We start from the raw sequence: 71,733 nt of genomic DNA, 5'->3' as shown, positions 1-71,733 counted from the left end.
ATCTCCCCTTGGGGTCCCCATGAGGTACATGGTTCGGCTCCATTTCCCCTCATCAAACAATACTGCAGAATACGAAGCGCTCGTCAACGGCCTATGAATCACCATCGAGCTAGGCATCCGACGCCTCGACGTCAGGGGTGACTCTCAGCTGGTCGTCAACCAGGTCATGAAAGAGTCATGCTGCCACGACACCAAGATGGAGGCATACTGTCAAGAGGTGTGGCAGCTGGAGGACAAATTTAATGGCCTCAAACTCAATCACATCCCAAGGCACCTCAACGAAGCAGCTGACACACTTGCGAAAGCAGCATCCGGATGAGAGCCAGTCCTGGCAGGCGTCTTTACCAGCGACCAACACAAACCCTCGATATGCTACACGGGGTCAGAACAAGCCAACGATGGCCCATCTAGTTCAACCCCAGGGGACGACCCTCCAACTGCTCCGCCCGACCCTGAGGTCATGGAGCTTGAAGAGGACCCAGCAGTAGAGTCTGACCCTCCCGATGACTGGAGAACGCCTTACCTCGACTACCTCCTCCATGACACACTACCGGCAGACAAGACGGAAGCCCGATGACTCGCACAACGCGCCAAGTCCTTCGTTCTTGTAGAAGGCAAACTCTACAAACGGAGTCATAGTAGGATTTTGCAACTCTGTATCCCTGGCAAATAGGGAAAACTCCTGCTGAGTGACATCCATGGTGGAGTCTACGGTCATCATGCCGCACCAAGAACGTTGGTTGGGAATGCATTCCGACAAGGTTTCTACTGGCCCACCACAGTAGCCGATGCCGAGCAAATCGTACGCACCTGCGAAGGGTGCTAGTACTACGCTCGGCAAACACACCTCCCGGCCTAGGCTCTCCAGATGATCCCCATCACGTGGCCCTTCGTGGTCTGGGGGCTCGACCTGGTTGGGCCACTCAAAAAGGCGACCAGGGGCTTCACCCACCTGCTTGTCACCATAGACAAGTTTACAAAATGGATTGAAGCTCGACCAATATCCACGATCAAATCCGAGCAAGCGGTGCTGTTCTTCCTCGACATCACCCATCGCTTTGGAGTACCGAACTCCATCATCATAGACAATGACACAAAGTTCACCGGTAGGAAATTCGTTCGATTCTATGATGAACAACACATCCGAATCGATTGGGTAGCCGTCGCACACCCCCGGACGAACGGGCAGGTCGAGCGCGTAAACGCATGCTCCTTCAAGGCCTCAAACCTAGAATTTTCAACCGGTTGAACAAGTTCGGCGCGCACTGGCTCGCTGAGCTCCTGGCCATGCTCTGGAGCCTAAGGACAACTCCTAGCCGGGCCACCGGCTACACACCCTTCTTCATGGTCTATGGTTCTGAGGCCGTTCTTCCAACGGACCTTGACTATGGAGCGCCGAGAATCAGAGCATATGACAAACAAGGAGCTGAGGCATCCCACCAAGACGCCATGGACCAGCTAGAAGAAGCCCGCGACGTCGCCCTCCTCTGTTCGGCTAAGTACCAGCAGGCGTTGCGACGGTACCACAACCGGCGGGTGCAGGGTCGAGCCTTCAACGTCGGAGACCTCGTCCTCCATCTTGTGCAGAGCAACAAGGACCGCCACAAACTCTCCCCGCCCTAGGAAGGGCCCTACGTCGTCGCGGAAGTACTTCGCCCAGGCACCCACCGGTTGAAAACCATCAACGGCGAGGTCTTCACCAACGCCTAGAACATCGAGCAGCTACGTCATTTCTATCCTTAAAATAAGCTTACACTCTTCCTTATCAGATTTTGTCATAACAAAACCCCGATCCTTAGTGACTTCTGACCCCTGCAAATCGCGAGGGGTCAGGCCTCACTCGGGGGCTGGCATGTGATCGTAACATATGACATATGTAATACAAGTATTACGCTTGCAAAAAACCTCCTGTGTTATATTTACAAACATTCTCTAAGTTTTCCATTCACCTCATAAACGAGTCCCAAGGGCTAAGATTTTGGGAACCAATTCTGAATACAACTGGAAGAACTATGAGACACCCACGCCCCAGTGGCTGCAACTTCTTTGCTCACCAGTTCAATCAGAATTAGTTCACCCACGTTCCTAGCTTCTTATGACTTAGACCATGAGAAGGGTCAGAAAGCACTAAAATCATTTCTACAGAAAGGAGAAAGATAAAAAATTGATTGCCATAAGCAAAGGATGTAATTTTGTTCATTTTTTGCACAAATTTGTCACTTACAAAGTGATTTCATTACAAAAAGGAACAATATACTTATAAATTCAGAGGACTGTTTACTCAGGGGCTTCCCCACAAAGTTATTCAATTACAGTCTCTGCTTAGCTCTACTACAAGTACTACTGCGGTCGCCATGCCACGCTCTCCATCGACGACGCCCGGGGCATGTACACGGGCTAGCTCGTCTACTACGGTCGCCGTGCCATGCTCTCCATCGGCGACGCTCAGGGTCTTGGGTGGCCATCCACTGAAGCAGTGGCTCCCCCCACGTGGGGGAGCGGCTTCCTCCCGACAAAGGGGCCGGGGGCGGCTCCCTCCTGACCCTATGCAGCACCATCGCCACGCTCGAGGACCCTCCGGCTAGACCCTCCTCTGTCTGGGTCACTTCGAGCGCCACGGGCGGATCCACCTAGGCCCCTGGTGGCACGGATTGCACTACGCCCTCGAGTGCCACCATGACCGCGCCCAGCTGATCCTAGCTTAGCGCGGTCACGACCACCTCCACCGGCGGTATGCGGCCCTCGGCTGGCTATTCCACGTCCGCCATGGAGGAGGCCACCCGCTCAGTAACCTCCACGAGCGTGGGAGCCACCACAGACGACGTCGGGTCGGCCAACGTTGCCCCGACGTCGGCATCACTCCCGCCCAAAACAGGGGTGACACCAGGCGACGCCATCTGTCCCACTTGAATGGCGAGACTCTTCTTCGGCGCTAGCCCCAGGGGGTGACCCATCCGCAAGAACCTGCATAAAGGTATTAATCATTAGACCAAAATAGAAATGGAAAAAGGATGAAAACAGGGGAATCAGTAGCTCATGTTGACGTCCTCGGCCGGTGGAAGCATTTTGGGGACGGATCCCTAGATCCCTGCCCCGACTCATCTAGGCGGGACCATTTTGAGCCTACCCCCTGCTCCGAGGCAGGGAGGCTTACCCCATGGGGCGCGGCTCTAGACCCGCTTCCCTCCATCGTCTCATCGGGCGTGGCACCAGAGCCGCTCCCCTCCATCGTCTCATGGAGCGCGGCACCAGAGCCGCTCCCCTCCATCGTCTCACAGGGCACGGCACCAGAGCCACTCCCCTCCCCCGTTGCTTCGGGGTCGACAGCGACAGGCCCGCTTTCCTCCACCCACTGATCCTCGGCCAGCATGCCATGCGAAGTGGCGGACTCGCCGGTCTCCATTGACCTCATCGATTCACTTCCCTCCACGTGGAAAGGGAAGGGTCCCTGCATGGATGGGTGGCCACTTGTCAGTGTGTCCTTGTCCTCTAGGACATCCCAATCCACGCCGACGACTACCTCGTCGTCATCATCACCGTCGTCGTCTTCATCCTCACTGCTCACATCCTCTCCCCGATCCCGTGCCTCTTGCTTCAGTCGCTTCATCTTCTTCATCTGCTCTCTTGCTTTCTTGTCCTGCTCGGCCATGAGTCGATTCGCCGCTGCCATGGCCTTGTCCTTGGGGAGCGGAACTGGACTGTCCTTGAAGACTAGCCCCCTTGGCTGGTTCCAACGCCACAAAGGCGAGTATCAAAAAATAGAGATTCAGAAAAAAGAAAAGAGCACGGAGAAGAAGGCTTACGAATTCAAAGAACCCAGGCTCTGGCCGCATTAGGGGATGTCCGGGCACCGGATACACGATGTCGAGGACCCTGCTGGCGGAATCCTTCGTCGGCTCCGTCGCCTCCTTGATGCGCTGCGCCACTTCCGAGTAAGGGAGCACCTCGTCAACGAGCACCATCCCTTCGAACGACATCCCGGGCATCATCCGATGCAGGGGAAGCACGCGCGCCATCAGTGGTGCCACCCTCCTCACATGATAGGCGCTGATAATCCCCGTCCCCTTTACACCCCGATCCTTCAGGGCTTGGAGGGCGGAGAGAAGGTCGGAGAGGTGTTTCTTATCTTTGGACTGGACGCCCCATCTCCACGACTCCGGAGCATCTACAATAAGGCGTCCAGTGTACCTTGGAAGGGTGGCACTCACATCATCCCTAACATAAAACCACTGCGAGTGCCATCCCTTGTTGGATGTCGCCAGATGCATGTATGGGTAACCCCTCGACCAGGTATGGCACAGATGAATGTTAGCACATCCCATCGGTGCATTCATATCTTTCCCCCCAATCTTCCTCTTCGACAAACTAATGTTAAAGAAATATCGCCACAGATCAAAATGGGGATCAATCCCCAGGAAACCCTCGCACAGGGCAACAAACACTGCCATGTGTTGAATCCCATTGGGAGTTAGATGCTATAGCTCCACCTCATAATAATCCAGCAGCCCCCGAAGGAATCTATGCGCGGGCACCGCGAATCCCCGCTCATGAAAGATGGCGAAAGAGACAACATACCCTTCGGGCGGCACTGGCTCACCCTCGTCGCCAGGAAGCAACCACTCCTGGACAGCGGACAGTGGGTAGAGAAGGCCACGGTGGACGAGGCCCTCCAGACGCCGTGAGGTGATGCAAGATCTGCCCCACAACTCCATCAAAGCAATGAGAGAGGAGGGCAGGCGCGAGCTTGACGGCGGCTGCAACACGAGCGCAGGAGGCTGGGGCGATTGGCGGTGGATGTTTCAGAACACAAAGGTAGGGGAGTGAAATACGGAACCTTGGGGGCGAACCCCATGGTTTTATAGGAGGCGACGGATGTGAGAAGGGCAACCATCCGCCTCGATCTCCAGGCCTACCACGCACGCCACCGCGTCACGTCATGGGACACGCGCCCACAGTCCCTATCCTCTCAACCCAAAAATCTTGATGGACGATTCACCTTCCCCAAGCGAATCCGGACTCTCTACCCACATGGGAAACGCAAGCCATGAAGGCCCCTTTTTTCTCTTTGGCCCACCTAGGGCCTAGAAGCTCGGCGGCCGACCCAACTAAGGAAGGGTCCGCGAACGATCCGAAATCAAGGGCACAAGCACCAGTTAGGTCAGCACTGAATGAGTTCCCCACGAACAGGATGCCACGACCCACTCAGAAAAACATCCAGTTGACAAAAAACTAAGTCCTTTAGCCTTACCCGCGAAGGGACCGATACAACCCCCGGGTGACTCTACTCGAATCACCCGGGGGCTCGGGGGCTACACCCATCGGGTGCGCTTGCGCGCACCCTTCGGCAAAGTAACTCCGATGAAATCAAAAAACACCCTCTAGGCGGTTCTGCTCGAATCACCTAGAGGCTCGGGGGCTACTGTCGGGGACCTAATACCAGGGTACCCTAGAAGGTGGAACCAAAAACCACCGAACGTTAAAAACTTCTGGACGCACAAGAACGCCATTTTGTCCCTTGTTCAAATGACAGAGGTTTGGTTCCGCCTCGCCCGACGCCTTTTTGAGATAGCTCGGCCTCGCCTGAGGGCTCAGGGTTAGTCTCCGTCTCGCCCGATGCCTTTGAGGTGGCTCGGCCTCGCCCGAGGGCTTAGGGCTAGACTCCGTCTCGCCCGACACCTTTGAGGTGGCTCTGCCTCGCCCGAGGGCTCAGGGCTAATCTTCGTCTCGCCCGACGCCTTTGAGGTGGCTCTGCCTCGCCCAAGGGCTCAGGGCTAATCTCTGTCTTGCCCGATGCCTTTAGGGCGGGCTCAGTCTCGCCCGAGGGCTGAGGGATAGATTTCGCCTCGCTCGACCCTGGAGGGGTAGGGACGATCTCACCCTAGAGATAGTGATTGGTCTCTGTTTCACTCGACGGCAAGGAACGAGCCTCACCCTGCTCCATATCTGAAGACCGGATTCATCTTACCTGACAACTTCTCCCCATTCCCTCAAAATGATATGTACAGGGCAGGACAAGGCATTTGGGTCAACCGTGGCTCCAAGGACCATACCCTGCGCCCTGGCAGGAAAAGTACTGCCAGGGGATGACGGGACAGGTGCTTTAGACCCTTCCAAGCACCGCAGAGTCTGAAAGGTTGTATAGGTGCATGCTCCTGGCCCTGTAGAGTTGTAGGCGCCGCCTTCAGCCCAGGGACATGGAACCCGACGAAGATATACGACAACCGCTACGCTCCAGAAAAGGATTTACTATCTCCATGCATGATGGACATTCTGTCACCATGCTATGGACCCGAGGGAGCGGCACCCGCTTCCTGACCCCTCAGGTCTGCCAAGTCAGAAGGCCTTGACCATGGTGTCGCTCCGGACCCTGACCCCTCGTCCCTCCGACAAAGACTCATAGGAACCAGAAGGCGTGCGGAGCAAGGCTAGGAGAGGCCAATAAGTCAAAACCATTGTACTATAGCCCACACCCTACGCAGGGCAGCATTCTGTAATCAACCTGACATTCTACAGAGACATCAACAGTATTGCGGGCGCTTATCTTCCTTCGTACTCATCAGAATGAAGAATGAAGTCAGGTAGACATGAGCCACAAGACTAAGTAGAGTATACATCCTAAACCCTTGCCCTTGTAAAAGCCAACCCCTTCCTCTATAAAAGGGGATGCGCTTCCTCCATCAAGGGGATAGACTTTGAACCGGACAAGAAGACACACATACACACAGTCAAGTTGCTATGAAGCTTTTGATCTCCTTTCAACCCTTCCATCAGAGACTGGGGACCAGTCCCTCTCTCGATTGTTTGTACCCCTTACTACAGACCATTCATGGTGCTAATAACATGAGCAGCAACAAACTAGACGTAGGGACATTTGGCCCAAACCAGTATAAATCTTGTGTCCTTTAGCGCACCATCCGAGCCTAACGCGCATTACTATAAATTTACTTGCCGGTGCTCATACGAAACACCGACATCTAGGATTGAGTGGCGTGGCAAGTTGAGTGGCTAATCCTTTGGGAAATGATTGTGAAAATACTAACACACATACACATGGTGGTGTTGGCACATTTATAAAGGAGATGAAGTTGGAGTTGATGTGGATCAACTCGGCGATGAAACAGAGGCGAGAAAGGTTCGAAACTCCACCGGCAGAGTGTCCGCCTGTAGAGTGTGGACCGTCCGATGGTGCCACCGACACCCTATACAGAAAAGACAGGGTTTCACAGGAGTGGACCGGACACTGATCACGTGGTGACCGGATGCTGGGGGGTCCTGTGTTCGGTCAGTGGCAGCAGAGAGCGCACAGGCATCGGTCTTCGACCGGACGCTGGCGCTGAAAGTGACCGAACGCTGGCAGGGTGTGTCTGGTCAGGCTGACATACAGTGACATAGGCGATGCAGAGAAGTTGGAGAAGGACCGGATGCTAATGCTGTGTCCAATCGTGATCGGTCGGACGTGTCCGGTCGTGATTGGAACCTTACTAGAAACGACCGGACACTAGGGTCCTGTGTTCGGTCACTTTGAGCAGCTGCATCTGGTCATCACTTAACCATTGAGATCAAGCGACTGAGGTTAAATGGAGGCAACACGTGGTGAGCATCCATTGACCAGACACTAAGGTCCTACGTCCGGTCGATCTGACCGGCGCGTTCGGTCAACTCGAAAAACGCCCAGTGAAGGGGTAACGGCTAGTTTAGCCTGTGGGGCTATAAATAGAAGTGCGTCTCAGCCATGGCTTGTGCTGAGCACCATGGGGGACTTTGTGTCCATGCTTGAGAATACTTGGGAGCCCTCCATCTCACATATGCTTGATAGTGATCATCCGATTATGTGAGAGAGCGATTCTAGTGCGATTGCATCATGAGGTTACATCGAGTGGCACTAGGTGATCGAGTTGCAAGCTGGTGGTGCTTGTTACTCTTGGAGGTTGCCACCTCCTAGACAGCTTAGTGGTGGTCTCCGTCGAAGCCCGCAAGAAGCTTATGCGGTGCTCTGGAGAAGAGATTTGTGAGGGGCATTGTGCTCGCCCCGCAAGAGCCGCAAAGAGCAACTCTAGTTGAGAGTGTCATTGAGCTACCCTCACTTTTGGGGTAGGTTCTTGTAGTGCCCGACGTGTGGGCTTGGCGGGTGATGCCAATTAGCCGCCGAACCATCAAGTGAGCGGTCGACACAATGGGGATGTAGCGTGTTGGCAAGCACGTGAACCTCAGGAGAAAATCACCGTGTCAACCTTGTTCTTCCCATTGGTTTGCAATCCCTTTACACAAGCTTGTGATTACTTTTATATACATTGTGCTTGTGTAGTTGCTCTTGTAATTAGTTAGCTTATGTAGCTCACTAGTTACCTTCTTGCTTGTGTAGCATAGAAGTAGCTCCTTTGCGTGGCTAATTTGGTTTGTGTAACATTGTTAGTCACATTGCTTAGTTTGTGTAGCTAAGTATTTGCGCTCTCTAATTTGGCATTGGTTGTCTTGTTATTGAGCATTGCTAGTGAGCTTAGGTGGCTTTGTGCTCTTGCTTACTAGCATGTGTAGGAGCTCCCTCATTGTTTGAAGTACTAGTGGCATAGGTTTGTGTGACCTTGCTCCTAGAATTGGTTAGGTGAGCTCTAGCTAGTCCGACACCTTTGTTGTTTAATTAGGATCTTAGTGAGGTGCTAGAGAACATAGATAGATGGGTGTAGTCTTGGCTATACCGATAGTTTTAATTCTGCTCTTATTTCAGTTAGCTGGCACGATTAAGTTTTAGAAATGACTATTCACCCCCCCCCTCTAGTCGCCATCTCGACCCTCACCTGGGCAGAGGGGCTCACTCCCCTTGGATCTTGGGGCATGACAGTGGAGCCACCCACTTCCACTGGCACCTTAGGCATGGCGACAGAGCCGCCTACCTCTGTTGATTCCTGAGGGAGGCCAACGGTACATGCCGCCTCCGTTGGCTCCCTAGACGTACCCTCCCCTCCATGGAACGGAAAGGGTACCGACTCCTACAAGGATGAACTAATACCTATCAGTGCATCCTCATTCTCTAGCATGTCCCACTCGACATCGTTGGCTACCTCAATGTCATCGCCATCATCATCATCGTCATCGCTATCGGTGTCCTCCCCCTGTTCCCATGTCTACAGCTTCCACTACTTATTCTTTCTCTTATCCTCCTTCCCCTTCCTTAGACGCTCGTTCTCAGTGTGATTTGTCATCTGCACAACTGAATCCCTCTGCAATGGCGCCGTGTGATCCATGAAGATGAGGTCCCTCGACTGGTCCTGTCTCTCTCAAAGTTAGTATCAAGAGGTCGAGAAATCAATTGAAGAGGAGGTATGAGGAGAGAAAACTTATGAAGATGACATGGCCTGGTTCTAGCCGCATCGGAGGATGTCTCGGTACTAGGTAGACGAAGTCGAGGGGGGCGCCCGTGTCGTCCCACAAAGGCTCCATTGCCTCCTTAATGCGCTGCATGACCTCGGAGTGGGGGAGCACTCCCTCGGTACTGTGTGACCTTGGAGTGATGCCGTGAGCACCATCGCGTATAGCAGGAGCACGCGCATCATTTACGATGCCACCCTCCTTACGTGGTAGGCCCCGATGACTCCTGACCCCTTCAGGCCATTCTCCTTGAGGATGTGGATGGCGGCGATGCAGTCCTGGATCTTCTTCTTGTCCTTCTCTGGGACGCCCCACTTCCTCCATGACTCCGAGGCCTCTTCGATTAGGTGCTCGGAGAACTCCGGCAGAGGGGCAGCGGCGTCATTCTTGAGGTAGAACCACTACGAGTGCCACCCCTTGTTGGACGTCGAGAGCCGCATGGGTGGGTACTCGCCGCCTCGATTATTCTAGAGCTAGATGCAGGCGAACCCCATCAGCATATGCAGCTCTTGCCTGCCGCTCTTCCCCCTCTTCTTCTAGAGGGTGATTGTTAATAGAATATCATCGGCAGTCCTCCGAGGGGTATCCCACGAAGGTAGATTGATTGGTAGAAGAGCGTGAGATCAAGAATAAGAAGGCAATAGAGACACACGAGTTAGACAGGTTTAGGCCATTAGTATGACATAATACCCTACTCCTATGGTCTGTTGGTTTGTATTAGCTATCGTATGATATTGCGTAAGTTTGGAGGGGGTCCCTACCTACCTTATATAGTTCGAGGAGCACAGTTACAAGTCGGTTAGATCTGAGAGATAACTACAAAGTAATAACTGATTACAGGAATCTTGGGATCATACATATCCTAACAGATCTTGTAGTATCTTTAGGATATCTTCTAGATGTCCTGCAGAAGGTGCCGACTAGAGTCGTGCCCCACAAGGCTTCGTCTTGTGGGCTAGGCCGCCCCTAAGGGCATAGCCCATATGGTCTGCCATGGGTATCCGGGGTCATACCCCCCATAGCTAGTCCTCGAGCGCCTTGTACCCACAGTGCAACGCCGTCTTGAGCTTGTTCGGGCAGGTGCGAACGAAGCTGAGTAGTCAAACTCATGGTTCAACCACCATAATGAGTTGTCGAGCAGTTCTGAGCAGTTGCCGAGCAGTGTGTACTGTCACCGAGCAGCTCGAATCATAGCCGAGCAGCATAACCCAAGCATGGCTTGCCATAAGGGTGTAAGGAGCTCAAGTTCAGAACTGAAAATTTCTTCACAGTGGAACAAGTGTGCCCACTTAGAGTTCGACCACAAAAAAAGGAGACATTCTTCTTCAACTTCAAGAGGCGTAGAGTCTTTAGGAATAAAGCAAGAACATTCACCTTGAGATGAAGTGTGCCCACTTAGTCCTCGAGCCTGACAGTAGATGACATAGTCATGTGGTGCCAGGGTCCAAAGTAGAAGAATAGTAAAAGACCAGTCAAGCAGGTAGCCAGTCCTTGAGTGAAGCTCTGAAATGAGAGAGAGTACATTCACCGCAAGGTGAAGTGTGCCCACTTAGTCCCCGAGCCTAATAGTAGGAGACACAGTCACGTGGTGCCAGGGTCAAAAACTTAAAAATGATAAAAAGACCAACCGAACAGGCAACCAGTCCCCAAGCCGTTTACGGAGATATCTAAAAAACCCAACTGTGGAGAAAAAACCGGAGTAACAGCTGTATAGTAACTGTTACCGAGCCTCAATAAATGGCAGAGAAGTCAGCGATTTATTCGGTGAGTGATAACCAACGGTAGCGATAAATTAGCAACGTGGGACACGGTTGCGTGAAAGCCCATGTTACGGCCCAACAAGCCGTGTCGAAGAATTCGGGGGGGGGGTGCAAATCATGGGAACGGTTTCCCAAAAACCCTCAAATGTGAAAGGGTGGGGAAATTGCTTTATAACTATGCCACCGCATCCCTCGTTCATACCTTTGCCACTTTGCCATTCCGTCTTCATCCTTAGCCCTCACATTTTTAGATTCGCATCCACACACGCTCCTGACGCCATCCCCATCTAGATCTGAGAGATGGCACCGAAGAGGAGAGCTATGAACCCAAAGAAGGTGAGCCCAAAGAAGGCAGGAGCGGGAGTCAGTCGCGACGAAGAGTGGGTGCCATCGTGCATGGGGGAAGCGGAGCTCAAGAGATTGGTCCAGGCAGGCGTGCTTCCTGACCGTGTCACCGTCGGATGGTGGCCAGCCAATGGTGAGCCCTTCCCGATGCCTAACATGGATGAAGTTGTAGTCTTCAAGGATTATTTCTGGCGTGGGTTGGGGTTCCCTGTTCATTCTTTCTTGCGGGGTCTGCTGGAGTTCTAGGCGATTAGTCTCTGCAATCTCCATCCCAACACCATATTACACATCTCGATCTTTATCCATTTCTATGAGACGTTTCTGGGGGTTCTACCACACTTCAACCTCTACAGACACCTGTTCTAGTTGAAGAAGAAGGGCGGCGGTGGATCCAAGGTGGTCGGTGGTGTATATCTACAACTCTAGGATCAAATGGCCAGCGAGTACATTAATGTACTACTGAACACTTCTCTAAAAGGGTGGAACTCCAAGTGGTTCTACTTGAAACAAAGTCACCCTACAATCCACTACGACGTCCACCATATCCCGGAGAACCAGAAAAGCTGGTCGGAGAAACCGAATAGTGATGACATGGAACAAGTAAGGGAGCTCCTCGACCTGGTTGAAGGCATAGAGATTAGCGGTGAACTAGTGGCGGTGAGCTTCATAGTGCGACGAATCCAGCCCTACAAGGAGAGGGCCCACCCAGGCTTTGACTACAGAGGTGATGATGACAGGACCTGGGAGAGGACAGAACGGCTGATGAAACAAATTATCCTAGAGCGGGCCACAGAGCTTTCCGCTCCCAGCGCCTCATTCCGCTGGCCAAAGCAAATGAGGGCCTTCAAAACTATTGACAGAATACCATCGGCAGTCCTCCGAGGGGTATCCCACCAAGGTAGATTGATTGGTGGAGGTGCGCATGATCAAAAATCGGATGGTGACACAAGGCGCAGGGACAGCGATTTAGATAGGTTCGGGCCGTCTAATCAACGTAATACCCTATGTCCTGTGTCTTTGGTGTATTGTATTGAATATGAGATGTATCGATCGTGTCCACTAGGGGACCCCTGCCTCTCCTTATATAATCTGGAGGGGTAGGGTGACAAGGAAAGTAGCCTATTTGGTACTATACAATATCTTACGATGCACGCCGAGCACCGCCGTGCACGCCTTGATCTTGTGGGTTGGGCCACCTCTGATGGTGCGGCCCATATCTTGTCTTGTGGATAGGGATGAAAACGGATCGGATACGGACGGATATCACCGATATTACATTTGTTTTCATATTTCTGTCCGGATTCGGATTCGAATACGGATAGTGTCAACTATGTCGGATAGGATACGATTGGATATCAACATCATAAATATGCGATTTGAGTATTCGGATACGGATACGGTATCGGATGTTGGATATCCGGACTCGAATACGGACAGATCTCAACCCCTCTAAACAGATTCGGTTTCGAATATGGTCAAAAAATATCCGTACCGTTTTCATCCCTACTTGTGGATACCGGGGGCCATACCCCCACAGCTAGTCCCTGAGCCTGATAGTAGGTGACGTAGTCATGTGGTGCCAGGGTTAGAATGTAGAAGACCAGTAGAGCAGGCAGCCAGTCCCTAGGCATAGCCATGAGATGAGAAAAGCACATATTCACCACAAGGTGAAGTGTGCCCACTTAGTCCTCGAGCCTGCTGGAAGATGAAGAATGAATCTTGTAGCAGGGTCAAAGAAAAAGAAGTCTAAAAGCTTGCTGATGTCATCTGACATGCGCGTATCAAGACCCCATACGTGCTGCCCAAGATCAGCACCCTGATCCGAACAGCATGGAGCAGCTTGATAGCACACCGATGAGACATAGCAAGATACGAGCACCAAGGGCGATGTCCGAGCGCCGAGGAGTCCCTATCGTAGCTGGCAATGTCCGAGCGCTGAGGAGTCCTTGGCGCTGCTGGCAACATCCGAGCATCAAGGAGTCCCCGACATAGCTAGCGATGTCCGAGTACCAAGGAGTTCCCAATGAAGTTGGCGATGTTCGAGTACCGAGAAGTTCCCCACGTAGCTGGCGACGTCTGAGGAGTTTGTGGCATAGCTGGCGATATCCGAGCACCGAGGAGTCCCCGACATAGCTGGCGATGTCCGAGCACCAAGGAGTCCCCGGTGTAGCTGGCGATGTCCAAGGAGTACCCAGCGTAGCTAGCGATGTCTGAGTACTGAGGAGTCCCCGGCGTAGCTGGCGATGTATGTGCGGTGAAGTGTGCCCACTTAGTCCTTGAGCACGAAGAATCCGAGTGCCGAGGAGTAACCGACATAGTTGGCGATGAAGCACGAGTGACACATAGTCTGGTCAACTGGTCGGCGGTGAAGTGAGCATTGAGTAGAAGCGACCAGCAAACAGTCCGATCAACTGGCCGGTGATGGAGTCCATGAACCAAGCGGTCCGACCAGTCGATCGGTGGAGAAGTCCGAGCACTGGGTGGTCCGGCCACCTGGACAATGATCCTGCAATACAAACATGTAGAAAGGGTAGTACATGATGTAAAGATATATGAACTCTAGAGAAAAATAGCGTATGTAGCTCGGTGATCAATTGGTGTGAAGATGTAATTATATTTAATATAAACCGCTCGACCAGTTAGTGAGTAGCTGAGTCTCTAGGCCTAGCTAGCCCATAGTCCATAACATCGAGCGTAGAGCCCGTGCATGTATAGGAGGAACAGCCATGACCAAGGAGCCATTGCCGACCACCTATAACGCAGAGCGTGGAGCCCGTAGCACATGTAGGGAGGAGCCAGAGATAGGGCCATCTCTGGAGGTGTCCGAGCATCAACGCGACTATTTAGGGGTTTGGAAAATCATTTGGAGAGCAAACATGGAGAAAACAATTTGGAGAAACATCATGGCGATATACGGAGATTGGAGAATATTTAGAAAAATATTAAAACGTGACTTAGCTTTAGACAGAATGTCTGGTCAGTGGCGTATGGCATTATATGGTTGGCGTTAGGTAGATTAGATACAGAGAGATCATTGTCGTAGTTGCATTCAATCTGGTCGGAGAAGCGATGCTGCATGGTGGAGTAGATGGGGTGTGGCCAAAGCGTGCTTGATGCGTGCATTGTCTTCGTAGTCGCCGTTGGAGTAGTCGTCGTATCCTAGAGGCGTAGGACGTCAGACCGCATTGGCCGGTGCAAAAGCTGGAGCCCACAGACATGCGGAGTCGTGCATAGCCGGATGGAGTCCACTGTGTGGGGAAACATAGACGCAGATGCCTCCGTGCATGCGCTCGTGCAAGTGCCTTTAGCAATCTGTATAGTTGGCTTCCATGTAGCGCCTTCCTAATTTGCTTTTGATTAATCATCTTGTGTATATGGTGCATACATACGTGCAAGTTGGCTTGCATGCGTCACTAGCTTGCTTGTTTTGTATTGGCTCGCATTACTTCGTGTCCTCCTTACTGGCTTGTTTTATATCTTGTTGATATGATGTGACCCTAAAGTCTATCAGGTTTCGTGCGGTGCTTGTAGGCTTTCTCTCGAAGAGTTGGAGCCGGTTAGGGCAGATTACCCACGTGTTGGAGTCGGCGTGGACTCAACAGAAGTTGGACCCTAGAATCTGCAGGTAGCCGAATCACCGCAGATCGAGGTGCTCTGCAGGTAGCCGAATCACCGCAGATGATGATGAAGTTTCCGTGCAAAATCGAGGAACGATCTTACGGACAATGTCATGTTGATCTTGAGGTCCATCTGGTTCACTGGAGGATCAACGTGCACACTCCTACCTGGCGCGCCAACTGTCGACAAAAGATGCTCGGTAGTCCACTGAGGGGTATCCTGCGATGGTAGATTGATCGGTGGAGGTGCGCGTGACCAGGAATCGGATGGTGACACAAGGCGCAGGGACAGCGATTTAGACAGGTTCGGGCCGTCTGATCGATGTAATACCCTATGTCCTATGTCTTTGGTGTATTGTATTGAATATGAGATGTATCGATCATGTCCACTAGGGGACCCCTGCCTCTCCTTATATACTCTAGAGGGGTAGGGTTACAAGGAAAGTAGCCAATTTGGTACTATACAATATCTTACGGTGTACACCGAGTAGCGTCGTGCACGCCTTGATCTTGTGGGCTGGGCCTCCTCTAATGGTGCGGCCCATGTCTTGTCTTGTGGATACCGGGGGCCATACCCCCATAATGACGGTGAAGAAGTGCCTCTACAAATCGAAGTGGGGCTAATGCCCAGGAATCCCTCGCACAGGGCGACGAACGCCGCCATGTGCTGGATCCCATTGGGATTGAGGTGCAACAGCTCGATCTTATAGTAGTGCAACAACCCCTAAAGAAATATGTGGGTGAGGGTCGTGAAGACCGGGCAGCAGCCACTCCTCGCCCGAGGTTCGCGCGCAGAGAAGACCGCGATAGACGAGGCCCTCCATGCGCTGGAATGTGACATCAGAGCGGCACCATGGATCCATTGGAGGTGGGGATGGTTGGATGCGGGCTCGACAATGGCAGGGATGTGGAGACGAGGAACCCTAGGTGATTGGTGGTGACGGTCATGGCTGCGAAGGCAAGGATGCAAGGTATGGAACCCGAGGGACGAACTCTTTAGTTTTATAGGGGCGACATGTGTGAGGAAACCAACCGCCCGCCTAGATCTCCGTGCCTGCCACGATCCACCACAACATCTCGCCGCGAGAAGTGCGCATGCAATCTCTGTCCGTTCCCTCGGAAAACTCATCGGGCGTTTCGCCTCTCCGGACGGGCCACGACTCATCACAAGCAAGAGGAATACAGATCAAAAAACATGTTCATGGCCCGTCTAGGCCTAGGAGTTCGAAGGTTGGCCCATTGATGGGTTCGACAACCACTTCGGGCACCCTTAGGGTAAGGGATGGGCCTGTAAGCGGCCAGTACCCAGGCACATGAGCGCCACGGGCATCCCGGCCCATGATCGAGTCTCGAGCGGATACGATCTAAGGTTTTTCCTCGAAGAAAGGCAAACAGCCCTCGGGACCGGACGAACGGACCTAAGAACTATATGGATTAACCGCTAAGAATCTAAAGTCGGTCATCATGCTGACCCTAGTCAGATCCCCACGAATGGGATGTCGGGACCCCACTCAAACTAGCTAGCTAACAAACCCACCAAGTCTCACGACCATACCCGCGGAGGGTCCGACCTCGACGAGAGGGAATCGTCGTCCCTTGGACATACTGTGAGCAACAAAAGAAGGCTAAGGCCCTCAGAGTCCTCCCGTTCGAAAAAACCTTCGAAGGAGTATTCTACTCCTCCGCAGGCTCAGGGGCTAGTGTCGGGGACCAATACAGGGTACTCGAAGAGGAGTAGCTAATAACTGTCAATATTGATTTGTCCGAGCAGTCAAGAGCGCGACTATAGCTCCAACCGACCCCGAGGTGCGCAAACTCCGCCTCGCTCGACCCTTGAGGGTTGGCTCCGCCTCGCCCGACACCGAGGCCACGAGCTCCACCTCGCCTGACCTCTAAGGACTGGCTCCGCCTCGCCCGACCCCGAGGCTAGAGGCTCCGTCTCGCCCGTCGAAGACCCATACCGCCACCAACCTCTCTAGGTCCAAGCGTATGGACCTGGGTCAAAGCTCTGACACCAGGGAGGCGACCGACATGCCCCGATATGACCCGTTGTCGTGACGGGCCATACCTAAAGACTCACATCAGGAACAGCGTCGGGCGAACCGGTGCTGTTCTGTCTAATCCTCGTACGAACACTGATGGACGCGTCAGTTCACTACGACGTTCGTCAGGACGGAGTGGAGCACCATGACTGGCAGACGACGCCTGCACATGACGTTAGTGACGGACAGGGCGCGACGTGATGCTGTCCCTGTTGACAATTACAGGGTCGGCGGGACCCGCGTAGAAGAGAAGGACCCGACGATCTTGGAGGACTTCGCGTTCTGATTCTCCTTTTCTCCCTCCGTTGTAACTCATACTTTCTCTTGGCCTATAAAAGTGAAAGCATGATGTCCCATTAAGGGCATCGAACTCGACCGATCCAAACACATCCGAGCTTGACTCAAATCCGAACCGATCAGAACTCATCGCAACACACAATCAGAGACTTAGGACTCGTCCCTCTCTCGACCGTTTGTAACTGCTACGAACTTTTAGTACTAATAACACGAGCAGCAACAATAAACTAAATATAGAGATATTCTCTCCGAACCCGTATAAACGTTATGTCCTCCTACCATATCATCATGTCAGATGCGCAACTTGAAACACCGACCATTGACGTGCATTTGGGATACTACAATCAATTGCGCAACAGCACACCGCTTTCGCTGCAGAGGATCCCGGGGCTTTGCGGCCTCTTTCAGCCTCCAAAGAGCCCGCGCACCCAGGTTGCGTCCTGATCCCTTGCTCTTATCCTATCCTCCTGCCTCCTGCGTTTCTCTTCTCTCTCTTTCCCCTCTCTCATTCTCTCATACCAACTTGTTGAGCTCCTGTCCCTGTTCTTGGACGGCACATTTATCCAGTCCACCCGAGATTTGCTCAATTTACTCCACACACACTGGCAACAAGCGGACCGTCGAATCTCGCGGCTCAGGCGACATGTCGACGGCGGTGGCGGAGGTGCGGCCGCCCTACGGGTTCCCCGGATCCGGCAAGGGGAGCGGCGGCGGGCACGGGAAGGAGGCGGACGTGGCGGCGGTCGGGAAGAGGAGGAGCGACGGCTTCTTCATAGAGGAGGAGGCGGAGGAAGAGGTGCTGACCGATACCTCGTCGATCGGCGCGCCGTCACCGTCGGGCTCGTCGATCGGTGAGAACTCCTCGTCGGAGGCCGGCGGGGACGACGGGGAGGAGGAGGTCGAGAGCAAGCTCAAGGAGGGCGATGCGCTCGGTTGCTTGGATGCGCTCGAGGACTCGTTGCCCATCAAGTGAGTTCATAAAGCTTTCGGTTTTCTTTACCCTTCTTGGATCGCTCATGCTATTTTGCTTGCTTTTGCAAAATGGGACCTTTTTAATTGAAAAGGAGATGTTTTTCTGGGGGCCTAGCAACATTGCTATGCAGTCCATGGATTTCCCCCTCTTTTATTTACAACAGCGAGCCGAGGAAAAAGATGGTAGCTTTCACGCAAAATCGCCTCAAATTGCGCATGGTGTTAACTCGAGACTTTTAATTTGGTTGATTGATCAGGAAGGGCCTCTCGAGCTTCTACTCCGGCAAGTCCAAGTCGTTCACCAGCCTCGCCGAGGCCACGTCGACGGTGGCGGCGGCCAAGGAACTGCTGGCCAAGCCGGAGAACCCCTTCAACAAGCGCCGCCGCATCCTGGCCAACTGGTCCAGGCGAGCCTCCTGCAGCTCGCTGGCCACGGCCACCTACCTGCCTCCGCTGCTGGGCCCCGACCACGCCGTCGCCGAGGGGGACGAGGGCGAGGAGGACGACTCTGACGACGACGTGGAATACAGCCAGCTGCCGCACCGCGGCAAGAACGTGAGGGACGCGCCGGCATTGCCACTGCCTCCCACTAGGCTCGGCGGTGTTGGCATGCAGAGGAGGAATGGCCTTGGGAGCTTCAGATCTCCTAGGTCCTTCTCACTGTCTGATCTCCACAATAGCAGCAGCACTGATGGTAGTGATTAGCAGCCGCAGATTTGCTTCCCAGCTTTGGCCTAGCCGCTTGGCCATAGAGATGTAGTAGCCACTTATTATATGGTTCCGGTGTATAAGATCCATGTTTGTTGTGTTCATCCTCCTGGCTTTCTTTGACCTACTCGGAAGAAGTGCATCGACGAACCTACAGCCTGTTCGTTTGTTGTTGAAAACCATTGTAAATTTTCAGCCGGAACAGTATTTTTCTTTCACACAAACTAAACAGCAGTATTTCTTCATGAACCAGCAACGATACGAATCAGCCAACTGAACAGGCTGCTAACAACCTAGGGTATCTGCTCTGTTTGCTTGGCTGATAGCCGTGGTGTTTGCTGAATTACGGTGAGAGAAAAATACTGTTCGTATGATTGAAAAAATATGACTTATAAGCCAAGCGAAGGTGATCATTAACAAATGATGATCATGGTGGTTGGCTGCCTTTGATTAATTTGCTGCTGTGGTGTGATTTGGTCGATGAGGTATCCCATGATTGCACTATGCCACAGGCTGATTGGGATTGCCAATTGGCCGTGGGCAGTGCTATACTGCTATGCTTTGGTGAGATGAAGCGGCCAATGAGTGAGGATCAAAGTCTGATCTGATCACAACGACGACAGCCACTTTGCAGCTACCAGTAGTATAGGCCTTGTTTAGATCACCTCTAAAATAAGTTTTTTCACTCTTTTTTCATCACATTAATTTTTGGACACATGTATGGAGTATTAAATATAGATAAAAAAAATAACTAATTGCATAGTTTGGTTGTAAATCACAAGACGAATCTTTTGAGCCTAGTTAATCTATGATCGGACAAAGTTTGTCAAATATTTGTTTTTGGAAAAGCAGCGGATGCATCCATCCACTGGATCCATCCCTGTTTCCTTCATTCCGCGTGGTGCGGCGTGCGTGGATCGACAACAATGTGGAAAGGCTCCTATAATCTCGAGGCAAACGCCCCCTGGTTTCGCCAAACATGGGGAGAACAGCAACGAGTTGCCACATAAACTAATCCAAAGTCGCTGCCAAAAATAGCGTGGAGTTCCTTTGCTTCGTTTTGGTGGGTGATCTCCTGCTCGGTGCGTGAATCAACATCTTTCTTGACGGCTCTGCCACATTGATTTCATACACAAATGATCTGGTCCGCGCGTGATTGCTCAGCGGAGAATTGTTTTTTTTTAAGTTCCCCTGGCGAGTAGTTTTGAGTCAGAGTGAGAACAGACAAGGGGTGGTAATTGAGGGATCCTAGGCTGGTTATTAATCCTTATTTTTTTGCTCTTCGATTGATGCCCTAATCCTTACACTTGCATCTCCAATGTGAGCAAATGTCATAATTATAGTACTTTATAATACTAGGTTTGGTGTTGGGGAAGGAAAGAGAGTGTGGGGCCGGAGGATGACTGTGCATGTGCAATGTGATCTTATCCTGTTGCACAGTTGGCACTGAAAAATATTCCGCGTTCGTACGATGGATTAGCTAGCTAGGTTACTCACTCTGTTCCTAAATAACTATCGTTGTTGGTATGCGTGCCACAAATTTATCTTGATTTTTAAAAAATACGTGCAACATTTATATCTTAAAATAAATTTATTAAAAAACTAGATTCAAAAAATCTTTCTAATGATACTAATTATGTATCATAAATATATATTTAGTTAAATTTAGTTTCTCGAGAAACGAAAACGATATATATTTAAGAATAGAGGAGTATGCTTTGCTTGGACATTTTAATGCCTGGTACTTGGGGGCCTGTCTTTCCAACCTGGGGATTGGAAAGTTAGGTCAGCTCCAGCCTCCTTCAATATAAAAAGTTACGTTGATAACAAACGGATATATATCCTAAATTTCGACGTTCTAGTTGGAACACCACTCGGGTGTGTTAGCCTCAACAGACTCAAGAACCGAATAATGACAATTTTGATACAGTTAGAATGTCCAGTGTTCTCGACCGAAACTTCCGATCTAACGTGGATGGAGGAAGTCTTTAAGAAAAAAGAAAGAAAGATGATGTTAGCTTGAAGGCTTTCGTGGATTTCGATTCAAAATGGGTCAGGATCTCTTACCCTATAAATAAGGTGGGGGCCAAAACTATTCGAGGCCATTATATTATTCATTTGATGAATATATCAATCATCTATTTTCTTTAGCATTTTTCCTCCGCTAAACTTTCCCAACCTCTAGTATTGTTTGTTTCTCACGTGTCTATTATGTATAAGAGGCGGTCCTAATTAACCTATTGAGCCTAGGGCAATCGACATACATTTTTGCATGATTCCTCCGAAGCAGTGGCGAAGCGTACTTAAATTTTAGAGGAGGTAAAACCTACTGTGCCATTGTCTGATGTCTCCATAACGCCACCACCCATCGATGATTTTACCATGCTCAATGTCCCTAAAATAGGTAGTAGGGCTCCTGCCCTTTTCTCCATTGCTATTGTTGTTCGTTTCTCCTCTGGATTGCGTTGGTGAGGGCTGCACATGAGATGCCCAGTGTGCCCTTTCTGCGAGATACATTGTCACATCAATACTCCTTTTTGGTGACTCCGTTGTGGACAAAAATATTTTGTTTATGTTTCTACATACTAAGGTACCATTTGGTCAGGGGCGGATAAGGGGCGGGGGGGGGGGGGGGCTTCAGCTGGTGCATCAATGGAAATATAGAGAGGGTGAGGGAGAAGAAGAGGTGGAGCAAAGAAGAAAAATGGAGAGAGAGAGAAATAAGAAGAGACCAGCCCTCCCTTTCCATCATGTTCTGCATCCGCCACTGCATTTGGTAATCATGAAATTTTAAGAATCCGGATAAAAAGAAACTCAAAATCCTAGAATCTCACCCAAACAAACCAGGATTTTAGGGGATTTACACAAACATGCACAGAATCCAAGAAACTTCAGAGAATACTTCTATCCAGAATTCGGATTTTATAATCCCAGGCCATGTTTAGTTACGAGCAGAATCGGCGCCGCCAAACTTTCAGGTTCCTGTAGCGCACTGTAGCGTTTTGTTTGTATTGGGTAATAATTGTCCAATCGTTGACTAATTAGGCTCAAAACGTTCGTCTCGCAAAGTACAACCAAACTGTGTAATTAATTTTTGATTTCGTCAACATTTAGTACTCCATACATGTACCGCAAATTTGATGTGACGGGAAATCTTCTTTTTGCATAGTGCCAAAGTTTGATTTGGTGGGAACTAAACATGGCCCCATCCAAACGGGACCTAAACCGGTCACATGGCAGCATGTCTGCACTTGGAAATTCGTCAGAGGAAGAAGTTGAGCAGTTAATGTGTGAACGGCGATAAGATGATGTTACTATTATGTTACGGGTAACACATGAGGTGTAGACACGCACATGAGGTGTTCAGGGTGCTCTTGGGACGAAACACGCTGTCACGTTGGTTGCTCTTTCCTCCTCGTTTAGTTGTTGACTTGTTTGGTTGGCTTGAAAGTGGACTCCATGATATATAATCTTGCACCAAAGCATGCAGCTGCTGACACCTGCTAGCACGCCCAGGCCCAGCCCGCTTCATCAGCTTGTAAGGCAACGACAGACGTGTTCCTGGGCGGGTTGCAGGCCGCAGCTCGGGCCGAGCCCGCCCAAAATTTTCTTTTCTTCTACTGCTACTCACTGCAGCCCACTAATAGCCAGGTACCGCCCACGAAGGGCTTGGCTCCACGTCCTCGCCTGACGCGCCTCCACCGCCTCAGTTCTCCGCCGCAGGCGCCGAAGCCGCCCTGACCGTGCCCCTCCGCTCTGCCTCCATTGTGGAGCGGGCGCAGCGGCGCGCTGGTGCCCCTCAGGCCTGGCCGCATCGGCTAGCTGGCGCTGGACAGTGGCCGCGCAGTGCCGAGCAGATCCACCCGCTCCTGCAAGCCACCTGATCCACGGCAGGCGCCGTCCAGAATCGCACGGCCGCTGCCCGCTGGTGCCTGGTGCCCATCTGGCCGTATCTCTTGGCCTCTCGCTCCTTGCTGCACAATTCTGCAGTGAGTCGTTGTGAGTTGATTTCTGATTTTTCGCCACTATCTATCATCCCATATGTAGCTATAATAATATGTGTACCTTGTGTCCAGCTCGTCTATGCATGCTGATAAAAACCTATCCAATCACAACAACCTATTCAATCGCACGGCTGTTGTTCTTGCGCATCCCATTATCATGTTGCAGCCGTATACAACATATGTATAGTGTATTTGATCCTGCCTGCATCATATCCGCACAACTAGGCCAGTTCACGGTTTAGAAACCGAGAGATTTTGATAATTGACGTTACAATTCGCGAGTCTTTTGAGATTTGACACTCATATCACAATGACACGGTAAACCTGAGTCATTGGCATGTGGGTCAGGATGTCAAATCTTGAAATTGAATGTCAATTTTAGAAATTTCTCTTTAGAAACCAACCCACATCAAACCGTATTTTTTCATACACGGGTTGTCCCCCCCCCCCCCCCCCCCCCCCCCCCCCCCCCCCTCTAAGACAAACCAACTAAATCCGTCTCCAGTTCAAGACCTGACAAATCATGCAATACTTCTGTGTTCTGTCTAATCCTCAATCGTCGACTCGTCGTACTGTATTGCCTACCGCTTCATCGGTGTGTTCTTATTGGCCTTGTTAGTTGTTACTGAAGCCTTAAAAATGGGAAGTGCTCGTGCAAGGAGGTGAATGAGATGCAGGCTGTTCACAATCTTGGGAGGATCAGATGGAGGCTGAGGCCCATGCGCCATGCTTTCCATGATCAGGCTGGGGAACAGGAGCCTGTTCACAATCTGGGGGAGGATCAGATGTGGCACCTGGGCACCGTGGCGGCTCTAGCATGACTTTTTTAATCCTTTTTTTTTTACTACTAGTAGAACACTGCCACGCCACGGAGGCAGAAGCACAGCAGGTGGCCAGGTCTAGCTAGCCTCGTCGGTCCCTTTGCCGGCGACGAGGACGCATCAGGTGTGCGCACCCCTTCTCTTCCATTCCTGTGTGCGAAACCGCGCACCCCGAACCCTAACTCGAGCTATTTGTGTATCTGTATTTGGGTCTGTTCTAAGTACAAGTGTATACATGTTGTTAACACTGGATTTTGGTCGATTCTGGAAGATGACAGGTAGACCCACATGCGGGAAGAAGGGTGTTCGGCAAACAAAACAAGCGGTTGGCTAAATGCTTGTGCGGTCGGTTACTCTAGAAGGCGGTAACTCCATTCGGGAAAACAGAAGATGGCAGGCAAGACCGATCGGAAAGATGAGAGTTGTAATAATAAAGGAATCTATAAGTTTAGGGTAAGGAATCGTAAGTTTCCAAGTTTATTTAGAAGTTCCTTTGTAAATCGTAGTCCTCTAGGACTCACATTTTGTCTAGGGTATAAATATTGACCCTCGACCATTGTAAAAGGGGTTCACAACCAAATCAATACAACCGGCCCCGTGCCAACTTTCGAGTCCTCTTGTCGTGTCGTCGAGTTCTTCGAGAGGAATCATCGATCCGTCGACCTCCGTAAGTTCCGACAAACTTGTTATCATGTTTAGTATCATGCGGTGGATTTAGACGTGATGCAAGTAGTCTTGTTTGTTTTCAATGGTCGTGCGGCGGATCTTTGCTTGATAATCAAGAAGTCTTTGCTTATGCTTTGTGTATGAGTAGATACCGTGCGGCAGGCGTTTATTCAATATGCTTAGTGAAAGCAAGATAGTTATCGGCTCTTTTAGATATGGCAAATCTAAATAGATTCATTAAGTTATCCAGTGTTGCATGTTACGGAACATTTTATATATATATATTTGTAACACACTTTTGCCCAATCTAGATTGATATTGTTCGGCCTTCTCTCTCTTGTGGTTTTATTCGTGTTTCAACGATCATTGCTTTTTTCATAATATCTTTGCAACTAGATAGTGTGCTCATAATGGCCGAATTATTTTAATCTAGGTTGTCACATGTCGCGGGTTCATGCATGTTAATCATGTTTAAGCTTTAACAAAACCAGGTGTCGTGCGGCAGATGCAGGTTTTGGATTAGTTTAATCGTTTTTATTTGCACGTTCCTTCTTCATGGACTCCAATTCGGCTGGACTGCCGAGTTTGGTTATGCGTTAACTCATAATTAATTTCACTTGTTCAAATATGTCTTCCCATGCATGTGTATTCGGCGCTCAGGTTTCCACGTGCATTCATCTTACGATTAGCCGAAACGGTTTATGAACTCACTGGCAGACAGCTCTCTATAGTTGTATGTCGTTGTAAGTGGCTTCAGGGCCGTATATGTGGAACTGTCTGGTATTACCCGACATGTTCCGGTTTGACATTTAATTGTTTTATCCCTTGTTAGTTTTCAGGTCAAACTGACTGGCACGCTTCCGGATAACGAAACACCCGGGAACCCAATTGAAGCTACGCTTTTCGGCTTGCTGTGTGTGAGGCACAGTGCGTCACATTTTATGTCAACATACTTTTTGGCACGCCCGGTGGGACCCATCTGCTAGTTTAAGATGGCATCTGAGATCAACAATGATCATGTTCTGGATGTAAGTATGATAGAATTGCCAGATAATTATAAGGATTTAGTGCTACAAGCATGTGAGCAATACCAACGGAAATGCTTGATGTCTTTTTCCAAAAACAAGAGCAATAAAGTATTTCAAAAGCAATCAATGCCAAGGGTTCTTCTTCCGCATCAAACTGATTACACTGAAGAGGAGGATGCTCAGAAGATGGCAACCCTGGTCTATAAAGCTATGGGAGAAACCATGACAAATCATCACACAACTTTTCTGAATACCTTTCGGGCAATCATGATCGGTACTTTTGGTCCAATGGTTGATAAATATTTCGAAGAAAATGTTGGACCACTTAGTGGGCCGACGCTTTTCAATGTTCCAAAGCATCAAGAGAAGCCTGTTGGAAAAGAAGTAGCGTCGCCTTCAAATATAGGTGGATTGACTCACACTAAAAAGCAATCACATCCCACCTATGGCCAAGTAACATTTGGTACCACGGGAGAAGTGCCACCTTCAGCTTATAGAGTTTCTCCAGCATCAAACAGATTGCAGAAGAATATGTATGGAGATGGGTATCAAGAATTTACTGATTACAGTGCTATCAATGCTGTGCCAAATCCAGGGTATAGAAGTGTTTCAGGATTGCCTTCTGGAGTGCAAGTACAAGGAAATCAGGATCTAGGCATTGATGTTTTGATGCACAGGATGGCTGATATGATGCAAAATCAGTTCGGCTTGAAGCCAAAGAATCAATCCTATTCATACAAGTCTCCTTATCCAGAATGGTACAACAGAGTGGCGTTGCCTCCAAGGGTGAAGCCTCCAACAGATTTGACCAAGTTTTCTGGTCAAGATGATACTAATACCATAGAGCACGTCAGTCGGTACTTAATGCAGCTTGGAGAAGCTGCTTCAGATGAAGCTTGGAGAATTCGATATTTTCCTTTGTCTCTTACAGGACCAGCTTTCACATGGTTCACGTCTCTACCAGCTCATTCCATTGGTACGTGGGCAGAACTAGAGCAGAAGTTTCATTCATATTTCTATACGGGTACTAATGAGAAGAAGTTGGTTGATCTCATGAGTCTGAGGATGAGAACAAATGAGACACCATTGGAGTATCTTCGCAGATTTAGGGAGACCAAGAATATGTGTTATTCTCTAAATTTACCAGATGATCAATTACCTGGAATAGCTATAGCAGGAATGTTGCCGAATATCAGGGAGAAGTTGTTCGGTTTAGAGTTTGATGATCTTGGCCAACTTGCACAGCGTTTAGCAGCTATGAGTAATCAAGCCCAAGGATTTAGGAGAGATAATCGCTTTCAGAAGAACAATGCCACTAATGAGGTGTATCAAGGCTTTTTGGATGAAGCGACTGAGTATATTGATGAAGATGAGATAGCTGCAGCTGAGTTAAATTGGGCAAAGGAACCCACCCAAGTTAGTCAACACTGGTTGAAACAACAAAAGGGAACCTATGATTTTGATGTTACTAAAGCAGACAGACTTTTTGCATTGTTGATAAAGGAAGGACGCATCAAGTTGCCAGAAGGACATCCTATGTTACGTCCTGAAGGAGTGAAAGACAAAAAGTATTGTGGCTTTCATAACACTAATTCTCACTCTATCAATGATTGCCGAGTGTTCAGAATACGAATCCAGAAAGCTATCCAAGAGGGACACTTGAGGTTTGATGGCAAGATGAAAATTGATGATCAGCCTTTTCCACAAAATATGATTTCTTTCTCTGTGAATATGGTCTCTGCCAATGATCTCAAAGGTAAAGGCAAGGTGAAAGTGTTGACTTCTGATAGAGCAAAGGAGAGTGGTGCTGTTGACCCGGATCGGCAAGTCACCAGTAAAGAGTTGCAGCAACGAGTTCGGTTTCAGAGTAGCCGAACCGAGAAAGGTCAAACTTCCAAACCCAGAATTACATCACGTATTTTGCTAAACAAGTGGCAGAGGGAACAAGAGAAGGAATACTGTAAGAAATAATGGTTTATGGAAGAATGCCGGAGGTATGAGGAAGAAGTATACCGAAGGGAGCAAGAAGAATACATGACAGAACAGGAGCAGTCTCATTGGGGTTGTTCGTTCTTTAGGCATTATTAGAATGAAGGCTTGAGGTTGCCTGCAAGAAATAATTGTCCGGAGTGTAGTGCTCAGTACTCCGAGTATAGGCAATCTCGAGTCAACCGCCGTCCCATCTATGAAAGACTTGGAACGAAGGTTCCTGAAGATGATCGGCGCTTAAAAATAGATGACTTTGAGAATCAGCAAAGGAAAAGAGTTGCAGGTTCAGGTTGGATGCATGATAGAGTGCATGATGAAGAAGCTGACTTCTATAAATACGTATGGCAAAAAGGACAGTGGTGTCCTCCAGGCCTGAGGAAAAGCCAGAAAAGAAGAGTGCAACAGTTGAGGAATATGGAGTTGGAACTGGAAGTTACCGAAACAAAGCAAATATGGCGTCCTAAAAAGAAGCCTGATGGATGTGGTCCTTCGGCTAATGCTTGCATGGCTTTCTTCCTCCCATCAGAGTTTATAGCTCCCGAAAGCCAAGATGTCCAAGAAGAGGTGTACTCTGATTTTGATGAAAGTGAATGTCAGGATTTGATGGCTCAGCTTGTATTAACACAGCAAGCTGTTTTTGACAAACCAATCAAGAATCGTCACTTGAGACCACTCTATTTAAAAGGATATGTCAATGGCAAGCCTTTGACCAAGATGTTTGTTGATGGAGGGACTGTTATCAATATCATGCCTTATACTACCTTCAGGAAACTTGGGATGACTAATGAAGAATTGTTGAAAACTGACATGGTGCTTAGGGACTTTGCTGGCAATCCTTCTGATACCCGAGGTGCTATCCATGTCGAGTTGACTATTGGGTCAAAAACTCTGATTACCACCTTTTTTGTCATTGATGGCAAGGGGGCATATAGTCTACTCTTGGGCAGAGATTGGATCCATGCTAATTGTTGTATTCCTTCAACTATGCATCAAATTCTCATTCAATGGATTGGAGATGATGTTGAAGTTGTACATGCTGATAATTCGGTGAGTGTTGCTGCCACAGAATCTACCTATTGGGAGTATGAGGGCATCGATTGTTTCTCTGGAAAAGTGTGGAAAGAAGGTCCTGTAAATGTTTTCAGCGAAGGCCAACAGCCGATCCAAGCAGTCGGCTCTCATAGCAATTTTTAATGGGAAATCCCGTCGATGGCAATAAAGGAAAGTTGAGACGTGGTTTTATGTCGGCTGATAAATTGGAAGAAATTAATGTTGGTGATAGATCTAAGCCAAGGCCGATGTATATTAGTGCAAAGTTAGACCCAGAATATAAATCAAAGTTGATAGATTTGTTGAAAGAGTTTAAAGATTGTTTGCTTGGGATTACACGGAAATGCCTGGATTGGATCGTTCCATTGTTGAGCATCGATTACCCATTAAACCTGGATTTCGTTCTTATAAACAACCTCCAAGGAAGATATACAAAGAGGAAGTATTGGCCGATGTGAAGAAGGAGGTTGAAAGGTTAATAGAAGCAAACTTCATTCGGCCATGCAAGTATGCAGAGTGGATTTCAAATATAGTACCGGTATACAAGAAAAATGGAAAAATGAGAGTTTGCATAGATTTCAGAAATCTTAATAAGGCTACTCCCATGGATGGTTACCCAATGCCAGTTGCCGATTTGCTGGTAGATGCAGCAGTAGGTTATGAAGTCATTAGTTTTATGGATGGTAATGCTGGCTATAACCAAATTTTTATGGCAATAGAAGATATTTCAAAAACAGCTTTCAGATGTCCTGGTCATATTGGTTTGTTTGAATGGATAGTCATGACGTTTGGGTTAAAGAATGCTGGTGCAACTTATCAAAGAGCTATGAATTATATTTTTCACGAGCTGATCGGCAAGATTGTAGAAATCTACATCGATGATGTAGTAGTCAAATCTAGAGATCATGAAAGACATTTAGCCGATTTAAGAAAGACTCTGGAGTGCACAAGAAAGCATGGCTTGAAGATGAATCCAAACAAATATGCCTTTGGAGTTTCGGCTGGTGAGTTTTTGGGATTTTTAGTTCATAAAGGAGGAATTAAAGTTGGGAAAAAGAGCATGGAAGCAATAGACAAAGTTGTGCCGCCAACTAATCTCACGGAATTACAATCATTGTTAGGCAAAATCAACTTTGTAAGAAGATTCATATCCAATCTATCAGAGAGAGTTTTACCCTTTTCTCCTTTATTAAAGCTCAAGAAGGATAAAAAATTTGTATGGGGTGACATACAACAAAAGGCTTTTGATGAGATCAAGCAATATATGAAGGCACCACCTGTGCTGGTACCTCCACAACTTGACAAGCCTTTTAAGTTGTATGTGGCGGCCGATAGCCTAATGATAGGATCGGCCCTTATGCAAGAGTTTGAAGGAAAAGAAAGAGTCATAGCTTATCTTAGCCGAAAGCTGTTAGACCTGGAAACAAGGTATTCGGCTGCAGAAAAACTTTGCTTATGTGTATATTACTCATGTACCAAATCTCGGCACTATTTGTTGAATTCCGAATGCATGGTGGTTTCTAGTTTTGATGTAATCAAACATATGCTATCAATGCCGATTTTGAATGGAAGAATTGGCAAATGGATTTTAGCGTTGTCGGAATTTAATTTAAGATATGAATCGGCAAAGGCGGTAAAGGGTCAAATTATTGCCGATTTTATTACCCAACATCAGGATCTTTCTGTTGAGGCGATAAGCATTGTGCCTTGCCTTGTTCTTCGATGGATCATCTTGTAGCAAAGGTGGTGGTGCTGGTATTCTTTTGATTTCCCCATAAGGAAAAGCTTTTGAGTATGCAGTTCCTATTGAATTTCATGTTACTAACAACCAGGCAGAGTATGAAGCATTGCTTAGAGGGCTTCAGCTTCTTATAGAAGTAAAGGCCATTGCTGTTGAAATCTTTGGGAATTCTGAGTTGGTGATTAATCAACTGAATGATCAGTATGAATGCAAGAACAATGTGTTAAGAGAATATTATGAAGAGTGCAGAGAACTTTTGAAGAATTTTCTAATGGTGACCTTGCATCATATCCCTAGAGAGTACAACGAAGAAGCAAATAAGTTAGCTCAAGCTGCTTCTGGATATCGAGAGAGTCGGGAAGTTTTTGCTATGGAGGAAGATGTTTTAAATACTGATCCAGTAGATGGTGATTGGAGATGCGAAGTTACCAATTATCTGAAAAATCCATCTCAAAAGGTTTCCCGAAAACTCAGGTACAAAGCTCTCAAATTTGTGTTTTTTGATGATCAGTTATATTACAAGTCCATCGATGGAGTATTGCTCAAATGTTTGAGTCAAGAAGAGGCCAAGAAAGTGATGTATGAGGTTCACGAAGGATTGTGTGGTGCACATCAGTCAGCTTATCGGATGAAGTGGATAATTAGGAGAACTGGTTATTTTTGGCCAACTATGTTGGAAGATTGTTTTGAATATTACAAAGGGTGTCACAATTGTCAAAAATTCGGCAATATTCAAAAAGTTCCAGCGTCTGCTATGAATCCTATAATCAAGCCTTGGCCGTTCAGAGGATGGGGTATAGATTTAATTGGTCAGATCAATCCTCCTTCTATTAAGGGACACAAGTTTGTACTCTTGGCCGTGGATTATTTCACCAAGTGGGTTGAAGCTATCCCGTTGAAGAAGGTAACGTCAGAGAATATGATCAGTTTTGTTAAGGAACATATAATTCACAGATTCGGGATTCCTCAAACTGTAACAACTGATCAAGGAACTCAGTTTACTTCTTCAGAATTCTGTGATTTTGCCAAAGATATGGGGATTAAGTTGTATAATTCTTCTCCTTATTACGCACAAGCTAATGGACAGGCAGAAGCATCAAATAAGATTATGATTAAAATCATTCAGAAGAAGATTGATGAAAAACCAAGGAGATGGCACTTGGTTCTTAGTGAAGCACTGTGGGCTTACCGAATGGCTTGTCATGGATCCACTCAAACGTCTCCCTATGAACTGGTTTATGGGCATCATGCCGTACTACCATGGGAATTACGGTCAGATTCAAGGCGAGTTGTGTTACAGAAAGAATTGGCAGAAGAAGACTATAAGAATCTGATGATGGATGAATTGGAAGATTTACATTTGATTCGTCTCAAGGCATTAGAAAATATTGAGAAAAATAAAATGCGCGTTGCCAAGTATTATAACAAAAGGGTTAGGCTGAAGCAATTCACAGAAGGAGATTTGGTTTGGAAAACTATATTGCCAGTTGGAACAAAGGATAGAGCGTTCGGCAAATGGTCTCCAAATTGGGAAGGTCCTTTCCGAATTGTAGAATGTGTACCTGGCAATGCATACATATTAAAGACTTTATTTGGAGAGGAGTTTACCAGAGCTATTAATGGAAGATTTCTTAAGAAATACTACCCCAGTGTTAAGGTTGGTTCATGAATGTAGATCAGAAAAACCGACAAAGAGAAAATCGCCTTTGGACTAAAAATCGAATACAAGACTGAGAACAGCCGATATTGTTCATATCGCCTTTAGCCTAAAAATCAGATACAAGATTGAGAATAGCCGATATCGTTCATATCGCCTTTAGCACAAAATAGCCGATGCAGTTTGCATCGCCTCTAGCACAAGAATGTTTATCCAAAACTGGGTTGTTTTCAGCATTTTTCTGACAGTCGCAAGTGGAATTTTACCGAAAAGAGTCAAAGAAGTAAATATTATTCCAAAGGACGAGATTATTTATAAAAGTTCATCCTAATACAAACTACTCCTCAAATAACTTGTTGAGGACAGATTGAGGGTTTGTGATTTCAGCAAGGGCAGCGGCATGATCATCGTAGGCCTCCAGACGTTCATCATTGTCGTCGATCTCGTCCGGGCGTCCTCCAACGAAGCCAACTGGTTGGGAGGAGTAGTCCTCGTTGGTTTGGGAGGTCATTGCCGCCAGCCCAAGAGAAGCGTCAAGGTGCACACCTTGGATGACGGCCTGATCAATGCGGCCGTCCACAGCATCAAGGCGTGCTTCGGATGTCTCCCCCTGGGCATTCACCTTGTCGGCGATCTTGTTCGCCGCCGCCTTCAAGCGGTCATTCTCCGCGGAAAGAGCTGGGCAGAAAAGAAGAAATGGGTCGACAAGCAAAGGAAGCCAGGATGATAAAACTAAATGAAGATATCAAACCGGTGATGGCGTCACAGAATTGCTTCCGCTGGTCCTCCCATTCGGCTTGATCGATGCCGAACTTCTTGGAGATGTCGCCTAGCTCCTCCCGGGCTTCGTCCCTCTCCTGGCAAAACTTGAGCGCCTCCTCGTGAGAGTATGGATGGTGTGCATCTGCTGGTTCTGCCGAACCCCAAGGATTGGAATGGTAAGAGCTTGAAGAGCTAGAAGACCCAGAGGAGCCGGATGATGGAGTTCCCGGTTGAGCTGCCGTCACCGGAGGAAGGAGATGGTATTGGCTGGAGCTGATGACCCTTATCCTGATGAATGAGGAAGGAAAAATCGAAAATTAAGAGATGAACAAGGAAATTGCAAAGGGGGCAAAAAGCCGAATCATACCCACGACGCCGGCAGCGCGATGCTCTGCTTCCTTCAGCCTCTCCATCGGCAGGACGCTTGCCACGGTTGCCACTGTTTGTCATTTGCTTTGATGGAGGTTAGGGTTTTCTTCTGGAATGAATCGAACGAAGGAAGTGGAGGAGACGGATGTGAGAACGCTGAGGCAAAGATAGCGATGAAGGCTAACGGAAGGGTCTATTTATAAGCCGAAGCGAAGGATCGTGGCGAATTCCACGGGGTTGTGGGGCGAGAATCCCGAACGGCGGAGTAGGTTTTTTCCCTTTCAGCTGGGCCGTTACTAGGCTGGGCTAGGCATGGGTTAATTCGAACGTCGCTTGAATATCTCCCTGGTTTGTTGGAGCCAACATTGTTCGGTTATACCCTCACAGTATTTGAATTGGATTCGTTCGGCTATCGGAAGAATGGAGACAATCGGCTACATTCTAATCGAGTAATTTAAGGGAAAGGGGCCAATTGCTTTCGAATGAATGAAAATAAGTAAACATAAAACTGGTTAATCAAGGGAAAGAAGATATCACACTTAAGTTTATTACAAACCCAATGTCTACTGGTTCAGAAGATGATTGATTGCCTCTATGGCCTCAGTCCTGATTCGGCTAACATTATCTAGCACTTTTTGATCTTCATCTTCAGAACTCTGGATGCTGGATAACTTAGTTTTGATCTGCTGATCTTCTTTGATGGTCAAAGCTATCTTTAGTGAAGCTGCTTCTATGTTCTTCGGCAAGTTAGTTATATGGGCCCTGTGAGACTGAATTTTGGCATTCAGTTCGGCTAGTTGAGCTTCTAGTCTGCTTTTTTCATCCTCCATGGCTTTCAGTTCAGGCTCCAAGGTTGCCAAGGAATTTCTCGTAGTCTGGATATGAGAGTGAAGATCTTTAATCTCCAGCTTTTTCAGAGATCTATCCTTCTGCAGAGCGGTCCTCAAAGATATATTTTTGGTTGCCCTTCTCACCATAGCAAAATGGTCATCAAGATGGGCTGCAGATTCTAGGGGAGCCTTGAGAGCAGAGGGGATATCTTGATCAATGAGTTCAAGGAGGTCTTTAATCTGGTCTGCATCCTGAACCAGACTGATGGTATCCTTGTTTAGCAGAATGATCACCTCTTTTAGCCGGGCCTGATTTTCCAGCGATAAGGTTTGATGGGAAGTAATCTCTTCACCTTTCTCAATGATGTAATCCTCAATAGAGAAGGAGTAACTGGTGGTCGGTTTAGTGATGTTCTTCTAAAGAAAAGAAAAGAAAGAAGGTGTTAGCCGATTGGGTAATTTTGCTAAAATATAGTGTAAAACAAAGGATTACCTGCTGAGATGATTGATCATCAGGATGGGTTATACCCTGGCTTGCTGGGGAACTTGGATGAAGATTCAGTAGGGACAGGTCTAGAGCTTGATCAGGAGAAGTTTCCCTTACCAGTTTATCTAAGATTTCATCTATTTTCGGTAAAGTAAATGATAATGAGCACAAGAGATAGATGTTATTAAAAAGAAAGAAAAAGAGAATTGGTTGAACAATGTTACCTATAGTTTCATCAGGTTTATGAGCCTTTGAGCCTTCAGCTTCATGAGTCTCTGAAGTTTCGCTATCATGGATTTCTTCATCTTCAACAAAAACTTCAGGGATTGGTTCTACAGGTGCTGAGGTATTGCCTAATGTGGGAATTTTGACTTGTGGCTGCAATGGAAGTAATGAATGTAAGAGGTGGTCAGGTTTACTGCTAAGTGAGGTTGGTAACCTGATAGAGAATAAAAGGTTCATACCTTAAGAGATAATTTGGCTTTCTTGGTCCTTGGTTTTTTGGGTAAGAGAAAACTTTCAGGTGTTTTTCTTTTGCTTTTTCCTCTTGAAGATGCAGCAGCTGAAGTAGCAGGAGTTCTCATGAGTGCCTTTAGAGGTGCTGAATCCAAAGTTGCAGAAGTTTTCATGAATTCCTTTAAGTTTGGAGCATCAAACCCCAGAGCAGGCTTGGGACTAGCCGAATAGTACTGGATTGCTTTGGCTGGGGGAGTAAACTCAAGATCCTGTGCATGACCAGATGTTAAAATGAAAAGTGGATTCAAGAACAAGAAATGATGGGCATAATGAAATTACCTCACTGTCAGAAGCAAAATCAGGTTGCAAGTTTTTGCATAAAGAATGAACTGATATATTAAAGATATGAGCATGCCATTCTTGCCACCAAGAAACGAAGAAGGGATGAGCAACATCTATTAGCCCAAATGGAGATGGTTCGTATATTGGCAATTCCCATCCTAATTCAAAGACCTTCTTGGCTTCCATTCCTTCTGTTATTACTTCCCTTGACTTTATGATTGTTGAGAAGAGGAATTTTGGAGGCAGTTGGCCACATCCTAATTGTCTGGCCACCATGTTTGGATAATAGAATTCGTAGGTGGATTGTACTAATCTCCCATGATGAAATTCAGCTGGCAAAGTGCAAGGTTTGATAAAGGAGTTGAAAATCTCCGTGGATTCTTGGCCTGAACAACCAATTTCATAGCTAAACTTGCAGGGCAAAGTCAGATTTTCATTTTCTCTGTAAGGAAACCAGAGCACATTGCCGAATCCTTTGAAAAATAGCTTGAAGAAATGACCAATGTCTATATCAATGCTTATAGATGATGCTGCTTCCCCATAAGTCTGACAAGCCTTAACCTTTGCTGTGCTGCCTTCAGCATAGTTAACTGAGGGAAAACTTAGGTTGAAGAGGCTCATAGGGGTTATCTGATGCATATATAGCTGGAGCCACATTTGAATTAGCCACCAGGGACCATTCATACAAGAAATTTCTCCACCTTGGCGCATCTGAAGGGTGATCTGATGCATCATATGATAAGCAGACCCTAAGAGATATCTGCCTAGTGAGATCTGAGTGCCTGCAGCTAAGTCTTCAGCCATTACCATGTGATTCAGGGTTGGTTCATTGGATTTTCCATAGAAGATGAATCTGCATAGCCACATATTCATGAAGGCTTTCAACTCTTTGTCAGAGACGGCGCCAGATGCATTCATATAGTTCTGAATATGTTTGACCCATCCACATCCAGAGCTGACGGCTCTTTGATTGCTTTTGCTCTTGTACTTGTAGGGATATACTGGCAATGACACATTCAAGCCAGTCATCATGAATACATCGGCTAGAGTGATGGTCATAATACCATGACCAAAGATAAAGGCATTGATAGCGTCAGACCAAAAATGAGAAGCTGCTATCAGAAGGGAATCATTCCTGGGTGTCTCTGCTAAAGATAACTCCAGACAATGACTGATGTCCTGACTTTCCCAGTGGCTGCTGCTTTTCTCCAGCATTCTCCTGTACCAGTTACGCCATCCGGTGATTGGGGGAAATGGCTAATTCTTGAACGTGTTTGGCCATCGGTTTGACGAGGTAATCCCAGACTTGAAAGGAATTCTTTGGGTTTCCTTCTCAATAATTTCAGAAGCGTCAGGATTTCCCATTGGGCCGAGGAAATAGGAGTCAGGGTTGGCAGCATAGGGGATCAAAATCTGGCTCTTGTATTCCTTTAGAAGATGATTGAAATCAGAGGGGAGTAAATCAAAAGAGGAGCGGGAGGATAAGATGAAAGTTGCTGAATATAAGTAAAGTTTACCTCTGGGATTTCATCCTGGGTCGCCATTGAAGATTTGAAGGAGGTCCGAGGTTGTGTTGAAAGCTTGAATTTTTGGGCAGCGGCTGCGGTTTTGAACGGTGATGACCTAGGAGGATGAAAGAGCTTGTGGTCAATTTCAGAATAAAACAACTTTTATCCCGAAATTGAGGGGGCATGTGTTAACACTGGATTTTGGTCGATTCTGGAAGATGACAGGTAGACCCACATGCGGGAAGAAGGGTGTTCGGCAAACAAAATAAGCGGTCGGCTAAATGCTTGTGCGGTCGGTTACTCTAGAAGGCGGTAACTCCATTCGGGAAAACAGAAGATGGCAGGCAAGACCGATCGGAAAGATGAGAGTTGTAATAATAAAGGAATCTATAAGTTTAGGGTAAGGAATCGTAAGTTTCCAAGTTTGTTTAGAAGTTCCTTTGTAAATCGTAGTCCTCTAGGACTCACATTTTGTCTAGGGTATAAATATTGACCCTCGACCATTGTAAAAGGGGTTCACAACCAAATCAATACAACCGGCCCCGTGCCAACTTTCGAGTCCTCTTGTCGTGTCGTCGAGTTCTTCGAGAGGAATCATCGATCCGTCGACCTCCGTAAGTTCCGACAAACTTGTTATCATGTTTAGTATCATGCGGTGGATTTAGACGTGATGCAAGTAGTCTTGTTTGTTTTCAATGGTCGTGCGGCGGATCTTTGCTTGATAATCAAGAAGTCTTTGCTTATGCTTTGTGTATGAGTAGATATCGTGCGACAGGCGTTTATTCAATATGCTTAGTGAAAGCAAGATAGTTATCGGCTCTTTTAGATATGGCAAATCTAAATAGATTCATTAAGTTATCCAGTGTTGCATGTTACGGAACATTTTATATATATATTTGTAACACACTTTTGCCCAATCTAGATTGATATTGTTCGGCCTTCTCTCTCTTGTGGTTTTATTCGTGTTTCAACGATCATTGCTTTTTTCATAATATCTTTGCAACTAGATAGTGTGCTCATAATGACCGAATTATTTTAATCTAGGTTGTCACATGTCGCGGGTTCATGCATGTTAATCATGTTTAAGCTTTAACAAAACTAGGTGTCGTGCGACAGATGCAGGTTTTGGATTAGTTTAATCGTTTTTATTTGCACGTTCCTTCTTCATGGACTCCAATTCGGCTGGACTGCCGAGTTTGGTTATGCGTTAACTCATAATTAATTTCACTTGTTCAAATATGTCTTCCCATGCATGTGTATTCGGCGCTCTGGTTTTCACGTGCATTCATCTTACGATTAGCCGAAACGGTTTATGAACTCATTGGCAGACAGCTCTCTATAGCTGTATGTCGTTGTAAGTGGCTTCAGGGCCGTATATGTGGAATTGTCTGGTATTACCCGACATGTTCCGGTTTGACATTTAATTGTTTTATCCCTTGTTAGTTTTCAGGTCAAACTGACTGGCACGCTTCCGGATAACGAAACACCCGGGAACCCAATTGAAGCTACGCTTTTCGGCTTGCTGTGTGTGAGGCACAGTGCGTCACATTTTGTGTCAACACATGTATTATGCCTATTAACTTCGATTTTCTTGGAAAAAAATATCGGTGCCTGTGGGGGTACGACCCCCGGATAACCACGGCAGACCACATGTGCTACGCCCCCAGGGATGGCCCGGCCCACAAGACGAAGCCTTACGGGGTATGACTCTGCTCGGCGCCTCCCGCAAAACACCGGGAAGATATCCTAAAGATACTACGAGATCTGTTAGGATATGTATGATCCCAAGATTCCTGTAATCAGTTATTACTTTCCGGTTATCTCTCAGATCTAACCGACTTGTAACCCTGCTCCCTGGACTATATAAGGCGGGCAGGGACCCCCTCCAAACTCACGTAATATCATACGATAGCTAATAAAAATCAACAGACCACAGGAGTAGGGTATTACGTCATACTGACGGCATGAACCTGTCTAACTCGTGTGTCTCTGTTGCCTTCTTATTCTTGATCACACGCTTATCTATCGATCAATCTATCTTCGTGGGATACCCCTCGGAGGACTGCCGACGATATTCTGTCGACAGTTTACGCGTCAGGTAGGGAATTGCGTGTTGTTTCCTTGTCGAACAAGATGACTTTTTTCGCAGGCTCTTCGTTCCTCCCACAGCCCGGCCAGATCTTCACGGTTGGATTGATCTCGTGGATCGTCAACGTTGATGGAGTCGGAGAGCTCCTCGAGCCAGTGCAGATCGATTCTGCGTCGATCACCCCCGCACCTGTGACTGCAGATCCGATCTCGGAGCCACCTCCGAGGTCACCTTCATCAACAACTCACCGCCCGCTTCCTCGCTACCAGAGGAGGCAGATCAACAACGACGATCTGATCGTATCAACTCGTGCTACTATGGCCTCATCTGCGCCCTGTAAGATTTAATCCTGGGTGTAACAATTGCGTGGAATCTGAAATATCTGAACTTTGATAGTATGCTAACAACGCACTCGACATACATCATGCTTCTACCCTTTGTAAAAAAAAAACACAAGATGACATTTCAAGTTTGCAATGGATATTGTGCCCTTTTTTTTTTGAGCAATTGCAGCATCGACTCCAAGATATGGTCGAGGCTTGCTGGAGCGTCGGCCGCCTGCGTTTGCATTGGAGCACCAGCTTGGCAAGCGAAATACACTGCCGCCATCTGTTACCATAAAAAAATAACACAAAAGGTCCCCGTCATCTGTTAGTTACCTTCAAATAGCATTGCGTGCAACTGACGCTGTGAATCACTATCCCCCTCCGTCTGGCTCACAAGGCAACGAGCACTTCTTTCGTCGCTAGCAGGCAATCAGTATTCAGTAGATGCTGCCGCACGCCGACCACCATGCGGCACGTGCCACCGCGCCGCGCCGGACCTTGATGAAATAGCAGGCCGCAGCCACAGCTCCCTCCAGCCGTGAACGGTGGTGAACCCACTCTTTCTCGGAGCCCCAGCCCTGAGGCAGGCTCACCTCCGCACGAAGCAGGCCAGGGCCAGGCACACACCAACGACTGCGCCGACTAGGGAGGCAGGAGGACTCCCATGAAAATCCGAAACCCTAACCACTGCTGTCGCCGCCTCCCCCACCGCCCTGGCCCGCGGCGACCTCGCCGCCGGCCGGCCCGCCCACCGCCCGCCCCCTCTCCTCCTTCGGATTTCACCGGTGTCCTCGTGCGTGTGTCGCGTGGGGTAGCCACACATGCGCGCCAAATGAGAATTTGGCTTAAAAAAATGGGAAGTGCCCGGTGGCATTCAGAGGTGAATGAGATGCAGGCTGTTCACAAAATCACAATCTTTGGAGGATCAGAGGGAGGCGGAGGCCCATGTGGCCTGCCCCATGCTTTTTACGATCAGGCTGAGACTAGAGAAGCCGACTAGCGGAGCCTGTTCACAATCTTGGGAAGGATCAGATGTGGCACCTGGCACGGTGGCACCGGCGGCCGACTTTTTAAACTTTTTTTTAATGACAAGTAAATATGCCCGTGCGTTGCAACGGGAGAAAAAAACTATCAAATATTCATGAAAATCGAGAACCAAGATGCATATATATTTACGTTTCACTCTTTCTAAAAATTTTTAAAGCTATAATTTATTAATTTTATGATAACTATGACATTCATAATATAAGCTAATTTTATATCATCACTTTAATATTACTTTGATACATGCATATTAGATACATTTATTTAAACTGATATGGACAACAAGCTGTTCTAGATTGTAGTTCACGTTCAAGATTTGAATAGTTGGATCAATTGGCTAAATCAGACTAACAAGATAAGTTTTGTTTGTAATCAAAATTGCATCAATAACTTTAGTGGTGTAAATCTCTATTTTTTAAGGAAGAAATGAATTTCAACTGCTCATACTATTATTATTATATCTATTATTTATTTTTTAATATTTATATGATAAAAAGGAAAAAAGGACGGAAAAAATAAATCTGAAGTTAAGGACAGATGTAATCGGATGTGGAGAAAGAGGACCGTGAAAAAAGCGGAAGCCAATCGGATATGGTAAAGCGGACAAAAAAAGATAAATACAAAGAATCTTTTCATGCTAATAAGAAATCAGGGAAAAATATTTGTTTTTAATATTTATATGATAAGAAAGAAAAAAGGATAGCAAAAATCAATCGAAAGTTAAGGACAGATGCAATCTGATGTGGAAAAAGAGGACCGTGAAAAAAAGAAAGCCAATTGCATACCCTAAAGCGGACAAAAAAAGGTAAATACAAAGAAACTTTTTCATGCTAATAAGAAAACAGGAAAAAAATAAAAAGGCCCAGAACCCAAAACTCATGGTGGTTTGATATTATGATAAGCTTTGACTGATTTCTATTTTTATCCTTTTCTATTTGAAGTAGGATTCCTATTCAGGTTGTTTAGGATCAAAGGGATCTATTTGGACTAGTATTCGTAACTATCTAGGTTACCTTATTATCTATGTGCATATGTCATATATAATATGGGAGACTTCTAGATAGTTTCCACATTCATAGAGTTACTTAGGGAGGGCCGAACCAAAATCTAGGTTACCTTATTATCTATGTGCATATGTCATATATAATACGGGAGACTTCTAGACAGTTTTCACATTCATAGAGTTACTTAGGGAGGGCCGGGCCAAAAATTGGGTGGAGAGAAATTTTGCCTCTTTATTATTATGTATGATAAAAAAGGAAAAAAAGGATAGAAAAAATAAATATGAAGTTAAGGATCGGATGTGGAGAAAGAGAACCGTGAAAAAAGCGGAAGCCAATAGGATAAGGTAAAGCGGACAAAAAAAGATAAATACAAAGAATCTTTTCATGCTAATAAGAAAACAGGGAAAAATATTTGTTTTTAATATTTATATGATAAAAAAAAGATAGCAAAAATCAATCGGAAGTTAAGGGCAGATACAATCTGATGTGGAAAAAGAGGAGTGTGAAAGAAAGAAGCCAATTGCATACCCTAAAGCGGACAAAAATAAAGGTAAATACAAAGAAACTTTTCACGCTAATAAGAAAACAGGAAAAAAATAAAAAGGCCCAAAACCCAATATGATAAGCTTTGACTGATTTCTATTTTTATCCTAAGTAAGATTTCTATTCAGGTTGTTTAGGATGGAAGGGATCTATTTGGATTAGTATTCGTAACTATCTAGGTTAACTTATTATCTATGTACATATGTCATATATAATACAAGAGACTTCTAGATAGTTTCCACATTCATAGAGTTACTTAGGGAGGGCCGGACCAAAATCTAGGTTACCTTATTATCTATGTGCATATGTCATGTATAATACGGGAGACTTTTTCACATTCGTAGAGTTAGGTCCGGACAAAAAAGAAAGGGTGAATTGGATTCTTGCCCTTACAATTTTCAGAAGTTGGAGATTTGCCCTTACAATTCGAGGAATTGGAGATTTGCCCTTCATATTCTTGCCCTCCCTGAGCTTTGCCCTTTTCTACGTATGAAACCTTCTTGGACCCACTTGCAGCACTTGTATTTCTTATTGGACCAAAATGCCCCCCGGACAAGAGGAAAAGGGAGAGGTGAACAGGCTGAAGCCGCATCCATCCATCTCCCGTGCTTTTCCCATCTCCCTCCCGTGTTCTCTCTCCCTCCCATCTCTCTCCCTCCTGTGTTCTTCCCCTTTCTCCCTCAACAAACCCTAGAACTGGAGAGTGGAGACAGCGGGCGATTGGAAGCCGACGCGCGACGATAGGATCTGTGGCTGCGACAAACCCTAACCACCCGTGCGCGTCCAGTGGTGGCGATGGAGGCGCCCTGATGGAGGGACCAGAGTCGGGCGCGCCGATTTGCCGCACTGGTGCGGCAACGATGGAGAGCACTGCTCCTAGGTAATCTTTCCTCCTCCTTTCCCTTGTTTAATTGTGGTGACCACAATTCCCTTGATTTGGTGGAATCGATTAGCTGTGCATGTATACACTTTGATTTGGAGTTTGATTTACTGCATGGTAGGGATGGGATGTTTATGCTAGAGGTTAAAGTCCAAGGTTTTACTTCCAAAGATTCTGCTAGTAGGAAATGTTACACAAAAGACCATGTGTTTAAGTGGTATGTAGAGTATGGGTCAATGTCACTGGACTTACTGTTGAAAAATCTGGCAACTGAATTGAATCGGAGCAGTAACTAGACACCCACTGTTTGGTTCTTTGACAAAAGATTGAATGAGGATATCAGAATAGTTGGTGAGATTCAAATGCTAGATTTGTTTGAAATGTATAAGGAGGAGATGAGCTGTGAGGTTGTGGTAGGTGTATTCGATAGGTCAATTTGTGTGGAAGCTGAATTTGATGCCATGGAGCTTATATGTGTGGTTCCTCATGATGATGCAAATGTTCAATTAGAGGCAGAGGCAGCTGCCAACATGTCTAAAGAACCCACTAATGCTGCTCCTAATAATCCAGAGGCAGCTGTTGATGTCGAGCCAGATAGAGAACCTGATATATTCGATAGGTTAATTTGTGTGGAAGCTGAATTTGATGCCATGGAGCCTATATGTGTGGTTCCTCATGATGATGCAAATGTTCAATTAGAGGCAGAGGCAGCTGCCAACATGTCTAAAGAACCCACTAATGCTGCTCCTGATAATCCAGAGGCAGCTGTTGATGTCGAGCCAGATAGAGAACCCGATATATTTGATAATGCTGAGGAATATGTGGGTGTTGATGATGAGGCCATGTATGGGATTGTGCCGGTTGCTCCTCAATTTGCAAAGCCAACTAACAATTCTAACACTAATGTTAGGGCTGAGCCAACTTATGCTGAGCCATCTGATCCATTCTTCCATGTTGAGGCAGAGGCAGAGGTGGATGATGCTGACCCTCTCGAGGTCCAAGTACTGCATGATCCAAACAACCCAAAAATAGAGGTGGGGGCGTTGTTTCCTGATATAGTTGCATTCAGAAAAGCAATAAGGCACTATGCTGTGAACAAGGGGTTTGAGCTTGCTGCTAGGTACAAATCAGATAAGTCAAGATTCACAACTAGGTGTGCTGCTGAGGGATGCCCTTAGAGAATACATGCTTCCACCATTTTTGATAAGAAAACTGTACAGGTACATTCTTTGTAGTTGTTGTTTTGTATTTGATAAATGTTCTTGTTTATATTTGCAAAAGCATTACCATGTCTATCTGCCTTTCTGTAGATCAAAAAGCTTCCTTCAGATCACGATTGTCCTACCACCAAGCTTAGAGTAGGGAGAATGGCTTCTTAGGGCTAGATAAGCTTGGAGATTGGGTAAAGAAGAATCCAACAAAGAGAGCAAAGGAAGCAAAAGAGAAATTGGAGGGTGACTTTGGAATTAAACTAAAGTACTCAAAAGCTTGGTCTAGATTGAAGGTCACCTTGGATAAAGTTCATGGTACGTATGAAGAGAGCTTCCAACTTCTTTTCAATTAGGCTGCTCAACTAAAACAAAGTTCACCTGGAAGTCATGTAGACATAGAGTTAGAGAAGATTGGTAAAAAATATAGGTTCAAGAGGGTTTTTGTTGCTTTGAAGCCATGCATTGATGGATTCCTAGCTAGTTGTAGACCTTTCATTGGTGTAGATGCATCTTTTTTGCATGGAAAGTACACTGGATAGTTGGCTGCAGCAACAGGTGTTGATGGGCACAACCGGCTGTACCATATAGCATATGCTATTTTTGACTCAGAGACTGAGGATAACTGGACCTGGTTCCTAAAAAATCTGCACAAAGTCATAGGAGACCCACTAGGACTAGTTTTGTGTTCAGATGCTTGTAAAGGACTAGAGAAAGCTGTGGGGACTATTTTTCCACAAGCTGAAAACAGGGAGTGCATGAGGCACATGTACAGCAACTTCATGAAACACTTCTTAGGGGATGTTTTCACTGACCATCTCTACCCTGCAGCTAAGAGCTATACTAACTATATGTTTAAGTGGCATATGAACAAAATTTTTGAGTATGCTCCAGCTGCACTTAAGTACCTTGACCAGCATCATGGTAGAATTTGGTATAGAAGTGCCTTTTCTGAAGAGAGCAAATGTGATTATTTGACTAACAATGTTTCTGAGAGTTTCAATTCTCAGATCAAGACTTGAAAGGTCTTCTCATCCATGAGTTAGTAGACATGTTAAGGGAGCTGATAATGGAGAAAAGGTATATTAGAAGGAAGATTGGACAACAGCTGCAAGATGGGATCCTACTAGGTATTTTGAAGGAACTGAAGCTTATAAGCACCAATCTAAAGGCTGTCAAGGTGAAAGTTAGTGATGATGACTTTGCTAAGGTGACACTACTTGATGATTGGAACAACCAGAGAAGACATACTGTGGATCTAAAAAATCAGAATTGTTCATGTAGAGAATGGTAGGTAACTGGCAAGCCATGCAAGCATGCCTTGGTATGGATACTGTCTAATAGAGGAATGCAGATAGCTGACTTCGTGCATGAGTGTTACTCAGTTGCTAAGTTCAGAGCTGCCTATGAAGGAAGGGTTGAACCAATGACAGACAGGTCCCAGTGGCCAGAAGTTGATCTTGGGTTCAAGGTTCACCCACCGTTGTTGGGAAGACCAGCAGGTCGGCCAAAGGTGCAAAGGGTTAGGAGTTATATAGAGAACAATCCCAACAAGAAGAAAGTGAGATGCAAACGGCGTGGAGGTTTTGGACACTTCGAGAAGACCTGCAAGCTTGACATGGTTAGAGAGGATGGTGAAGTTGCTAGACCCAACAAAAGGCAAGATTTTATTTGAATTATTTACTGTTATATGCATTTTACTAGTACTGTGGTTTAATGAAAAGTGCATTTATAGGAAGAGGACATATGATGATGCTGGACCATCCAAATCTGATGATGCTGGACCATCCAAAGGGAATAAAAAGAAGGCTTCAAAGAAAAAGACAACTTCTAAGAAGAAAAAAACACCGTTGAAGAAGAAGCAGAAGAAGGATGCTGCTGCTCCTCCAGCAAAGGTTGTAAGAAGCCTGATGGACATATTCTGTGGAGGACACTGAGACTGATGGTGCATTTCTAGATATTTTGTGACCTTTGTTTTGTAATATAATGTTAGTGAATTGTCAACTACATGCCTTTGATGGCAGCAAACTGTGAACTATGTGCGATCTGTGATGGAAGTGAACAAGTTGAAATGCTTATGTGAATCCTGCTGAATTTTATTTGATGACAAGAGCATTGCTCAATTAGATGATAGAATGACAAGAGCAAAGCTCAATTATATGACAGCATACACCACCAGATTGCTTGTTATGGTCGGCAAGACCTATGCTAGGAGAAGTGCCAAGACCTATCAGACCTAAGCATTGGTAAGACCTAAGAATTGGCTACAGCCTCAGGAGCCTAAGCTCTAACATTGCTCAAATAGATAACAGAATGGCAGTAAGGCTGCAAATTCCAAACTCAATTATTAGCAAATAGCTATTGTCATACATCTGATAGGCAAAAGCCACACACACGGCTACATCACTTCCAAATTGTGCTCAGAATACAACCAATGACTACACCTACACACACGGCTGCAATAATGATATAGTCCTTCTTTAGAATCTCTACTTGCACCTTCAACTTCGAGACATCATTCACAGCATTGTCAAGTTTTGCCTTTATTTTATCGAAATCTTCCTTGAACTCTAGAATAGGGTCGACAGACCCATGTCCACCATCTGCACAACTGGGAAGGATCGCCTTCTTCCACCAAATTGGATGCTGCTCTGGATTGCGTAGGACATCTTCATACTGCTTCTCGGACATGATGATGCCACATGTAGTTGGGTCATCCTGCAACCGATGAAACCATACCTTCATGACCACCATCCAAAAGCACAAAATTGAACAAAAAATTTTGACTTACTTTGATGTTGTTCGGACACTTGACGAAGGTCTGGCCAAAAGTGGCCTGCTGCTTGCTTCGGATCCGTACTAATTTCACCTTGCAGTGTGGGCAGTCCACGAGTGGGGCGAAAGCCAAGCTCTGGATGCCCCCCGAGCTGGAGCCGGCAGCACCTCCTCCCATATACTGACTGCCACTCATCTGGGCAACAACAGGCACCATATGCACATGACAAAGACAGGCGGGCGTCAACGGCGATAAGAAGCAGATGCGCCAAAGGTTGGGCCACGACGACAATGGGGTGTACCAGGGAAAAAAAGGAGAAGAATGGGGCACCTCCAATCGCCGTTGCCTTCAATCGCCGGCGTCGCCTTCAATCTGTGCGGCCACCGCCTCTCGCCGCACGGCCGCCTCCAATTGCCGCGTGCCGGCCTCAAGGAGCCGCGCGCCCAGCTCCAGTCACCGCGCGCGCCCACCGCCTGTTGCCCGCGCGCGCGCCTCTAGTCGCCCGCGCGCGCGCCTGCCTCGACCAGCCACCTCTAGTCACCCGAGCGCTGGCCTCCAATCGATGGCTAGGGTTCTTCGATTGAGGTAACGAGGAAAACATAGGAGAGAGAAACTGGTGAGGGAGATAGAGAGAAGACCGTGGGTTCAATACCCGTTCGGTTGAGTTAAAGATTGATGGGACCCAAGGACATTTTGGTCCAATACAGAAATACAAGTGCTGCAAGTGGGTCCAAGAAGGCTTCATACATAGAAAAGGGCAAAGCTCAGGGAGGGCAAGAATATGAAGGGCAAATCTCCAATTTCTCGAATTGTAAGGGTAAATCTCCAACTTCTAAAAATTGTAAGGGCAAAAATCCAATTCACCCAAAAAGAAATATGTGAATAGAAATTTTGCCAATTTATTATTAGTATAGATTATAGATTAATTATGAGAACACGTACTGCCACGCCACGGAGGCAGAGACAGAGCAGGTGCCGAGGTCTAGCTAGCCTCGTGGATCCCTTCGCCGGCGACGACCACCCCACCAGGTGTGCGCACCCCTCCTCGCTCAGTCGCTCTTCCCTTCCTGCTATGCGAAACCGCGCACCCCGAACCCTAACTCGAGCTATTTGGGTATTTATATTTGGATCTGATCTCATTACAAGTCTCTGCATGTATTTATCCTATTCGGCTGGCTGAAACTTGGCTGAGAAATACTGTTCCGTCTGGTTTGTTACGAGAGAAAAACACTGTTCGGCTGGTTTGGTGAACAGTAACTTGAGAGGGGAAGCAGCCGGCTGGCTGGTCTAAACCAGACCAGCGAACGGCACCATTATACCTTTGATTTTCTTGCAAAAAAAAATTGGGTGTACGTGCGTGCACCCATGTCCTTTACGATCGGGCTGCGTTTGCCCCCTGATTTTAGGCATATATAAGGACTCAATTTATCTCATGGTCTTCTGGATCAATGTTCGACTGTCGCAAGCCTTTTGCAGTAATATAATAGTGTTTGAATCGTAATTCGAGATTATACCTTTTCTTTCAGAAAACACGAAAGGATGGAGTTGAAATTTAAGGCACCTGGGTACATTCTCTTGAAAGAGGAAGCTTCCTGCAACAAAGATAATGTTAATAGTATACATTCTCTTGAAAGAGGAAGCTTCCTGCAACAAAGATAATGTTAATAGTAAAGATGGATCAATCCCCATAAGAAGTAGGTATCCGCGGCATCCTGTCCCTTATTTTGAAGTTAACGAAGGATAGGATAGGGACAAGATAGATGAGGTGTGATAACTATCTATCTGTGTGATATTTAACTCCCTTTCTATTTTCTTCCCTTAGTGCTGACTCTTGGCATTCTCTTTCAGTTCATGCTAGAAAGGTCTATTTCTATAGCCAAGTCCAGAGCAAATGACATAATCATCCCAGACCCTGCTCCTCAGGTTTCTGTTACCTTCATTACAGAATTTGATTGATGGTTCATTCCATTATATTAATTGTTTCATTTAATCATGTAATATTATAGGGTACTTAAAGTCCACTGGATATTGTTGTCATATATGAACCTTGCCAACCGAGCTGGCCAGCTGAGTAGGTGTTCAGGCTGCCCGCCCGTGTTCGTGCGCAGGATCACGCGGGTGCCTCACCTCTTCTTAAGAGTATCCGGGAAAATCCCCCGGCATTAAAAAAACATGTTGATCACATGCCTGAACCATAATAGGCTTTAGATCCCCTTATATTCTCTCTCTTCCCTTCTTGTTGCATGTTGGGTTACATGGTTTTGTCATTGCTGCTATTGTTATTGTCATATAGACTTTATCTTGATGTTGCTTTGTTATAGATGGATAGCTGATGCCTTTCAACTTTTTCAACTGTGATGCATCCATCTATATAGTGGGTGAATAATACCCTCTTTGACAAATTTGACGAGCTGAAGCAACAACAACAAAACCTTTAAGTCTCAAACAAGTTGGGGTAGGCTAGAGTTGAAACCCAGCGGAAGCAATCAAGGTTCAGGCACGTGAATAGCTGTTTTTCTAAGCACTCTTATCTAAGGCTAAGTCTTTAGGTATATTCCATCCTTTCAAGTCTTCTTTTATTGCCTCTACCCAAGTCAACTTCGGTCTTCCTCTGCCTCTCTTCAAAGCCCATCCTTAAAAAGGATAGTGTCCAGTGCTTCCTCCGATTATTCAAAAACTGTGGAGGCAGGGGCATGTCATGGAGTTTTACCGTCACCGCACGAACCTTAAACCTCATGGTCTGTTTTAATGCTCTGCGATGTGCAAAAGTCGTATTGGAGGGCAAGGCACCTAAGCTCTATGGAATGCACGCCAATCCCAACTGCATAAACCCATATGGATACTTCCCGCTCCATGAAGCTGCTGAAAGGTTCTCTTGTGACATGATCAAGTTGCTTTTGCGCCATGGCACATCAGCCAATGTACGCACAGTTGGAAATGATGTCATTGAGAACCTACTTCCGCTCCATGTTGCAATTGAGAATACTTGCATGCATAAGTATCTGGAGGACAATCTTTCTCCCAGCCAGAGTCATCTGGAATATATCTACAAGCTTATCCATCTGCTGTGTCTACCTGAAATGGTTTGTTTCTCTTCCCTTCCCTGTATGAAGTTCTTCTTGTTCCGCATGACATAAAAAGTAATTGTGGTCATGACATACATCCCAAACAGCTGTTATAACGGATTAGTGATACTAAGGACTGAGCATGCTCTCTCTCCATTTGTCAGAGAAAGTAAAATTTGTTAGGGCATGTTCTTATAGTAAAAGACAACGACTCTTCAATAAAATATTCAAAAACTGTTACTAGTAACTAATTTTATTTCCCTTGCCTTGGAGAATGTCCCAAAATCATATTTACTTTTATAGGAGGAAATGAATTGATATATTCAAAGTTATTCAACACTACTTGGTTGCATACAAATGCTAAATGATCGATACTTAGATTTTTGTTCCTTGGTGTTTTACAGAAGATCTTCTTTGATACAACTAGATTGCTTGCTAAAAGAACAAATAATCTACTTGAAGAGCTCGATCTGGAACTACATTGAGAATGGAAAGCTTATCCAGTCTGGGATTCTACTACTGGCTGCTCAGGAGCAGATTCGTGGAGGTTGTTCCTCCAAGATGAATGGTAGGAGTAAAAAAGATGGGTTTGACATTATGAATAAGCGTATACTGTGGCTTTCATTTGCCTTGGGATGGGAGAAAGGTTCAAATGAAATGGCAGAGAAGCTTCTGAAGGAAAGAAGAGCACTTATTGATTGCACAGGGTTGCTTGTTGATGTAATTTCCCATCATGGTCAACGTCTTTCTTCATATATTCAGGCACATTCAGAGGTACACATTTTTTGTTATATATAGTAGCCATGGTTCCTCAAATCCTCTGATGCCTGTTGCTTAATATTTTAATATTTGTATTTAACTGTTGCTATTTGTCTTGTTTTTTTAAAAAAACACATGCCCTAATTTTAGCAAGAACAATGCTAATAATTCTTACGTCGACTGAAAATAATAGTATATGTTTTATTTGACAACTTTGTAATAAGAGTTCATTATTTCAAACAAATCTATAAAGAAATGACCTTTGTAAAAACTAACACTTTCACAAGATCACCAGTTGTTTTGCAGCCTATCAGAATCTAGCTGCATAGATTAGCATATCTTCTGTTTAGCTTTGAGTTTCAACCTCACATTAAAAATGTCATAAGATTATGCTTCCCCAAAAGTGTCGTGGTGTTATGGCAAGTGGGCCGGTTCTGGCCCTGGACGTGCTGCATCAGCAGCCTGGGATTAGTTCACACAGTTTGTTCGTTAGCCGATAAGATTCATTAGTTACTTGGATAAGATTCGTTAGTAGGCTTGTTGGGTGCCTGGTCTATAAAGGTATCCATAGGTAGCTAGAGAAGGCAAGCAGAAATAGATCCAAGAAGCAGCTTAGAGCCTCCACAGGAAGGGTGAGTCAACTGATCTATCTGCTGTTTATGTATCAAGTGCCCAATCAATGTACCACATCATCTTTGGCATCAGAGACCTTGATCGTCGGTCCTGTGCCAGATTGCTTTTATATCGCCCTTCCGCTTGGCCATTCCTGCAACTACCACCAGCCAACAACCACTGCCTTCCATGGGTGATCCTATCTATGAGACCGTCCTCAAGCTGGGCGATCTGATGAAGTCTCGGGACTCGTCACTGCTGCCACCATTATCAGCGTCATCCAGGGTGAAGCACGAGTCTGTTCAATCTCTGGCCTTGATGTCCGCTCCACCGAAGCGGGAGCCCTCCTCAGTCTGCACCGCCTGCCACACCCGCAACTTTCAGTTTCACAACACCACCTGCAGCCAGGGTTTACAATACCGGTAAGAAAAAAATTTCGGTCCCCAGCGATAAATACGAAATTTCAGAAATTTCGGAAATATCGGTTCAAATTTAAATAAATTTAAATTGATTTTTAAACAAATTTGGCATCATTTCACTAGAAAAACTCTATAATCCATCATCCATCATAAATTTATATAACATCGACGAAATAACATAATATATCACAGAAGTAGAGCCGCGGTAATACAGTGTGCTGACGGTGGGCGAGCTGCATATACTAGTGCCGTCCAATGTGTGAGTGAGAAAATTAAATAAATTTGAAGAAATTTAGGGCTTTGATAAGACTAGATGATATGGAGGGTCATTTTAGTGTGGTTTGGTGTAATTTTAGAGTGAAAGATAAATTTAACCGAAAAATTTTGACCGATAAAAAAAAATTCGGACCTCAACGAAAAAGGCGATATTTCGGAAATTTCGGCGATATTTCGCCGAAATTGTAAACCCTGCCTGCAGCTACTGCATCTGCACTGCCACTGGCATGGACTTCCTTCATTCCTTGACGCGGCCGCTGGACAGGTTTGGACATGGCGGACTCCGCAGGCCTCCAGACCCCACAACACGCCACAGCATGAATGGAGAAAACATATGCTTATGTCATTTTTCTTTGTTCATTTTCTGAACGCATGTCAGATAAATTGGCAAAAATGAGCATTTGCATGTTTTGTTTTCATGGTCAGCTGGTGCAGCTGTTTGGTGGGACTCTAGCTACAAGAATTCTTGGTGCTGGAGCTGAGTGTATATCAAGGACGCTGACGTGAGCCTTCTTGTTGATGTTAGACTGAAAATATACGCTTAATGTATTCTTTTTGGGGTGTGTTTGCCAGATTCTCGTAGAAACATTTGATTCAGATTCTCTCAGGTAACATTTCTATGATGAATCAGAATCACTTCATGAGACTGCTTGTTTGGCAGGCTGGATTGACTCACAAAAAATGATTCTTTTTTCATAAAAGGTTATAAATGGAGATACGATTCAAAAAAATTTAGAACTTCTTGTGGGGGCAAGAACAACTTAAATACAAGCCATTTTAACTTGTTGCGCTTCATTCTTGGCAAACACACAGAAGTACACATGCTGAGAATCGGAAACGTGCGAAACCAGGTCCTGGCCGTCTCGAGTGCTAACATGGAAAACGTGAAATCATTCCGGTTCTGCTTCATAGGCTGGAAATCTAGTTTGGTACCTATTCTCAGGTGTCCAAACACACCCTTAGGTCCTGTTTGGATACAAAGTATTTTTGGAGTTTTAGAAAAATATCATGGTTTTGTGAAATACTTTGGTTTTAGAGTGCCATGAAGTGTTTGGGTGCAACAAACTTTATGGTTTTGAATACCATAGTATTGCTGAAACTGTAGTCTTTTTGGAGTTTTAAAAGCTCCACTTTAAACCTCTTTTTTCTAAACCACGGTTTTGCACATCAATGGTTCTAACACTACAGATTCTTGATACTATGGTTTCTTAATACTACAACATCCAAACAAGGCCTTAGACTGCAAACTCTAGATCCTAGGAGTGAGAGCTCACCATAATTTGTTTGTGGGCCTGTATGTATGCAATTCATGATGAACATTTTGTCTGATCTTCATTTTCTATCGTATAGCCTGAAGAAATCAACAGCTTTCTCTTTGATAAACCAGAACAGAACAATTGGTGATTTTAATGCTTGTTCCATGCACTTTATATTCGAATGGATTTATGATAGCTAGGAGCTCGAGTAAATGAATCACTGCAAAGTTTAGTTTAAAATGCAGAAGTGCAAAGCCATTCATGACTTGTACTTGTACCTTTGAAGTGTCTAGATTATAATCTCTAGTTACAAAACTCGTGGAAACTAAGAGATTTGATTATCAATCTAGATGTATCCGAGTTGTATGTGATTGTATGTTTAGCTGTTTTTGTACACTGTCTTCCAACCCATATTGTATAATTGCAAACTTCTCGTTGAAACAATTCTTCCTATCATCTCTCTGCTACAATTGGTTATATGTTTGCCAATTGTATATACAGTAGACCTATGTTGATGATATATTGTCTTTTCTGTTTATTTTTATTCTACCTTATACATCAGCTTGTATGTCATGCAGGTGCCCCGTGTGGAGGTCTTGGAACATGTTTCATCTATCCTCAAGGAATATGGGTTTAACCCTACTGGAGAAATCATGGACACTATAGACCTGTATTAGTCTTTATATCGCTTCACAAAAAAAATTCTATGCGAACACATGTTTATTTTGCTGATTTATTTTATTTTATTCTTGATGCCGGCCTTATGACTGCAAAATGTCAGACACAGAGTCATGTAGCAAAGGTGTGCCAGGCTCAAGTAATTCTTTTTACATTTAACAAAAAAGAGCCCTAACCTCTCATTTCATTTTTCGTAGAGAATAGGGCTTATAAATCCAAACAAGGCAGCTATGGAATCAGATAATCTGCACGCTGTAAAGGAAAAGGTAAAGATAATAAGTATTACTGTTTTGGAGCATCAAGGTCCACTTCTTGTTCTGCAAAGTGTCTTATTGTGATATCTAAGTACATAAGATGTTCACACAAATAGTATCGTGAGGTACTGATGCAGCTATGCAAGGAAGTAGTCAGATAAGTCACTTGCATGACTAGTTTGTTATCAAGTTATGTACTTATATTTGATTGCTAGTTGTCCATTGTTATGGGCTGGTGCATTATGTAAGGCACACTAATATCTCTTTGTTAGAAAAGGCAAAGCTGTTCTCAACTTCCTATCTCTAGTCTCTTCTAATGGTCTCTACATATTTTTCTGTTTTGTACATTTACATGTTCACGCAAACTATTTTATGCCAGGGTATTGTCCTAGAACTTATTGCCCTGTGAAGAAGTCTAAAAGTATTTGTTAAGTTATAAACAAAATGTCTTTGGCTCTTTGCTTCAGTTACATCATTATGGCTAACATCTATCTTTCTCTTCCTTTTTGGTGGATGCATAATCTTGCGAGGACAGTGCTTGGTCTTGTTTCGGGTTAGAGTGAGGGTGTTCGCTAATATTGTGGCAGCAGAAGAACAAAAGCTATAAGATGTCTGCCGTTTCCCTGTTTATTTTTTTTTGAAAGTTTTTAAAATGGTCTAATAAATTTCAAAATTCCCAAGTTGAGAAATCTGTTTTTTTTGTAATTGCACCAAATACAGATCGCCAACTGCAATGCCACAACATTTCAATTATGATTGATCTCTTTCATGCTAATGTGGAGACTAGTGTGTTTCCCATCAGGTCATTTTGAAGGAAAATGGGTAACTGCAACAAAAAAATTATAGGAAATGATACAATAGTGAAATTAAATAGCGCTTGGCCAAAACTCTGTTGGGCATAATTAGCTTAGTCGGCCTGTTCGCTGGTTGGTTTCTGGGCTGGTTTGAGCTAGTTTGGGCTGGTTTTATGTGAGAGGAAAATACTGTTGGTTGGCTGGTTTGGGCTGGTTGAAACCAACCAGCGAACAGGGTGAGTAACGTAGCTGGACTGGGAGATATCAACATTGAAACTTGTAATATGGGGCTTGCACGTTATTGTTATTTCGATAGCCTTAGTATTCTTGAATGATTTGTTGCATCTGAGATTTGTTTGGTGCTTGTGAGAGATTCTGATAAGAAGCAGCAGTATAATATAATCATTAGAGGCAATAACAATATCATGTTTCACTTCTATATATGCTTTTGCCATGCTTTGTGCTGGTTGAAGAGTTTATCATGTTGCACTTAAGTACTGCACTGTAGTAACATATCTAAAGGAACACATCTCAAGAGTGAGTAATATGCTGTTTCTGGTTTTCTGAAGCTGTACCTTTATTGAAATATGTGACTGGCTGTGATTGCGACAAAGGATGTAGGCAGAGGATGGGATCCCACATATATGAGAAGAAGTTTTTTCCCATATTGGAGATCGGTGCTACGAACCCGGTGTCGTGTGAGGGTGTATCCAGCCTATGCAAATGCAGATACTAGGCCTGTGCTTGATCTTAAACATTTCCGCATCTATCGGAGCAAGTCATTGGTCAATGGATCTACTCTAACTCCAAATCATAACCTTGGTCTGGTAGGAAGAATCTCACCATTTACAAGCAATCATCAACCCAAAAGGGCTTTGAGCACGGCTGCTATTAGTGCATTCAGGCTCTTGAAGATGTTAAAGTATGCATGAGTAGAAAGGAGTACGCCACGAGTTTTGGCTCCCTCTGCTCCAAGTTTTCTAAACGTGTCCCACAAACAAATGGAAGGAAGGAAATATTAAGGAAACCACACACTTGTCTTTAATTAGTAAGATTATTCATTGATGTCTATTAAAGATTAGCTAGTTGCTTGATAGGGTTAGGTATTCTAATATCGTGCCTTATTGTCCGTTGTTTAATTTTGTATGGTGCGGTGGTGCCATGCTCCATTTTTGTTTGTGCAGGAAATTTTGTGGCAAGTGTTTATTTATCTCATGTCCCTCCTGTATCTAGCATTTGGCTGACATTTCCCGATAGATTATATGTATGTGGCAAAAACTCGTGCTACTATGACCTCATCTGCGCCCTGTAAGACTTAATCCTGGGTGTAACAATTGTGATTTTTTTTTATTTTTAACCCTTTTTAAATACTATTTTTAAAATCTAACACTGTTTAATTTTTTTTTCGAAACTAACACTTTTGGCCGCGTCTATTCTCATGGCACGGCAAAATCACTTTACCGTGCCGTGCATGGCGGCACAGCGAGGGGGCACCGTGGTAGTTAGCCGCGGCGTTGACCGCTGACGTGGCCGGGCTGACGCGCCAGCCACCGATCAGGGCGCGGGCTGCCGCGCCACGCATCACGGCGCGACAGCCCCTTGTACAGGCCTGTGGCCCGACCTCCCTTCCCTTCCTCTCTCTCTCTCACTCAGCTGATTTCGAACCGGTTCGAGAGGGAGCCACGCTCACCGATGCACCCGGAGGTTGCAGAGCATGAGATCAAGAGGTATGCTAGAGAGTGGCTATGGCACTTTTTAGGCACCTTCCTGTTTTCCGACGCATCGGGTAACACCATCAGCTGGACCTTCCTGAGCATACTGAGCCAACCATAGGAGAACATAGGAGCGTACAGTTGGGGCAACGCGGTCCTAGCAAGGACCTATCATCAACTCTGCGTTGCATGTCGTCGCACTATAGGGAACGCCAACCTAGGAGGTTGCTCGCACCTACTACAGGTTTGGTGTTGGGAGCGATGGCCAGTTGAGAGACCCGTTGTTCACCATTTACCTGTAAGTGCATCGATTTTTTATTTACCTGAAACTTGACGCCACACTTGTGACTGAATATCATGTTCAATGCAGCCATGGAATCACGTTGACGTATGTCCGAGTGCTCTGTACATCTGGCAAGAAGTGGAGGTAGTGAGAGGGAACCCGAGGCGGCGGTACAGGTAGTACTCGTACACACTGGACGTTCTAACACAACATCAGGTTACAACCACTTAGATTATGCAAGGCGGTGTTGTTGGTTTTTCATTATTCCCAAAACCTAACTTCAGTTACCTAAATTTTAGGTGACTTGATGTCCTTGGTCTAGATTCGAGCTAGAGGGCTACCTGAGCCCTCGGACTGAGGAAGAGTCGGAGGAGTGGCTTTGTAACGTGCCACTAATTTTCTTCCACGTGGTCGAGATGCACTACCCTATAAGGGTGTACAAGCAATTCGGAAGATTGCAGCCATGCCCACCGCTGTTGTACACAACCAACAAAAAGTTGCACGGGTGCGATGACAATAACATAAACATTTAATAGGCATGTGTATACATACAACCACTAACTTAAGTGTTTATTGCATGTACGATCGAAGGAATAGGTACAAGGAGAAGAATTGGGCCGTGACGCACCACGGGTACATCTAGGACTGGGAGAATAGGCAAGGTTGCTGATCGTCGAGACACTGCCGCACAATCAATACACCTTCGACGAGTACCTCCAATGGTTGCATAGGTCCACCAGGACACATATCCAGGACCCCTTCACTGACCACGCAATTGAAGAGGACGAGTCAGACGCAGATGATGTTGAAGATGCGTACGATGTCGCGACTAGGCAGCAGACACAACTCGAGAGAGCTCCGCTACAAAGATATGTGGTAACGAATTTGAATTCATTCACACCTACCCCTCTGTGTTGCTAATACATGTAGTAACATGAACATACCTTAATTATGTGCGCAGGCCACGTGTTTGTCAAGTATCTCAAATGAAGCAACCCGCCAACTTCATGAGACTAGAGATGAGCCGTAGGGCATTCTACACATGTTTGTCAAAGTACAACCTATTCCCATTGCCATTACATAAATGTTTGATATGGTTTAATGACTTAAAAGGTTAATCATTCCTTCTCATCTCATTATGCAGAAAGTGAGGAGGACCTGTAGGAAGCTGGCTCTGAAGCTTAGCTATGTCGATACTCCATGGGTGCCACCCTACGAACCGGGGGTGTCCAGTCCTTTCCCTTCGAGCACTTTGCCGACAGCAGCCAGTTCATCAGACTCGATGGCCACTGGGACCTCTTCTGCTTGTACACCCATCCGTTAAGGCAAGGGTCCTGTGAAGGACAAGGACAACGAGGATGAGGACGACAATGATGACACAGAGTATGATGAGATTGGGATGTCTCAGCTTTACGGTGCACCATTTCGTACACAGTACGATGAACAGGTACTTCAAACAACTCTTGGACATATATGTTACAAATTTAGGGAATCTAAGTACTAATGCCTATAATCTACTTGCAGGGTACTAGCTACACGCAACAATTCAGATGGGTGGCCCGCCAGCACGACCGCACAGATGTTGGGTTCACTCCTAACGTGCTACCGTCACGTCCAAAGAGGCAGCGGTGTCCATGGTACCCATATACTCCTCAGGAGTAGGAGTTCTTTAGGATGACATGATGGACTTGTATTCAGACCCATGTATTTATGGAACTTGTAGTATGTCGAGTTATGTCTAACTTATGTATTGATGAACTTATGGAACTTGTATTTGGACCCATGTACTTTTCTCGAACTTATGGTTGGTTGAAACTTATGTCCAATTGAGGTACTCTCATGTCCACTGTAATTTTTTTGGTTACCTTTTTGTTAAACCGTCATGACAAAACTTCATGGGTGCTGTGAGAACGCAACACAAGTCGTAGAAGAGTCACACGATTGCATTGTTGTTTCTTTGACCGCCGTGCCATGGCTAGTGGTGCGTTAGCCTCGCCGTGCCATGGTGGGTGACATGTTAGCCTTGCTGTGCCATTTTGGGTGGCGTGGCAGCACCAGGTTGGTGTTGTTGAAAGCTCTAGTTTGGTTTTGGTGAATTGATGAAACCCTAAGTGCTAATGTAGTTCATCTGAGCAATCATGAGATAGGTAGCACTATTCCAAGTGGTAAAGCAATGGTGAAGATCATGATGATGGTGATGATCAAGTGCTTGGACTTGAAAAAGAAGAAAGAGAAAAACAAAAAGCTCAAGGCAAAGGTGAAATTGATAGGAGCTTTTCGGTTTAGTGATAAAGACACTTAGCGAATGTGATCACATTTGTGATCGATAGCCATACTATTAAGAAGAATGAAACTCGTATCAAAATGCGGTTATCAAAGTGCCACTAGATGCTCTAACTCATTGCATATGCATTTAGGATCTAGTGGAGTGCTAACACCCTTGAAACATTTGTGAAAATATGCTAACACAAGTGCACAAGGTGATACACTTGGTGGTTGGCACATTTGAGCATGGGTGAAGAAGATAGAGTTGAAAATGAGTTAGTCACGCTGGTCACAGGGTGACCGAACACATCCAGAATAGGGACCAAACGTGTCCGGCATTTTATCCGGACTCAAGGTAGTTAGACAGAAGTGAATCAGGACCAGACGTGTCTGGTATTTGGACCCGAGGTGAGTGACTAAGTGAAAGTGACTGGACTCTAGCTCAGTGAAGTGATCGGACACTGATGGGTTACTGTTCAGCATCAGGTCAAAGTGATATAACCGGAAGCAGGATTGCATACTGTGAATCAACAAGTCTCGGGTTTTCGGTGCAATAATTCATCGGACGCTGGGAGCGTCCGATCCGGTGTGACCGAACACGTCTGGTCGGCCCAGAGCGGCTCTAGGAGCTCTCTAGACTCTACCTGATGCTGTGTCTCCTAGGTCCGATCATTTTCTAACAGCGTGTCCGATCACATAGTGTTACCGTGCACAAAGATAGCCATTGGGCACCAATGGCTAAACAATTTGAAAGGGACACATGGCAGTTAGACTACGACTGAACACGTCCGGTCACCTCACCGGACACGTCTGGTGCACACGACCTATGCGTCCGGTTGTCCCGCAGATAGCCCAATAATTGAGGTAACGGCTCTATTGTTTGGGGGTGTCAATAAATATCGTTTGGCCAGCTCTAGCTCACTCTCTTGGTCATTTGCATTGATATAGCAACCTTGTGAGCTTAGCCAAAGCCCTCCCACTCATCTTCATCATTGATTCATCATCTTTGTGAGATTGGGAGAGAATCCAAGTGCATTGCTTGAGTGTTTGCATCTAGAGGCACTTGGTATTCGTGTTTTGCTGTGGATTTGACTTGTTACTCTTGGTGGTTGCCACCACCTAGATGGCTTGGAGCAGTGAGGATCGTCGAGCGGAGATTGATGATTGTCTCCGGCTCCAATCGTGGTGATTGTGAGGGGTTCTTGACCTTTCCCCCACAGAGAGCCAAAAGGTACTCTAGTGGATTGCTCATGGCTTTTGTGATCCTCATCTTGTGTTGGTTGTGTGGCACCCTATTGAGGGTTTGGCATGTGTGTGATGCCAATTAGTGTGTGAACCTCCAAGTGAGTGAATTACCACAACGAGGACTGGCTTGACGACAAGCAAGTGAACCTCAGTAAAAAATCTTGTGTCACCTTGTCCGAGGATTTCATTGGCTATCTTGTGATTGATTGATTGGCTCCATCTTGTGATTGGCTCATACCTCGACACGTCGGTATAATCATCGCCATTCTCTCTTGTATTACATTCCTAGTGTGTAAGCTAAGCTCTTTAGTGTAATTAGTTTTGAGAGCTAGCTTGCGTCGGGACTCGTGGTTAGTGAGGCTCTTTAGTTAGTCTTTGAGAGCTCACTAACTTAGTGTAGTGACATAGCTATTGTGTGGATAGAGACTATAGAAACTAGAATTATGGTAGGTGGCTTGCATTTTTAGTAGGCTGGCACAACACTCGCTTCGCCTCATATTTGTCTAACCGGTTTGCTAAGTGTTGTTATAGAAATTTTTAATAGGCTATTCACCCCCCTCTAGCCATTAGGACTTTTTAGCTGTTTCCTGTCCTGGCTACACTATGTTTTACTCCGATCAAGGTAACTCGGTTAAAATGCTATCGAAGTAACGCTATCGAAGAGGTACTCCAATCAAGGTGTACATAGGGAATTTACTGAAGCCTTGGCATGTGACCATCTCGACGTAATGCTATCGAAAGGCTATTTCTACTGAAAATAAAGGTCACTGCTAAATTAAGTGTCAGCTAATCAAAAGGTTCATTACATGGATACAGTGCATCAATACTTTGACAACAAAATGAAAGGTCTAGTACATGACAACATTGTTCATTACTAAAGCATGGAACTACCAAATCCTTAGTCAGAAACATACTCGTCATCCTAGTACCAATCCTCTACGACAACCTTGTTCATGTAGCTTGGCTCTCCTGCATTGCCCTGATCTACCTGTCGCCTGTAGTAAGCATCCTCTGCTTCATCTATGGCCTGAGACAAGAATGCGTTCTCCTCCGCCTTGTTCATGGGGCTAGGCTCACCCACGTTGCCCTAATATGTCTGTCTCTTGTAGTAAGCGGCCTCCACTTCATCTACGGTCTAAGACAAGAACGCGTCCTCCTCCGCCTGCAAGCCCACCTCTGCTAGAGCGAGGAGATCACTCAGTCTACCAGTGTCATCCTCATCCTCCTTCGCCTGCAAACCTACCTCTACTAGAGCGATGAGCTCACTCAATCTGCCAGTATCCTCCTCATCCGAGCCCCCCTCATCGACCTCCACAATCTGAGATAGCACGAGGCGTCCACTTCTCGTTCTATGCTCATGTAACTTCTTTTCCTAAAACCTTGCACGGGCCACCTCTATGGCATGGTCCTCACTGCATCCAATCTCTTCATGTATAAAATGCAACTAGTTAGCAACACGATTATATTACATTTAAAAGCAAGCAACAAAAATAACAAGTCTTTCAATCACTCACTAGCACATAATGCACCAACATGGTCGTTCAAGACCTACATCTGTAGTCTTGCCTCCTCCCTTGCCTCCTTCCTTGCCCTCTCCTCTTCTACCTTCTTCTGTCTCTCCAACCCCCATTTGTCGCACCTAACACCGATCGGGTTACGAAAATCGCATTGTCTAGTAAACTCATGCATCTTCTTTATGTGGTCTTTAATGAAGAGGTAGACGAACTGAGGTCCATAACCAAACTTTCGTGCAATTACTTGCTTTGCCTTGATTTCATCCAAGAACTTAGCTTGACCATCATAAGATTCCCACTTGCATTTCCTAGTGCTCTGTTGAAACAAAAAATTAGATTATAAGTCTTTATAGAAGAAAAAAATGATTTCATGTTTTCTAAAACAATAACCAACCTCATCATAGTCAACCACATGGCCACACCAATGGCTTATTCCAAGCTCCAAAGGGACTAGGCCGTAGTTGGCTTTGACACCACATTCGCACATGACAGGAGGTGCTTCGATGACTATCCTTTCTTTCTTCTTTTCCTTTGCCTTTGGCTCCAGCCAATGATTCTTAGGACCATAGAGCCACTCTCTAAAATGGCACTTCACAAATCCATGGCGCTAAAAGAGGATAGATTAGTACATGCACACATAGAGCTAAACATTTAAATAGATACACTTTCCACTTATTTCATGCTTGTTGGTACACACAAACTCCAACATATTCTCAGGGTTTATCATAGCTCGATCACCACAATCATACAGAGGAGGTTCCTCGAGTCGTCTAACTATGGCTAGGTGCTTCTCCTTAGCCATCATTGGTGGGGGGTTAGGGGGAGGTGGAACCCACCGCTCGAAGTGCTCACGTGGATGTCTCCCTCTCCACCAATTGTTGAAAAAGAGGTACCTTGGGTCAAACTTGTCTGGACCATCGATCCAATGAAAGAAAAAGCACCTCTCATGGTCCTACAGAACAATATTGCAACAAAATATTAGTAAACTACTAACACAAATGAAGAAAAAAAGATACGGAAACATTTAATACATTAAAATGATTGCATGTGTAGAAGCAACGCGCAGCTATGTCTGGATGTCTCAATTGAAACATGAGGGTAGGGAAACCACATTCATAGTTAGGGACAGGGAGGTCAGGAAGGATGGGGGCATCTTTATTGGATACGTTAGGGTATAATTCTCTAGGACTACCCTGTTTTTGCCATAACTGCTCCCGATACATGTCTTGCATCTAACAAAACGGTTAAAATTTAACACCAATCAAACATCACAAATTAATGTAAAAGGAGAACCATTTGCATTACAACTAAAAAATATAACAAACACTTACGAACAAAAATATACCTTACACTTAACACGGTAAACATACTTCTAACTAACTAATTAACCTTAACATTAACAATCCTAATCCTTATCCTGGAATCCACCATTCAAACGAACTAATATTTTCCTCCAAACCCTAGCCACCAATCCTAATCCTTAATCCACCGTTCAAACAACTAATAAGAGCATCATTACCTTGACCGAGGCTGAGGAGAAGCTTGGTGGAAGGTAGGGAGAGAGGCGGCATGGGAGGGCAGGCCGACGACCAGGATTGGGGAAGTCGGGAGGTGGTGACGTGACTGCCAGGAACCACCTCCAACTTTTTTCAAGATAAGGGAGACAGAGGGAGGAACCTGCAGTGCAGTGTTTAAGTCGGGCGTCGTCGTGCCACCGGTCATGGCGCAGCACTGCCGCGCCCTAATCCACGGTGTGTTAGGACCGGCCACATCATCATCTAGCGACACAGATCGCTGCCACGTGCCCACCTTCGCCGTGCCGCCATGCATGGCGTGGCAGCTTGATTTCGCCATGCCATGCAAATAGGGGCGGCCAAAAGTGTTAGTTTTTTTTAAAAAAATAAATAGTGTCAGATTTAAAAATAGTGTTTCAAAAGGGTTAAAAATAAAAAAGTTTCACAATTGCGTGGACTCTGAAGTATGAACTGAGATATGATGCTAACAATGCACTAGGCATATGTCACGGACTGGGCCATCAGATGGGCCAAAAACTGGCATCCAAGCTCAGCCATTGGATGGGTTTCTGAGTTGCTTCTGAATATAGGCATCGAACAAAATTGGTATAGTCATCTTCTTGCTTCCTCCAGCGGCAAATCATCATCGAGATACGACCGTCAAGCCAAGGCATGAGACGGGATTAGCGACTCCGCCAGTGTCGCTGCACAGAGGGATCTTACGTCGGCTCCCCCTATGCGACCTTTCGTGTCTCTCTCCTGCTTGGGCTGATCAAGGGACTATCCTATGCATAATTGCCTAGTCTTGGTATGACGAAACCTAGGGCTTCGGACTTGGGGAAACATATCTCGATGGTGATGGCGAAAGTTTTAGGGGAGAAGTTGAAGGATAAAAAGAAGAAGGTGAAGATGCAAAGTAGCAGTGGTGTAGTTCTTTCTCTAATGGACTCCGAGGATAGAGCCCACCCAGCACAATGAGTTGTCTCAGCTAGAACTATCGCGGTTTGGGCAATGCTGCGATAGTGAAAGAGCTTCATGATCTTATCAGGCAAGTTGCTTCGACCATGTTTTGTGTTCTAGAAACTCAAGTACACAAAGCAAGGGTAAATATTTAAAGAGTACTCTTGGCTTTGATTGTTCTTTTGCCATTAGTAGTGCAGGTTGCAGTGGTGGCCTGAGTATCTTTTGGAACAATAATGTAAGAGTGGAGATTTTACCGTACTCTCAATATCACATTGATGCAATTATTACAGAGAACAGGGAGGATGCATGGCGTTTCACTTGTGTTTATGGTGAAGCGCGGACGGGGAGACACACAGGATGTGGGGCATGACTAAGTCAATTATGCCCATATGTTAGTTTCCATGGCCCATAGATGTGTATTGGAGATTTCAATGAAGTTCTCCATAGGGAGGAGCATGTCGGTGTCTAGGAGAGGAGCCTAGCACAGATAGCTGGTTTTTGCAATATGGTGGACGTGTGTGGCCTCCAAGATCTAAGCTTTGTGGGGCAGAGTTGGATCTATGAGAAGAAGGTGTCGAGGGTTCATGGTGTCGTGTGCGACTTGATTGGGCATTAACGACAGTGGAATGGTGCGCTTGATTCCCTTGGGTTGAGGTACAACACCTCACCTCCGCAACATCGGATCATGGACCAATCCTACTAATATGGCATCATCACCAGGAGCAATGCAGGAGGAAATCCAAAGCTTTCAAATATGAAATGATGTGGGAGAGCCACGAGGAGTTTGCTACCATGTTTACTCATTTGTGGCAGCAGTGCGGAATGGCAGGCACGATAAAGGAGATGGTGGAGAAACTGATGGCAGTGGTGGTAAACTCAGAGCTTGGGGTACCGATTCCTTTAGCCATGTGGGGAAGGAACTGAAGCGCCTAAGAGCTAAACTAGAAGAGATTAGATCAAACCCTTTGAGGGTTGGTTCGTCTTATGTTGAGTCCAAGATCACGGAGAGGATCATGGAATTGAATTATAGAGAGGAAATCATGTGGAAGTAGAGATTGCAGATTACATGGCTCTCAGAAGGAGAATAAAATACCGTTTCTTTCACTTATGGGCTAGCCAACGGAGGAAGAGGAATTTGATTACCAAACTCAGGAAACCCGATGGACAAGTGAAGGAAAATGAAGGAGAGATGGCTGAGTTTACCTTGGGGTTTTATAAAGGGTTTTTTTGGATTCACGCCATTACAATTCTCTAAGTTTAGAGAAACGCCATTGCAATTCACCTATTTGGAGATCTGCTGTTATAATTTCATCTCTTCTCCATCTATGCCATTTTCTACACCTGCCGTGTATAATGGCCCACTGTCAGTCCATATTTGTATAGGGATGTATGTTGGCGTCAAATCCTTGCATCCTTCCGTCAGACGGCTCACCTCGCCGCGCTTGTGCCGCTGTGCCCTGGACCTCTGCTTCGCCTCTCCCCGAACCTCTGCTCTCGGCGCTGCTTTGGCTACCGTGGCCACAAATGCCGTAGGTGGATATCGTGGGTTACGTGAGTCTGACACATGTACACCATGGCGGTAGGGAAATAGCTTGCTGGATGCAAACAGGGTGAGCTAGTGATGAGTCATGGTCTTCCTACTCTCCTTGCTATGCTAGTTAATGGATTTCTATCATTTTGTATGATGGAATCTAGTCACAAGCAATTCGAGAACTCGAGATAGGACATGCTAGAAGGCCACGCCACCGCAGCCCTATTTCTGCCGGCCATGCCACTATGCTATGGCCTCGCATGACTTGTGTAGTACTATAGGGTCAAGATGGCGGGGGAGCTCCCACACAATCCTACACAAAGCTCCTACACAATCTATGCAATTCGTACTTCAAACACTGGGGGAGCTCCTACACAATCTAGTGCAGTACTGTCACCTAAACAATTCTAGGAGCAAGGTCATACAAACCTATGCAACTAGTACTTCAAACACTAGGGGAGCTCCTACACAATCTTGTAAGCAAAAGCACAAAGCTCCTAAGCTCACTAGCAATGCTCAATAATAAGGCTACACAAGCCAAATTAGATAGCACAAATTACTTAGCTACTCAAACTAAGCAATGTGACTAATAAGGCTACTGAAGCCAATTAGTCACATAAGAGAGCTACTTCTATGTTACACAAGCAAGAAGATAACTAGCAAGCTACACAAGCCAACTAATTATAAGAGCAACTACACAAGCATAATATATATATAAGTAAATACATGCTTGTGTTGGAGAATTGCAAACCAACGGGATGGACAAGGTTGACACGATGATTTTTATCCCGAGGTTCACTTGGTTGCCACCAAGCTAGTCCCCATTGTGTCGACCGCTCACTTGTTGGTTCGGCAGCAAATTGGCATCACCTACCAAGCCCACATGTTGGGGTCCGCAAGAACCTACCCCAAAAGTGAGGGTAGCTCAATGACACGCTCTACTAGAGTTGCTCTTCGCGGCCCCCGCGGGGTGAGCACAATACCCCTCAAAAATCCTTCTCCGGAGCACCACACAATCTTCTTGCGTGCTTCATGATAGAGAACTCAACACCAAGCCATCTAGGTGGTGGCAACCACCAAGAGTAACAAGCACCACCAACTTACAACTCGATCACCAAGTGCCACTTGAAGCAATCTCTCAATGCAATTGCACTAGAATCACTCACTCACAATCGATTCGCACTCTTATAAGTACAAGTGAGTTAGAGGGATCCCATGCACTCCTACACAAGCCAGCAAAGCTCAAGGGTGCTAAGAAACTAGCCCAAGGTGGTTAAGGCTCCTATTTATAACCCCACAAACAAATAGAGATGTTACCCCTTCACTAGGCTATCTACGCATTGACTGGATGTGTTCCATGGCACGGCCAAACCCGTCCGATCACCCCTGTGCTGCCATGTGTCCCTATTAAAATTGAATAGCTATTGGTGCCCAATGGCTAGATCTGACATGCGTGAACACCACCTAATCGAATGCAACATTTGAAGGATCGAACACTCTAGCACTCAGAGTCCGGTCGAGTATAGAGAGCTCCTAGAGCCGCTCTAAGGTGATCGGACGCGTCCAGTCTCACCTAATCGGATGCACCCTATGTCTGATGAATTTTATAGCCTAAGACATAGAGCAATCAGACCACACCGGATGCGTCCGGTAGCTGACCCCCATGCGTCCGGTAGCTCCTATGTCACTATGACCTAACCTAGGAACAGTGTTCCCATAGAGTTTGATCATATGCCGAGCCAGAGTTCGGTCATCCTGACCACTCTGCCCGTGCCTAGGCTAAACAACAGACGCGTCTAGTACCACTATCAGACGCATCCGGTCACCCCATGACCAGCGTTTCTAACTCCTTTTCTTCATCAACTTCTTCTCCTTTGCAAATATGCCAACACCACTAAGTGTACAACACCATGTGCTTGTGTGTTAGCATTTCACAACCATTTATCAAAGGATTAGTCACTCAATTCACCACACCACTCGATCCTAGCAAGATGCAAAGTTAGATCACTCGAGTGGCACTAGATGATCCATATACAAACAAGTTTGCCCCTCTTCATAGTATGACCATCTATCCTAAACCTGGTCATAAACTTCTCCTCTACACATCTATGACCGGTGAAATGAAATGCCCTACAAATGTACCTTTGCCTTACGCATTCCATTCCATCTCCTTCAATGTTGATGCAACACATACACCAACTCAATCAACAAATGATTTGATCCACTTCATATCATCATGTGACTTTATTGGTTCATTGATCTTGACTTCACTTGCTTTTTACCATTGCCTTTGTCCATCGGCGCTGAAAGCATCTAGGCCCCTAGTTGGGTTTTGGTGATTAATGATAATATGTGATTACTGTGACTAACGTGTGTTTTGCAGAGGCAATTAAGTTAGGTCACAGTAATGGAGATCGATTGGGCTATCATGGTGGTCATGCCTTTACGATGGAAATCGTTTCAGTTTTCAAAGGATGGATGATAAGGTTAAGGATGGACTAGTTCTAAGTGTCGATTGGAGTTGAAGAGACACTTAGAGTAATTTAGGATTTTGTTTTTCCTTTGGCCGTACTATTAAGGGGGGTATGTACGGGTAGCTTGATCTAGGTGAGTCTAGTGAGTTAGGTGTGGTGCACACTTGCTAAATCTAGCACTAGGTAGCTCCTAAAAAGCCCTTAGATCCATTGGAGCAAATTTCATTCACATATGATCGAGAGTTGGAAGTCAATGGAGGGTCAAATACTAACCGGACACTGGCTCTAGGGTGACTGGACGCTAGTGTAGAGTCTGATTAGTTCATTTGATCAAGGTGAAATCGTCTGGTGCGACCGGACGCTGGGAGGTGAAGTGACCGAACGCTGAGTCCCAGTGTCCGGTCGACTCCAGTAAGGTTCCAGAGAGGGAAAATCATGACCGAACATGTCTGGTCAGTGTTGACCGGACACTGTATAGCATCCGGTCACAACTTAAACACTGGAGTGCGGGGAGAACTGACCGAAGTGTCCGATCAACATGACCGGAGCGTCTGGTCACCCTGCAAAAGCACATAACAGTTCGTTTTTCAGCAATGGTTATAAATACTTCCTCCATTCGTGTGTGGGGGGACTTTTGCTCATTCCAACAGCTGAGAAACACCTTTGAAAGTGCCAAGAAGAGCAAGGTCCTAGTGAGGTGATTGAGATTTGAGAATCCCAAAGAGAGCCCTCATTAGTGAAAGCAAGAGTAGCAAAGTGTGCATCCACCCTTCTCATTAAGCTTGTCGTGGTCAAGTGAGAGTTCGTGCTTGTTACTCTTGGTGATCACCATCACCTAGACGGCTTGGTGGTGATTGGGAGCTTGGTGATCATCCAGCGAAGCTTGTGGATGACCCAACTCAAGTTGTGAGCAGTTGTGGGTGATTCACCACGACGGAGTGTCAAAGAATCAACCCGTAGAGAGCACTTGATCCTTGCGCGAATCAAGGGGGAGCTACACTCTTGTGTGGGTGCTCCAACGGGGACTAGTGGGGAGTGGTGACTCTCCGATACCTCGGCAAAACATCGCCGCGTTCCTCCTTCTCTCTTTACTTTGTGCATTTACTTTGAACAATTCAATTCTTGTCATTTACACTCATAGAATTGCCATGCTAGAGTAGCATTGAAACATAGGTTGCTAAACTTTTGTGTGGTAGATCAATAGAAACACTTTCTAGGCACAAGGGGTTAATTCTGCTAACCCTAGGATTCAATTATTGCGTAGAAATTTTGAATTAGCCCAATTCACCCCCCTCTTGGGCATCTTGATCCTTTCAATTGGTATTAGAGCCTCGTGCTCACGTATTTAGGCTTAACCGCCTAGAGAAAGATGTCTCATGGGGATGGACCTCCTCCTATCTTTGAGGGGGATGATTTTCCATATTGGAAAATCTGCATGGAGGCGTATCTAGAAGCTCTAGATGTTGGAATAATTAGAGCCGCCTCACAAGGCTTCCCAAAACCTCAGGATGCTACACACCTACAAGGCGATGAGGTGAATTACAAAAAATGAAATGCAAAGGTTTGAAACACTATCTTTAGAGGCCTTTGCAAAGATGTGTTCAACCAGGTAAGGAACCATAAAGACGCCCATGCACTATGGTCGGATGTTTGTGCGCTCCATGAGGGAACAAAGAGTGAGCGTGAGGAACGCTATCATCTTGTCATGAAAAAGCTAAATTCTTTTGAGATGCTTCCTAAAGAATGTGCTAATAAAATGTACTCATGCTTGAATATTCTTATAGAGGAAGTCAATGGGCTTGGACTCACTCAAATGCAACCATCCGATGTTGTAAGAAAGATCTTGAGTGTCCTCCCCATTGACAAATATGGGCATATTGTGACCATGCTTCATCAAGGTGATCTTTCCACCGCTACACCAACACAAATCTTGGGAAAGATCAATGCTCATGAGATGTACATGCACATCACACCTCAAGATGGCTCATCCTCTAATAAGAAGAAAGACAAGGACTTAGCATTCAAAGCTAGCCAAGAGAAGGGCAAAGCAAGGCTTGAGTATAAGAGCTCAAGTGATGATGAAGTTGATGATGCTAGTCTTGCTCTCATGGTGAAAAGAACCACCAAGATGCTAAAGAAGCTCAACAAGAGTGGCATCAAGTTTGATGGCAAGAAGAAGTTCTTCACAAGCTCTAGAAGGAAGCCAATCTCAGAGATGGATTGCTACAATTGTGGAGAACTTGATTATCTAGCACATCAATGCACAAAGCCCAAGAAAGACAAGTACAAGAACAAGTACAAGGGCAAGAAATATGACTCAAGCAATGAAGAAGAAGATGAGAAGAAGAAAAACAAGCCATACAAGAAGAGAGATGGTAAGAAGGACTTCCACAAGAAGAAGAAAAGTGGAAAGGCATACATTGTCGGTGATTGGCTCACGGACATTGATTCATCAAGTTGTCCATCTGATGATGATAGTGATAATGAGAAGGTGGCTGCCATTGTGATTGACTCCTCATCATCTTCACCAACACCACCGCTATCATCCTCTACACACCTATGCCTTATGGCCAAGGGTGAACGAAAGGTATCAAATGATGATGATAGTAGTAGTGATGATCATGCTAACAATGATGATTGTGATAGTGATAGTGATGATGATGAATTTGAATCACCTTCATATGATGAACTTGTCAAATTGCTAAACAAATATACTAGAATCATTAGAAAGACTAGAGCTAAGAATGACAAGCTAGAAGTTAAGAATGATTCTCTTTTAGCTAAATGTGATGTAGCTAAAAAGGCTAGTGTTGAGCTTGAGAAACAAATGATGCTATATCATCCAAACTCAAGGAGCTCAAATCTTCTAAGAAAGAGCTTAAAGATAAACATGATAAACTTGAGAGGATACACAATGAGCTCATCACTAGCCACAACAAGCTAAAAGAAGAATATACTACTCTTAAGATTAATCATGATAATCTTGTCATGGCTCAAGAATTTCTATCTAATGAGCCACATGATGCTACTAACAATGTTGTTAAGATTGATATAGCTACATCATGTAATGATTTGATCTTTAAGAGCATTGAGCAAAGTTCTGGTAGCAAGGGCAAGCAAGTGGTTGAGGACGATGATTATGATGAGTTTGTCAAGCTCAAGAATGACAATGAAAAGCTCAAGAAAGATCTTAAAGAGATCAAAAGCCACAACACTATTGTGCTAGAAACTCTTGATCATGATAGTGATTTGACTCTTGAGAATGAGAAGCTCAAAGAAGAGAACAAGAAGCTCAATGAAGAGAAAAATAATGATGCTCTCAAGGAAGAGAATAAGAAGCTCAAGTTGGAGAAAGAGCATCTCAAGATTGGATTGAGCAAGTTCATAAGAGGCAAGCATCTTCAAAGTGAGCTACTAATGAACACCGTCATG

At 45.7% G+C, this 71,733-nt stretch overlaps 2 protein-coding genes, 2 long non-coding RNA genes and 1 pseudogene across 5 annotated transcripts; 4 read left to right on the top strand and 1 right to left on the bottom strand.

Moving 5' to 3' along the window:
- The first annotated feature begins 17,864 nt into the window (after positions 1-17,864).
- Positions 17,865-19,211, top strand: LOC136546544 (protein OXIDATIVE STRESS 3 LIKE 5-like). The gene is made up of 2 exons (XM_066538521.1): positions 17,865-18,396; positions 18,657-19,211. Exons 1-2 carry the CDS (start codon positions 18,071-18,073, stop codon positions 19,102-19,104), a joined length of 774 nt encoding a protein of 257 aa, XP_066394618.1. The 5' UTR covers positions 17,865-18,070; the 3' UTR covers positions 19,105-19,211.
- A 3,626-nt stretch (positions 19,212-22,837) lies between these two features.
- Positions 22,838-24,548, top strand: LOC136546543 (uncharacterized). Its single transcript, XR_010781395.1, has 3 exons — positions 22,838-23,106; positions 23,731-24,056; positions 24,204-24,548. It is a non-coding gene; the product is annotated as an uncharacterized lncRNA (long non-coding RNA).
- Positions 24,549-47,645: 23,097 nt separating this feature from the next.
- On the top strand, positions 47,646-49,089 carry LOC136546541 (uncharacterized). 2 transcript variants are annotated; one of them, XR_010781394.1, is made up of 4 exons: positions 47,646-47,716; positions 48,214-48,452; positions 48,536-48,610; positions 48,796-49,089. It is a non-coding gene; the product is annotated as an uncharacterized lncRNA (long non-coding RNA). The 2 variants fall into 2 exon arrangements; XR_010781393.1 differs by having other exon boundaries at positions 48,694-49,089.
- Positions 49,090-49,221: 132 nt separating this feature from the next.
- Positions 49,222-54,019, top strand: LOC136546540 (uncharacterized; annotated as a pseudogene).
- Positions 54,020-61,853: 7,834 nt separating this feature from the next.
- LOC136544240 (uncharacterized) lies at positions 61,854-63,051 on the bottom strand. Its single transcript, XM_066536467.1, has 4 exons — positions 62,851-63,051; positions 62,495-62,771; positions 62,214-62,425; positions 61,854-62,135 (listed from the first exon to the last, which is right to left on the bottom strand). Exons 1-4 carry the CDS (start codon positions 63,049-63,051, stop codon positions 61,854-61,856), a joined length of 972 nt encoding a protein of 323 aa, XP_066392564.1.
- Between the last annotated feature and the right edge of the window lie 8,682 nt (positions 63,052-71,733).

The sequence above is a fragment of the Miscanthus floridulus genome, chromosome 3 (assembly GCF_019320115.1).
Source record: "Miscanthus floridulus cultivar M001 chromosome 3, ASM1932011v1, whole genome shotgun sequence".
Taxonomy (NCBI): Eukaryota; Viridiplantae; Streptophyta; class Magnoliopsida; order Poales; family Poaceae; genus Miscanthus; species Miscanthus floridulus.
The sequence above is the reverse complement of the archived record's forward strand: the minus strand, read 5'-3'. Positions and strand labels throughout refer to the sequence as shown.

What these genes read in the sequence shown, in the direction of transcription:
- LOC136546544 (XM_066538521.1), top strand. Translation starts at nt 18,071, where the DNA reads ATGTCGACGGCGGTGGCGGAGGTGCGGCCGCCCTACGGGTTCCCCGGA. An exon ending in GAGGACTCGTTGCCCATCAA is followed by an intron (nt 18,397 to 18,656) that starts GTGAGTTCATAA and finishes TTGATTGATCAG; the next exon opens with GAAGGGCCTCTCGAGCTTCT.
- LOC136544240 (XM_066536467.1), bottom strand. Translation starts at nt 63,051, where the DNA reads ATGCAAGACATGTATCGGGAGCAGTTATGGCAAAAACAGGGTAGTCCT. An exon ending in GTGTACCAACAAGCATGAAA is followed by an intron (nt 62,426 to 62,494) that starts TAAGTGGAAAGT and finishes TCCTCTTTTAGC; the next exon opens with GCCATGGATTTGTGAAGTGC. An exon ending in ATGTGGTTGACTATGATGAG is followed by an intron (nt 62,136 to 62,213) that starts GTTGGTTATTGT and finishes TTGTTTCAACAG; the next exon opens with AGCACTAGGAAATGCAAGTG.